The sequence below is a fragment of the Xiphias gladius genome, chromosome 11, assembly GCF_016859285.1.
Source record: "Xiphias gladius isolate SHS-SW01 ecotype Sanya breed wild chromosome 11, ASM1685928v1, whole genome shotgun sequence".
In the NCBI taxonomy this organism is placed as follows: domain Eukaryota; kingdom Metazoa; phylum Chordata; class Actinopteri; order Istiophoriformes; family Xiphiidae; genus Xiphias; species Xiphias gladius.
The window spans coordinates 8,827,853-8,899,941 of NC_053410.1; the positions used below are offsets into that span (position 1 = coordinate 8,827,853).

At 41.3% G+C, this 72,089-nt stretch overlaps 3 protein-coding genes across 4 annotated transcripts; 2 read left to right on the forward strand and 1 right to left on the reverse strand.

The window, feature by feature from the left end:
- Positions 1 to 4,454: 4,454 nt before the first annotated feature.
- zbtb18 (zinc finger and BTB domain containing 18) lies at positions 4,455 to 13,569 on the forward strand. 2 transcript variants are annotated; one of them, XM_040140163.1, is made up of 3 exons: positions 4,455 to 4,875; positions 7,218 to 7,357; positions 10,344 to 13,569. In XM_040140163.1, the coding sequence occupies exons 2-3, from the start codon at positions 7,342 to 7,344 to the stop codon at positions 12,056 to 12,058; spliced, it is 1,731 nt and encodes a 576-aa protein (XP_039996097.1). In that variant the 5' UTR covers positions 4,455 to 4,875; positions 7,218 to 7,341; the 3' UTR covers positions 12,059 to 13,569. The 2 variants fall into 2 exon arrangements, with proteins under 2 accessions (XP_039996097.1, XP_039996098.1); XM_040140164.1 differs by lacking the exon at positions 7,218 to 7,357.
- Positions 13,570 to 35,655: 22,086 nt separating this feature from the next.
- On the reverse strand, positions 35,656 to 58,757 carry adss2 (adenylosuccinate synthase 2). The gene is made up of 13 exons (XM_040139563.1): positions 58,472 to 58,757; positions 49,020 to 49,122; positions 46,622 to 46,690; positions 46,465 to 46,515; positions 46,237 to 46,303; positions 43,347 to 43,454; positions 42,286 to 42,367; positions 42,079 to 42,205; positions 39,873 to 40,027; positions 39,219 to 39,343; positions 38,587 to 38,684; positions 37,938 to 38,087; positions 35,656 to 36,835 (listed from the first exon to the last, which is right to left on the reverse strand). The coding sequence occupies exons 1-13, from the start codon at positions 58,658 to 58,660 to the stop codon at positions 36,783 to 36,785; spliced, it is 1,377 nt and encodes a 458-aa protein (XP_039995497.1). The 5' UTR covers positions 58,661 to 58,757; the 3' UTR covers positions 35,656 to 36,782.
- Positions 58,758 to 64,240: 5,483 nt separating this feature from the next.
- On the forward strand, positions 64,241 to 67,151 carry LOC120796143 (zinc finger protein 45-like). Its single transcript, XM_040138570.1, has 2 exons — positions 64,241 to 64,523; positions 65,051 to 67,151. The coding sequence occupies exons 1-2, from the start codon at positions 64,343 to 64,345 to the stop codon at positions 66,034 to 66,036; spliced, it is 1,167 nt and encodes a 388-aa protein (XP_039994504.1). The 5' UTR covers positions 64,241 to 64,342; the 3' UTR covers positions 66,037 to 67,151.
- The last annotated feature ends 4,938 nt before the right edge of the window (positions 67,152 to 72,089 follow it).

A 72,089-nucleotide genomic window follows, 5' to 3' on the forward strand; every position in this document is an offset into this window, starting at 1 on the left:
AGGGCACTCCGGACTATCTGCCTCAGGGGGGCAGAGATGAAAGGCAGAAATTAGTATCACCATACATTTTTATGTGAAATAGGCACCACACTGTAACAGCACTGTTACAGAAGTAAGTCAAGTGAGTGTAAACAAATTATGTAAAAATATGTGGAAGAAAAAAACGGAAGAATTTTCACCTACTATACTTAAAAACACATAATTTTTCTTCTTCCTTTCTCTAATTTTCAATACTTCTCTCTCAGTAACTAGTTGTTTCATTCCATGCCCCTATACATTTTAATGTTTTCATTGTATGCATTGTTTATTTTACCTCTATTGAAATGCTTTGCCAACGTATTTGTCTTTGAATCAAAATGCCATGCCTACAAAGCCTCATTGAACTGAATAGAGAGTGAATTAGAGTGTAAAAGATGGGATCTACAGCGACCTCCAGAGGGGGAAAGTAGAATCAAACAAACGATAGGACAGTCGTCATAATTTTGTCAATGTTTGACTGATTCCTTCTAGATATATGAGACTATTTGTGGATGGGTTCATATCATTTCCTCTCAGTTTTGAGTAGAAAAAGAAATCTGAACCCAAACAAAACTTGTCTTTTGCGGTTGCCATGTGAATGCAAGCTCTGCTTTGCATGTTGATCTTTTTATGTTTTTTTTTTGTTTTGTTTTGTTTTTTCTTCTGGCTGCCTTCTGCTTTTTCTTTGGTTTTCAGCTGTAGGGAGGATGAAATAGTAGTACAGATAATTTCAAACATCAGGCTGGCTCTGCTTTTTTGGCTCACACGCACACACACTCACAAACACAGAAACACACACACACACACACACACACACACACACACACACACACTAGTATGTATTCTGGCTTCATTCAGTGGCAAAACAATATGTGGACCAGATAGGGAAATACAAGAGCAGTGAAAGAAGTTTAGAAAATTGCATAGCAATCTCCTGAGATATTCTCAAACACAGACACACATAACATGTCAGATTTTAATACATTCAAGGCTATCTGAGGTGCATCTTTCTCTTTACAATACAGGCGCTACAACAGAGGCCGTCTGACAGGGAGGCGAGTCTTCCACACATCACATCGTTTTCCACAATGAAAGAAAATTATTCAAAAAAGCTTAATATTCAGTGACATCTGCAATTACCTTCAAAATGGTTAGACTGCTTTATATTTATTGCTCAAATTAGCTAGTAGTTTTAAAAGTCTGTCCTTAAATCCAATTTTCTGTTCTGTTGAACTGTTCCTGCCTGTGGGCCTAATTGTATTTTTCGTGCATGAACAAGGGACTCATTGTAATGCGCTAATAACATGGATCCCCAAATTGATAGACACATAACAGGGTCATCATTCATTTGCATTTTAACAAGTCCTTCAGCTATGACACCGGATCGTGTGAATTCATTACCATACAGGGCTGCAGTTCATCCAGCCATCTATTAGTAACGCCAATTAGTTTACTGGGACAGGTTTAGGAGATGCAAATAGGCCCACAGACTCACTCAGGCAACCAGAGCCACCCAAATTTTTTCATGTCAAGGCTCCCATGACAGACGTTCGATAAAGGTTTTTGTCCCAGTGACCCACATCTGAAAGGATATTTTAAAATTCTTAGATAGGATTTTACAGCAGCAGAGTGAAACATCTGCTCAGTAGTCATGTTTAACTGCAATAAATTCGTTATTTTGTCTATTTAGGACCACCTCCCCTACAAATTATCGCATTTATTTTCGATTAACTTGTGGTTCATTGTATTTCTACGACCCCTTTAATTTAAGTCCCTTGTGTGCCCAGTGTGCACCGTGGTTCGAGCGCTTAAACATCCCTTTCCTAAAAATGATGAAACAAGCTGCCTTTTTTCTGGACAAGGAGAAAAACGGCTGCTGATGTTGCTCTGTGTCCTAGATTTGCTCTTCCCTTCTCTTGGAAGTCATCTAGGAAACTTACAACCCAAATGACTCCAGCTCTGCAGCTCTTCACACTGCAAATGTCATTTTTCATGAAACGGGTATAAAAGTCAACCACAGGCAGTCATAGGAGAAAAATACAGTCTCACATAAAGCTGTAAACAGACTGTGGGGGTTGCACATTGAAGACAACAGCAGGATCAGAGTTTTTGAAACTCAGCTGTCAGTGGAGGAAAAGACCAGTACAGTGTGAATACTGGCAACAACCTGTTTATTGTAAACTGCAACTTACGGGTTGAACAGGTCTTGCCACACATTGCCATGCAGTTTCTTCAGCAAGGTACAGAAAGTCATTGGTCTACCATAAAAGTGCCAGTCAAGATAATGGGACTTAAAACCTGTCAGCTAGCGCGGGAACCTGTTACAGTCATCAGGAGCCTACTCACCCCTTGTGCATGCAGTGCCCCTGCTTGGCCGGCATTACTTACTTCAAAACCACACTTTTGTTTTTACTCCTTTCATCTCTTCCTTGTCCTGGAGACTCACTGCGGGGGCTTTAAAATGTGTACATATGCTGGCAAATCATGTTTAGTGTGCAGTAAATCAACATCTCTGCCTTTATTTTCACAAAACAAGCATGTTTCCTGCAACTACATTTTCACCACATCCACAGACTTTGTCACTGAGGGTTTGTCCTTTCCACTCAGAGAGCTAAGACTGGCAATCTGACAGCACATCACAAACTGAAGGCAGCCACGCCTATAAACTATAATTAATGCCAAAGGTCTTGGACAGACACTATCGAGACATGTAGTGAGACAAAAAGGAGGTTATCTTCAGTATGTCTGTTGTGTTTTCTAATGTTTTCAGTGGAATCTCTTTCAAATTAATTGATTAATTAATCATGCAGTCAATAAAATATCAAAAAAAGGGTAAACGCCCATCACTTCACCTCAAGTCTAGCTTCAATTTGCCAGTTTTGTCCAGCCAAACATCCAATGTCTTAGGATGTTCAGTTTAAAGTGACACTTGAAAAAGAGTAAAGCAACAAATTGGCTTTAAGAAGCTGGAACCACAGTGATTGACATTTTTGCTTGATGAACGAATTAAATGATTAATCAATAATCAAAACTGTTGTGATTTTCAGTGATGAACTACTGTTTCAGTACTATAGTACTGCAAAAAACAAAAAGCACAAGGTATTAGGTTGATTACATTTTGGCCCAGGAGTTTGCCACTAATACCTTATAAGAGGCATATATACAAATATATAAATGTTTTATATTATTACAGCTTTATTTTACTATACTGCCAGTCATTATCTGCTAACATAGCAGCCTCCACTTAGATCTCCTGAATTATAGCGTATATGAAAGCATTTAAGATATGGTTATATATTAATTATACATGATAAGCTATAAACAATGGCTTTATTAATGGTTAATAAATCATTTACTAATGTTTTATACTCACAAGCCGGTGAGTATAAAGTGATTGCGAGCCAGAAACAAATTTTGGAGTACCAGGTTGTGGAAAATCCTCCTCCAGCACGACTTTTTAAGCTCTTTAATTCATTAGGGAGACCCCGCCAATGGATTGTTTGACTGCTTATCTTTTGGAAAAGGGCTCCTTTATTAACTGCCCATTAACATTTACAACTGCACACTTATTATGGTATAATAATTTATGAAGGCTGTGTGTTTCTACTAAGAAATAATGCATTATAAATGTTGGTAAACCATTAGTAAGTACTTAAGGTTTCATACTTTCTAATAAGTCACCCGGTTTGGAGTTATAAATGGTAGTATGACATTAATAAAGGGTACCGGGTTTCTCAATTTCTAATGAAACACTTAGGAAACGCTCCAGATCCAGATGTCCTCCAGCCCTTTTCCAGAAGGTAGGCAGTCAAAGAGTCCATTGGACGGGGCTACGTAATGAATTAGGGAGCTAAAAAGACAAGCAAGGTGTCGTGCCGTTGGAGGACTTTCCATCCACAGTCTGGCAAAACACAAAAGTTGTTCTTATTACTGGCTTATAACTGATCTATAAAGTCTTAGTAAATGATGTGACCATTAATAAATCAATTTATTGCAGCTTTTAAACCGTTTATAAATTGTGTCTTCTCAGAAAGTGGTTCTCCAAGTAATAATATTGAAGTTAAAAATCGAACAATAGCTAACCCAACAGCCTTTAGGAGACCTTTTTTTTTTAACCTCTGGAAGTGGTGCGTCAATTTTAATCCACTGATTCAAACCCACTACTTTTGGTTTTTTGGTTGTCGTGTTTTTTTGTTTTTTTTTTGCCATTAGCAAATACTCTAACCGTAATCGAGACTGCGAGGTTATCTTCTGTCGTCCTAGGAAACCAACGGGGTTTCTTCCTGTCAAGGTGGTGCACCTGCTCACATAAGCTCCGCCTCCGACCCCCCACCCCCACCCCCCCTCGCCCGCCCCCCCCCCGCTCCGGCTTGACTACAGTACCCAAGCGGCATCGCGCCGCTCTCTCGCTCGCCGCTGCGCCAGTCCGCCTCGCTGACTCGCAGAACCAGTTGGTTTGGCCCAGCTTCTTCTTTCCTGCCTTCTCACTGTGTGTACTGCTGTTGTTTTCGCCTGGTGTCAACCTACGCCGACGAGAGAAGAAGACATATCCCTCCCTCTCTTATGTTAGAGGGCCGCTTCCAATTTGCCTTCACTTTCCTCCTCGCCGGCACCATTGGCTTCCGCGCCGTGCCAGTCAACTCGCCTCCTTTCCCAGCCCGAGTTGAGCAGCAACAGCTCGGAAACATCTGGCCGCCGCAGAGTGCTAGACTCCCCCGTCCACTCTGCCCGCTCGCCTCGGCAGCCTGTTATGGAAATTAGTCCAAAGTCATTCTAGTTTTGTCTGCGAAGGACAAACAAAAAAAAGGGGGGGTCATTTGACGGAGGAAGCTGGGAAGACGTTGGACCTTGTTGTCTGTAAGTGCTGCCTCTAATACCGGAGTCCGATTAAAGGAGGCTCAGGAGAGAGAGAGGGTGGGTTACGGAGGGGAAAAAGTAGCTAAACCTTCCTTAGCATGACTGTGTTGTCTCCCCGCACTAATAGTTGCTATGTTAGCTCTCTGTCCGCGGTGTTTTAGCAGCTGTTGTCATAGCACCGGGGCCTTCACAACAACTGTAAATAGCTCAATATTGTCGCCTGTTCGCTTTACTTTTGTTAGCAATGATCGGGCTATAGCTAGCTGCGTGGGTCACGGTGTCTCTCTCTCTCTCTCTCTCTCTCCCTCTGTGTGTGTGTGTGTCTTTGTCTTTATCTGTTTTTGTTTGTTATGTCTTCTGGTAAGAAAAATGGTTACGGTCTTCTTGTGTTGTAGTTTGTTCGGCGACAGTCTCGCAGCCCATCACGGGCAACGTTACTTTGACTTTTATGCTAATTCCCTCGCCGGACAAAGCTTATAAACAGTCGTTGTTGACTATTTGGGCTGCTCAAAATGAAGTTAAGCGCCGTCGTGGTCTAATTTATAACAAACTTATTGGCTGCGCCGCTGACTTCTGTGAGTCCAAGTGTTGGATATTGCACTGTCACGATATTAAATTGTATCTTAGAAAAACAGAAGCTGAAATTGTGCACCAGTGGTTGCAGTGTTGTGCAGCAACCACTGTAATTAAAGATGCCAAATGAAACTCCAGCGGTGAAGTTGATTAAAGTTTAACTTTGATTATTGAATTTTTCCGACTTCGAAAGCAGGTTTGAATTATTATTATTATTGTTATTTTTATTAAAGCTTATTCAAGATTGCAGAAGTTGAAGTGGAGCGAAGGTTTTTTTTTTCACCATGAAAAATTTTCAAACTCAAATATTTTTACTACTATTATCCAGAAATGTTTGTAATTATCTTACAAATGTTGTGTACACTCAGGTGTCGCTCAACACTACATATTGAGAAATAACATTCTTGTAATTTACCTGGACATTAATGTGCGGCTGGGATAAAACAAGCTGTCTTTATTTATCTTGGGATATTACGAGGCGTCAGTATTTAGGTACCGTTCTGTGTGTATTTCATATCAGTCTTTTAAACTTTATTACAGGCTTTTGGGACGAGCGGGCACTCAGAAATAACATACATTTTAAATAGCTGGAAGTTGACGCGCTCCAAACGTGCATACGTTTACCAAAACGAAAGCGAAAATATTGCCGTTGCAATAAGTTTCTCCCCGGCTTATTAAAGGCTTGTATACCTTTTGTTTAGGATTTCCACTCATTAGTTTCTTTCTTCGTGACTTGTTCCCATTGTTTCCCCCATTTCATTTTTGTTCATGTTAGTTGTCCGAAGGGTCCGAGCGTGGGGGTGGGGTGGGGTGGGGTGGGGGTAGCCCCATAGATGAATGAGTGAGTGAGTGAGTGAATGAATGAATACAAGAAGAGGCAGCGGCGCTGAACCGTAAAGAAGTGGAAAACAATATCAGCTGCGTATGTCTGTCAGTTGCAAATGTGCTGTGTTGGCCTTTGTTTATGGTTAGTGGAAGGAGACACAGAGAGAAAGACAGCGGAGGGTCGGAAAATTTCACAGCACCAGAAAAAGATTAGAAAGACTTTTTTAATCAGACCCTCTGTTTATATTTTGTGAACTTTCCCTTTCCTTGATAGTTTTGGTAGGAGTGGGTGGTTGTGGTTGCTTGATTTAGTGGGTGAACTCTTTTCTGTTTCCCAAAAAAAACAAATCAGCATCCCACTGCATTTAGTAGACCCGTGTGGTTTTTTTTTTTTTTTTTTTTTTTTTTTCCCAGGGAGAGAGAGGGAGAAAAAGGGGGAGAAAGAGAGACAAAGTTGCGTGGTGTTGGTAGAATGAAAGAGGAGTCTGGTGGCAGGAGTGTAGAGGAGGCAGCATATGGCTGTAGAAAGAGCACAGCTGGAGGTAGCATCTCCATCTGAGGATGATGTCAGAGCAGCTGACAGGCTGCCATCCACCCCACCTCCTCCTCCTCCATCCCTCCACCGCCTCCACCCCTCCCCAGTCCTTTATTGTGAGTCTCAGCGGCAGCCTGGGAGAGTTAGTGCTGTGCGTGTGTCTGTGTGTGTGTGTATGTGCACACATGCTGTGTATGGGTGTGTGTTTGCGGCTGCCGATCAGCGCCAGTTAGGAGGAGGAGGAGGAGGAGGAGGAGGAGGAGGGAGGGAGGTGGTATCTCGTTCCCCCTCCAACATCTCCTCCACTTTGCATCTGTCCCTCGCAGTTTGAACAGCGTGTTTTTTTTTTTTTTTTTTTGCCTGCCTCCCTCTTCTTCTTCTCTCCTCTTCTACCCACTCATTGATTCAGAGAGAGCGAGCGAGGAAGAGAAAGAGCAAGAAAGAAAGAAAGGGAGAGAGAGAGAGAGAGAGACAGCCATTCTCAGCCAGCCAGAGAGCCCAGCTATTCTGCTACAGTGGAGTTAATCAAGTTGATGCATACTGCTGCAGGTATTGTTTTGTGTGTGTGTTGGTCTGTGTGTACGTCTGTGCATGAGTGTGTGTGAGGCAGAGTTAGTGGAATAGGAGAGTCCGGGCTAGTGGAGTAGTTATTTTGTTTTGTTGTGGGGATCTCCTGTGTGTCAAAGCAGTGTGAGCGCTGTGTGAAAACTGCTGGTGAGTCCTTCAGTAGGAAACTCGTGTTGGTGCTGCCTGTCTGAGGGGTAATTGCAGACCGGGAACACTCTGCTGTGTTTTTAGTTTGTTAGTCTAGCGAGCTGCATTTAAAACTCAGCTGTTGTTTTGAGGTCTGTTTGCTATTTGTGTTGTCAGGCATTTTGTTCCGTCACTTGTTAATTGTGAGCAACTGATACAACTTTTCTTAAAATTGGGTTTAGTTCAGTCATTATAATACACGTGAAATCATTATTAAAAGTAATGCTTTTTATCAACCAACATTAATTAAAGAAAGAAATGTAGTCACTTTGCAGTTTTTTAAATTTGAGCAAAGAAAGATAAAGAATTTTTTAGTTAATAAAATAGAAGAATATAAGATTTTAAGCAAAAAAAAGAGTGAGCAGTCATTTAATCCTAATCATCTAACCTGAGATCTAACCTTTTTTTTTTCTTTCAGTTAAATCTAACTCACTGTAAAATTACTTGAAAGCATGTGCGGTCGACTCTACCCACTTTTTTCCCCTCCTGTCGGCTGGAGTAGAGGAGACTAATTTAGAAGTTGCAGATTTGAGCTGCCTGAATTGGCTAGACAGCTGTAATCGCACTCCCTCCTAGTCTTAATCTCTTTATCTGGCTAGCAGCTGCCATATGGCCCCCGTCAGCTGGATCAGATGTGGGTAAGCCTCCCTCCCCGGCCGTCCCAGCCTCTCCCTCACCCTCTCCCTCCCTGTCCCTCTGTGTCTCTCTTTCTCAGACCCTTGCCTGAGCTGGCTGACCGGGCCGGGTGGGCCGGGTGACGGGCTGCTGCCCTCCTGAGCCTCCGCCGACGGCTCCCTCCCCACAGCCGCCACCGCCGTCTTTATTTTTAGCCATCTTTAAGGATTAGGATTGATGCTGTGACGAGCAGGGCACTTACAGTGATTGTATTGTAAATCTTCTCTTCTGGGTGGTGGGTGGAGGCCGGGGGGGTGGGGTTTGGGGGGGTGTTGAGGAACAGGGCAGTTTATACTTGGGCGGATGTGCGGGGTTTTGCTTGTAAGATTCAGATGGGAATGAAGTGTGTGACTGACGGATGGTGTGCGTGTGTGTGTGTGTGTGTGTGTGTGTGAGTGTGTGTAGAAGGAGGAGGTGAAAGAGGGGTTTGGCTGGACAGAGCGAGGGGAGGTGGGGGCTTGGAGAGGTGGGAGGTGGTACACCCTTGTCCCTGTAAGCCCCCTCATTAAAAGCAGTTTGAACAAGTCGTAGGGAGAGCACACACACATATACAACACGCAGATACACACACGGACTCACACACGGTGACATTCTTAGTTTAGCTTCATTCAAATGAGGTGATTTAACTGCTTTGGTTAACACAGTGCAGAGCGGGACCAATGTATTTTCTCAGGCAGGACAAATCGACTTGGTTAACAGGTGGGACTTAATGATTTTACAGATTTCATTCTTGTTATTGACTTATGTCATCTGAAATTTTGCCCATTTTTTTTTTTTTTATCGACTAGATAAATTCTCACACCTGAAGAGCCTTGCTGCAGGTTTTCTGTCCTTTTTTTTTCGCCTCCTCTAATCTTACACCTAAAGCCGGTGCTCGCAGGTTAAAAAAGGGACAAGCTGTTTAGTTTTCGACAGTGCTATTTCAATTGGGCAGTTTTCCTGCTCGACTTAGCCTGTGGAGGTGGTTGGTAGGTAGGCTGGTGCTAAGTGTGTGTGTTGTGTACGTGGGGACAGTGTGTGCAGCTGAAAGCCGGTTACCTAAAAGGGCTGTGCCAGGCCAGGCCAAAGTGGGTTAATAAAAATAACCAGCGTAGGAGCAGCGACAATCCAGGAGTGCAGGCAGAGGAGTTTGAGAGATACAGAGAGAGAGAGAACGGAGAGAAAGAGTAGAAGAATCTGTCGCTGGTGGTTTACCTGAGATTAAGTCTTTCTCCGGTAAAAACTGACTTAGTGATTATTCTTTAATTACACTTCTTAATTGTAATTATTGTCCGTTTCTCTTTTTCCCCTTTTCTTGTTATGTATTTTAAATTAAGTAAATAATTAGAAAAATTAGTTTACAGTTACGCATGGTGTTTTTGAATTTGAGCAGAAATATTTCTTTTCATGTTGTGAATGCAAGTGAAAAAAAATTCATGGCTCTGCATAGGTCACTGTGTAGTATACATAAAAAATATAAACAGATTTAATATATATATGGGATCTTTGCTGCATGTTTTGTTGCGTTTTTTTAAATCTTATTTTAATACACTTTTTATGTGTTTAAAAATGTTTAAAACAATGTTCCTTTTCTCAGTGTCTCTGTTCTTACTAACCTACCTTCTCCTGATGTGTTCTCCTCTTTCGCTTGCTCGTCTTCTGTTCTGTGGTTTGTTTTCAGCATTTCATACCATATGTGTTTTTGGCATTGGTCTCTTTTTTCCTGCATTTCCCTGTTTTTTTGTTTGTTTTTGTTTTAAATTGGCCTCATGTAAGGTGATTTTGTTCACAGAAATTGTGTTAACACAAAAGCCTAAGTGATGATAAAAACAATATCATGATCTCAAAGCTTGAATTTTACCTCAGACATGGAATCTCTCTGGTTCTGATGTCTCTCAATTTAAATCATCTTTTGGAGGTTTTACTTTTTGTCTACATTTCTGTTCCGTTTTTCTTGTGCTTTTACCTTCACTGAAACATATTTTATTTAACGGTTAGTTAAATCCTTGCAAAACTTCTTTAAAAACCCACGCAAGGTATAATTTTGAAGTCTGACATCATGGATACTGAGACTTTTATGAGATGTACCCAACTTTGACTCTGCTTCTGTGTCGCTGTGTGGCTGCAGGTTATGAGGACGGCAGGATGGAGTTCCCAGACCACAGCAGACATTTACTCCAGTGTCTGAGTGAGCAGCGGCACCAGGGCTTCCTGTGCGACTCCACGGTGCTGGTGGGCGATGCTCAGTTCCGTGCGCACCGTGCTGTGTTGGCCTCCTGCAGCATGTACTTTCACCTCTTCTACAAGGACCAGCTGGACAAGAGAGATGTGGTGCATCTCAACAGCGACATTGTCACAGCCCCGGCCTTTTCCCTACTCCTGGAGTTCATGTATGAGGGCAAGCTGCAGTTCCAGGACCTTCCCGTAGAGGATGTGCTGGCAGCGGCCAGCTACTTGCACATGTATGACATTGTCAAGGTGTGTAAGAAGCGTTTGAAGCAGAAGGCCACGGCGGAGGCAGATAGCACGCGCAGAGAGGATGACGGTGGGTCCAGCTGCTCTGATAAGGCCGACAGTCTATCAGATGGTTCTACCGGCCGGCCTGCCACTGCCGACCTGCTGCACAGTGATGAAGAAGAGGAGGGGAAGGCCGAGGGTGGAGCGCTGTGGCTGAGGCTGCCGTCTGCAGACAGACCGGGGACACCAGCCATGGCTACAACCAGCCCAGGGCACGGCGAGGCGGAGACGCAAGGTGGAGAAAGGCTGGGGGAGGGAGGGAAGCTGATCTCCCCAGCCGGCAGCCCCACCAGCTCCACTGGATCCCTCTCCCAGAGGTCCCACCGCTCCGTGAGCTCTCGTGGAGGGCACAGGGGCAGGAGGGTGTCAAATGATGCGGCTGACTGTGTCCTGGACCTGTCAGTCAAGCCGATCGCCGGTAGCAACCACAGTAACCACCACCAGTCCTACTTCAGCGGTGCAGCTACCCCAGACAGCCTCCAAAGCCCATTGGCTGTTAGGGTGAAGGTGGAGAGGGGTGTGGCTTCAGACGAGGAAGAGGAACTGGGAGGTGGGGACTATGACATGGAGCACAGTGGCATCACGAAGGCGACGGTTCCCAGCGCCAACGGGGGCCTGACCCACCACGGGGTCGGGGGGCCTCTGTCAGCCCAGCGGCGACTTGGCCTGGAAGCACACCTGTCCGCTCTGCGAGAGGCCTCCCTGGCCTCGGAGCTGGAGCGGGAGGAGAAGCCTCCAGCCACAGCAGATGACGAGGACATACTGGGGGGTGAAAATGAGCGCGCCCAGGCCGAGGCGGCCAGCATGGATAATTCCCTGCTTCCTTACGTCTCCAACATGCTGTCGGCCCAACACACCCAGATCTTCATGTGTCCGCTGTGTAACAAGGTTTTCCCCTCCCCGCACATCCTCCAGCTTCACCTCAGCTCCCACTTCAGGGAGCAGGAGGGCATCCGCTCTAAGCCCGCTGGAGACGTCAACGTGCCCACCTGCACCATCTGCAGCAAGACCTTCTCCTGCATGTACACGCTGAAGCGCCACGAGCGGACACACTCTGGTGAGAAACCCTACACCTGCACCACCTGCGGCAAGAGCTTCCAGTACTCACACAACCTCAGCCGCCACGCAGTGGTGCACACGCGCGAGAAGCCACACGCTTGCAAGTGGTGCGAACGGCGCTTCACGCAATCCGGGGACCTCTACCGACACATCCGCAAGTTCCATTGTGAACTGGTCAATTCGCTGTCAGTGAAGAGCGAACCGCTGGCACTGCCCAATGTCAGGGATTGGGCGATTGAGGACAGCTCCCAGGAACTGTGGAAGTAGAAACAGACTGCTGGGTTTGATAAAGGGAAAGAAAGTGGAGAGTGAGAGAGAGGCAGATAGGCATGGGGAGGTGAAGGGAGGTGGCAAAGTTTGATATTCGGGGTTTAAGTGAGTCATGTTCTTGTGTGTCGCAAAATCTCATTCAATTGCACTTTAATAGCACATGAAAATGTTACTACTGAGTTTTTTTTTGTTGTTGCTGTTGGGGTAATTTTGTTTTATTCTATTTTATTCTGAACTCTTATTTTTATTTGGCGTAAGTTCTGTTTGGTGGTTTTCATTGCATCTAAGGACATGGGTCCCAGTGAGAATGTCTCACCCTTTTGAAGAGTTTTTCACTCTGTGTGTGTTTCATCTCAGACACAGCACTCCGACGCTGGCCAGCGTATCGGTCCCAGTCCCATAGACACTGCCACTGCAGGAGTTCAGGTCGAACACACTGAAGTGAAAAAACATTACAAAACACTAAACGGGTACTGTGATCACCACAAGTCGATACCACCATACACACAGTTTGAAGTAGTGTGTGTTTGTGTGTGTGTGTGTGTGTGTGTGTGCGCGCGCGTGTGTGTGTATGTGTGCGTGCGTGCGCAATACTGCACTACTCTGGCAAAAATTTCACCTGACATGCGTGAGTGTGTATGAGTGAGTTTTGTGTGTATTAATTTTATTTTCTTCTGGCATGGAGGTGTCGTTGGCAAAGCGCTCCCCGCTTCTCTTGTTAAGCTCTTTGGTGTTGTGTGTTCAGGGGAAAGCTGACTGACTGACAGACAAACTGATGGCACTCATGCAATGCACAGCCTCCTTTTCAATCAATTTGAAGTATTTTCTAAAAATGAAAAGACCTTTACAAATTATTATAATAATAATTATTATTATTGTTATTAATAGAATTTTTTCTTAATTCTAGCTGGCAGTCTTTAAAACATCTCTTGTTGAAAAGTTATTTAATTTAAGGTTGTTGTATATTGTTCTGCTATAGTTTAAAAACTTTAATCCTTTACCATTTTTTTTAAAATTAATGATTATTATTATTATTTTATTACTTTTTTGTAATGGGACCTGCTGTTGTTGCATGACGTCCAAACCTGTATATTTTAAAATAAAATGTGAATTTGCTGTATTACTGTACACATTGTAATTGATCAAATATTTGACAACGGGCTTTCCTTTTCTTTTCTTTGTGAATACTACTCCAGGGTGCGGTCTGTTGGAAAACTGAATATTATTCTCGCGACTATGGAAAAAAATGCATGAAAATTTGATTTTGTCTTAAACCTTTAAGTTGTGGTTTTTGCATCAGGGGGGAAATGTTTGAACATTACACTTTTGACGGTGAGAAGTTGGATTTTATTCTACTCGTCGTAGGTCTGTCGCTGGGCTCCTAGAAGAATGTTACCGAATGTGTTTCCGTCGGATGTTGAAGCGATATGATGAAGCATTTGAAGCCTGCGTCTATATGCACTGATCTCTCTGCTGCGTGCGTGTGCCTGTGTGCGTGCCTGTGCCTGTGTGTGTGCGCGTGTGTGTGTGTGTGTGTTTATGAGCGTGAGACTTGGTTATTACCAGTCAATTTAACCTACTGAAGATCTACGTCCACCCAGCACTTCCTCCTCCTCCTCCTGCTCCTCCTCAGGCGTTACATTTCTCCACTGCTGCACGTTTGTTCTCCATCTCTCATGTCTCCGTCCTCTCCAGCTCTAGACGCGGTCAAGCCATTTCTTAATTATTTCTGCTCACTGGGCACTTATTTCAGGTCTGTTGAGTGCTTGTTTTCGTGGCGCTGACTTGGCTAAAGTGTGAAGGATACAGAGGGAGACAGGAAGGAGAGAGGCTGAAACGGAGCTGTCCTGCTGAAAGTTGAAGGGTCAGGTATCTTTGTCACACCGTTGCATCACGTTGAGCTGAGCTGTTCTGAGCTGAGCGAGGCCGTGCTGATTCAGTGCAGTAACCCGCCCAGCTCAGTGCAGTGCATCTCACACTAGACGCAGTGGCATGAATGCGATGAGATGTTTGTATGTGTGTGTTTTCCACTCAAAACATAATCCTTACTTTGAGATCGATGGGAGAGAATTGGCATGCCTGAATGCACCTTTTTAAGCTAAAAGACATGAAATCAGATTTTTGCTGAAAAGATGCCTTTATTAAAAAACATTTCTGACGCTACGGAAGTATTTGATACTGTAGAGCATTGAGAAATAGTTGTAAAAAACGTATAAATTCAAGGAGTTTATTGAATTTATCAGAAAATTATGTCTTATTATATTTTGCTCGTGATTGGAAAACTCTTCTTTTGTATGTGAATGTTGTGTTAAGGCTGGGGCTACATCAGTTTAACATGTTTTCACTTTTTTTAACCTCTGTATCACAAATTTCTTTTGTTATAATTTTTCAAAATAATAGTCAAGCGTTTATACAATCCAAAAACATTTGACATAGAGATACTGAAAAGTGAAGGCTCCACATTTCCCCCCACTCAGACGTGTGTGTGTGTGTGTGTGTGTGTATGTGTGCGTGCGTGTGTGTGTGTGTGTGTACAAGTTCGGTTGCATGCCCCCCACTGATGTGCATGTGGTGGGTGGGGTGGTTGAATGTGCCGCCCTGTCATCTGGTGGCACCTACAGGCTTTGCCAGTGCAACAGTGTGGGTGACATTGCGGCAGTTTGCACCGCATCGTCTCATTTTTTTTTTTTTTTCCTTGAAATGTTATTTCTTCACTGGCAGTGTTTCTGCATATGGGCTCGCTCCATCCTGCTGTAATTTCATCAATACTGCTGTTTTTTTTTTTTCGTTCCATTCTTTTCCTCTGGTTGTACTTGACCGCCTTAAACTGCTGTAGTCCGGGCTGTTTTTTTTTTTGTTTTTTTTAAATTTTTAATGTTTGAGTGTAGGGTGGAGTTGTGGGAGTGATGTCAAACACTCACGATGCTGTGAAGTAACCACCGTGATGAGACATCTCCATCTTTTGCTGTGCTTACTTGAAAACAAACGGGGGAGATTTTTTTTTTTTTTTTTTTTTTTTTTTTAAAAGCAAGGTATAAGAATAAAATGTTCAAATGTCATAGACAGTTTATGGAAAGACAGATGGGGGGGCTAGAGGGTGGGGGGCATGAAATGACTGAGTCTGTTTTGAAAAAGGACAATCACTGTCTGGGAAAAAAAAACAAGCAGATTTTGATTGAGATATATTTGCTCCCCCGTGAGATTAAAAATTTTCTTTGCTTTTCTTTTATGTTCCTTTTTCAGATTTAGTCATTTTTAGCTTTGACAATCATAGTTGGGTTGATTTTTTTTTTTTTTTTTTTTTCTCAAGGGGAGTAAATTCTAATTGTGTTTAGTTTTGTAATTTTTTGGTGTGCTGTTGTTGACATTTTTAAATTGTGTGCAAACTGCAATAAATTATAAGAATCTTGAAATTCAACCTGTGTGTGAAGTTCTGTTTTGCTTTTTTTTCTTCTCGAGTTTCACCTCACAGTTTCTTTTCTGCCATTAAAAATCACACTGTTAACTGAATATTCAAATTTAACATCTTTTTAAGTACATTTCTATAAATGGACCAGTGGGAAAACCTCGGTCATTTATCGTGTAACCTCGTCTTATTTGCAGCTCACATGCACACGCACACATAGTTACAGGTGGCAAAGGGGCCAGTGCAGGAGTTCTTAGCATCCTGTTCCTCGTTAACTTGCGATGTGGGTGGAAGTTGGAAATATGTGCATGTGTGCGTACATATTTGTGTGGCTGACAAGCTGTACAGCGAGCCGTGCTTGCATATTTTCGGTGCGTGTGTGTGTGTGTGTGTGTGGTCTCACTGTGTTCTCCTGCGTGCCTGCACAATTCCTGATATATCGCCTGCTCTGGCTGAGGTGTAGGCTGCATTTGAGAAGAAAATATGCAGCAGCTTGTTGGGATCCAAAACCCCAGCAAAACACACACACACACACACACACACACACACACACACACACACACACACACACACACACACACACACACACACACACACACACACACTCCTTCCAAAGCTCCTCAAGTACAGTTTTCCAGTAAAGAAATCAGCTTTAGCTAATGTCTTGCTGCTCAGTAAACCTGCTCTTACAGATGCATTAAAAGCCTCTGCACTCAGAGGCCAAGGAGCAGCGCTCATTAGGCCACAGATGGTCTCTCCAGTAAGCCCCCAACGCACACTCACGCGATAAGCTCGCTCCTAATCTTTATGACATTGTCCACTGTCCAAGGAATGCCTAATATTAGTTAAAGAAACTTAGAAGTATTACAAAAAAGATTTCATGTCCATTTCAGGTAGAGTTCAAACATTTTTGCAAAATTTTTCAAACCATCAAACGTCACATGATTTAATTGGATGCGGTTTATGTTACACTTGAAGGTGAGCAATTATTTGAAATGTAATGATCTTATTAATAAACAGTTTTGGGAGATGACCCAACTATTTAAAAAGTAAGTGCTTCTGACGTACCTGCTCAAAGCACCGCTTTCAAACGTCATTTCAGACAGACAGCAGACATTATGATAACTGCTGTAGAAAATGCAGCAGCCCTATCCTTTGGTTATGCGCTGCTTGGTGATCATTAATTGCAATCTGCAGTGTTGTAAGTGAACATCTGCTTGTAGACAACTGCTCTCTCTCTCTCTGCGAGGAGTCCGTGCGAGGTTTGCTGTGAATGTAGGTCATTAATTTGTTTCTGTCCTTTGTTTACTTAAGGAAGGGGGACAAAGGGGCAGCTGCAGAACCATTTGGCTGTGCCCAAGGCGGGCCAGCTCAACATGTTGGGAGGCTGAGACCAGCTTGGGCTCCTGTCTGGGGCCCGGGCCCCTGCACTCTGCTGCTTTGCGTGAGCGGCCTCTGCCAAGCTGCCGGGGAGGGCTCTCGTACCATGGGAGGGATGGGGGAGGAGGAGAAGCGGAGATAAAGAAAAGAGTGTTATGTGGGCTCAAAGCGTCCTGATGTTCGACTGTTGTGTCTTATTTTCAGACCAGCTTCCAGCTTGTCTCTCTAAACTGACATCTGCAGGTCTGGCTGAGAAAGCATTCGCCATAACTTTGTTGCAACTTCCAAAATCAGCTCCAGACAGGTCTAAAAGCTGAGTTTTTAAAGAATACCAGTCACATGTCTATGTATCTAACTTCTCGTAACAGTGTATTTGTGCATTATGTGTGACAAAAACTCACACGGCAAGGACTGTTGATTTTATGTTGTGCCCAAGAATATCTGGGGGGGTTTTTCCATAATGGGTTTTCCTGTGCATAAAAAAAATGAAGCTGGTTAAATGTACAGTAAGAACAAAGCTCCGTCAAAAAGACCACAACAAACAGGACTCCAGCTTTTAGCTTTGACAAGACAGGCTCTCCACAAAGCATTCATTCAGAGCTTATACCGCGCTATCGGGCAGAAAAGCCTTCTGTAGCCTTTTCATGTCTAAGACTTGTTGATTCTCTGTGAAAAAGGAAACACTCCCAGGCCAGGTCTAGCCATGGAAGAATTGACGGAGAGAGAAAGAGGAAGGCAGGGACAAACATGTGTGTGTGTGTGTGTGTGTGTGTGTGTGTGTGTGTGTGTGTGTGTGTGTGTGTGTGTGTGTGCGTGTGCAAGTGATCAAGGATTGTCTGCATATTTAAAAGAGCCCCCTTTGTCAGGCACTCAACACAGCAGGACAGAAGGCAAGCAACAAGCGGCCCGCCTGCAAGCAGACAATACAGTAGCACTACACTGGCTGGGGAGGGAGGGCGGGGGGGGGCTGGAAGCGGGAGGCAAAGGGGGGATTTTTTTGGGAAAATCGGGAGGCACAGTGTCCCAGCAAGCCATCCATCTAGCCACCCACCGCAGCCTCCTCCCCCTTTCCTGAAAACAAAAGGCAACACAACTCGAACTTGAATATCTGTGTGTCTCTGTGAGAGGGGGGCCCCAAATACTACTTACCCGCAACCCCCCACTGCAACCCCCCACAACAACCCTTCACATACACACATATATGTAACATACATACTTATATCTACATATATAAGAAAAACTCAGATGTTATTCAGCAGCAATTCACACACTTGCAAGAGCAGACATTGTGGTTGCAGACACACACACACACACACACACGAAGAACACAGGTTTATATAACCTGTTATCTACTGCGCGTGCACACACAGACACGCACACACACACACACAAACACAAAGGCCTCCAGCTGGTCTGTCTTTAGGGCTGGGCTACGATGGGATTGAACAGTACTTGTCCTTTGTGTGATTCCTGTATGGAAGGAGAGCAGCCATGAACTCTTGACATAAGTGAGGGAAAAACAGAGGAAGAAAAAAGAGGAAGGGAGAAAGGGATGGAGAGATATAAATCTTTCAGTCAGAGGGATTCATTTGAAGAAGATGCGTCTGGGATGAACAGCCAAATTAACTGGATTTAAGGTTAAAGCGACAATAAAAACCCCGCAGAAAGAAACAAAACCTCCTCTGCCCTTCTGCCATCCTCTCCCAGCTGTGTGTGTGTCTGCCAGATAAGAGGCATTACTAGGGCGTGTTCGGGGTGTTGTTGGAAACTGCTGGCACCGGGGCACATATGCACGACTCAGCACTTTATCATCACCATGGTGACCTGACGTGGTCACGCGGGGAGGGGGTCCTTTAGTGTCACTAACTCAACCTGCTGGGCTGCTGCTGCGGCTGCTGCTGTCTGCTGTGTAGATGTTAACGACGTTACTGTAAGTGTGTGTGTGTGTGTGTGTGTGTGTGTGTGTGTGTGTGTGTGAGTGATGTGTGTGCCGGACGTCTGCTGCACCTGTACGCTGAGTTGTACACATGTGTAAGCATCACACGCACTCGGAACCACAAACAGACACACTGGACACACGCACAACAAGCAAGTGCGGAGAAATGATTAAAGGCACACACACACACACACACACACACACACACACACACACACACACACACACACACACACACACACACACACACACACACACACAGTATTCTGGGTAATAGGTGATATCCTTTTTGCTGTGTGCTGTATCTTACTATTGGGAGTGTAACAAATCACAAAATTCACGGTCGCATTTGATGTGTCACAGCGCTGCCAAGCTGCAATACATTTTCAAATCAGCAAAAATAAGGAGCAGTATGTGTCTTACATCTATTTGTCGGTTTGTAATAACCTTTAACTCAATAGAAGTTTAAGATTTGAAACTTTGGAATGAAACATTAGAGTATTCCCTGACCCATTTAGAGAAGTTTCTCAGCAGCATGTACTGTAACTTTTCAGTACAAAAACAATGAGATGTTGATATTCACAAAACAAGGGAAAAAACCCCATTAAATCTCAAATCTATGCTAAAATGAAAACATGAAACAAATTGTAAATAGCATGTAACACAAACAAGGTGTTAATCAAAGCATGACATAGGATAAAAACACTAAAAGTATTGAATTGGTACTGAAGAATATTAATAAGTTCTGTTGTATTATCATACAATATGGTACAGTGTGATATGGTACAAAAACCCTGGGATGAGGTATGTATGAGCACGTAGACACAAGGACGCAGGTTTAACTTTAAAAAATGTAGGTTTTATTTACAAAAGGGAACTGAACACAAAACACAGGAAACTCAACTGCTACAGAACAACTGGCCAAACTAAATGACACATGCTGGAACATATGCAGCATACTGTCTGCCCAAAAACTATGACTACACACGAGGGGTGGACAGAGCACAATAACTAAAATAACCACAAACAACTACTTCACAGGCAGTTTGCAAACAAACTAATTATAACTATGACAAACAAAAAAAACCAAAAAAACTATTAAAATAAAAATTAACTTGACCCGCAAAATGAACTTCAATATACGCAGACGAGTGTTTTTACCCTGATCCTGATATAAGACATGAGATATGCTACAATAAAAAAACATTGTGTAACATTATGATACAACAGTAAACTTTGACCTCTTACAAAGGAGAGAGACAAAGACAGAGACAGTTTAGTCTTCTCGCTACTTAGATGAAGATTACTAGATGTGGCTTAATGTATTTTATGCAGTGCAATACAGTACAGTTATAGCTACGATAGGGTGCAATATTGGGCCATACGGTACAGTCTGATGTCTTTCCATATACGCTGCTATGATACAATGCAATATAGTGATATTATACAGTTTGATATGGTACCATGTGATGTGGCAGCACTAAAAAAACACAGTAACAGTAAATTAAAAAACTACTGTGGGAGCAAAGAACGGTCATCGGGTTCTACTTTTTTACCACCATTCGAGGTGGCGCTATACAGCATAGATACGATACTGTAGCGTGATACAATGCAATCTGGTGCAATACGGTCCATTACAATACGATAATGACCGAGGCCAGTTTAAAAAGTTCCCTCTTTTGGCTACTCAGATAATAGATATCATTAGAGTTGCTTATCCAGTTCAACCAATTTTAATTCACATGTTGCCCAATACCAACATAGGAAACAGCATACAACAATTGGAGTTTTACTTCAAAGTGCTCTGTGCATGTGTGCTTCTCTCATAGTTCAGGTCATGTGATGATCTTGATTTCGAGGCAAACTTTGGGAAATTCTGATGTATGATGTAAAGCGTGAATTAGACTCAACATATTGAACTATCATCTTAGCCTGCCAATGGAGAAACTGATCGCAGGAGCAGAAAATAAATTCATGCAAACAATATGTCGAAACATGCGCCGTTTTTTTGCCTATTTATCATATGGTCGACGTTTTCTTGACACAAGGAAAGACATCGAAAACACTCCTGACGGCAGAGAATGTGCATGAGAGGAGTTAACTGGCACACATGCATGTATGCGTGCAGTTATTGTGTGTGTTTCTGTGTGTGTTTGTGTGTGTGTTCTCTCACCCTGTGATGCCAACCTCTCCGCTCCCTCCCAGCTCTGGCCAGGCACGACCCATCTGTCACATTCCTCCTTCCATCCCTTCTTCCATCCCTCCCCCCATCCCTCCCTCTGCGTACCCATCCTTCTTTTCCATCCTTCCTGTTTCTCTCTCTGGCCCCATCCCTCCATCTCCCTCTGTCTCCATCACCCTCCCTCCGCCCTCTCCCTCACCCTTTTACTGAAAACTCCTCATCTCTGTTCTCTGTCTCTTCCTCTTTTATCTTTTAAGAAGTTCATTTTTTAGTAGTCACTCTTCTCCCTTTCACCGCTTCTCGTCCACCTCTCTCTCTTTGTTTTTGTTGTCTGTGTCAGCTGTTGTGTGCCTCTAGATGACCAGGCTTAAATTGATGAAAATGAAAACATCTGGCCACTCCAGCTTGTGTAATAATACTAATAGTCATCATCAAAAGATAACACAACCAAGCCATGAGCTCTTTTCCATTGTAGCCCCAGCTACTTGAGGCCAACTTGGGACCCTGCAGGCCCATGTAGAGCCCTAAGGCCCAGTGTTACAGCTCCATGCTGAACCAAACTGATCCAATCTGGGCTAGAGAGACAGGGGTCCTGCCTAGGGAACTGGCACTGTCTCTGTATTTATGTGTGTGTGAGTAGTGTAGCATCAGGGGTGTAGCCCGGGGTGTACTGGCATGGCTGTGCATTGGATTATTGAAGGCAGCTTGGGACCATCTGTATGGTGATGGGGAAGAAGTAGAGAAGGACAAGAGGAGAGGAGAGGATCGCATCTTTAATTTTTTCCTTACTTTGTTTTTGTGCTTACAAATTCAACAGATTTCAAGTTAACCAGCCTCAGTTACATCACCATGAATACAGTGTTTATTGTCAGGTCTGCTCCTTTCATGTGGAACTGTAGTTCCCAAATAGGGGTCAGGACCCTTCAAAGCGGTAACATATGATAGCAAAAAAGAATGAGGATAGGAAATAACAAAAAACACAGTTCTGCTACAATAAACAAATGTGTTTTTTTCCCGGACGCTTCTATTTTCTTTGCCGCCGGTGTGGCTCTGTCAGCTGCTCAGTCCACCACTTTAGTCCTGACCTAAATGTCGCAACAACTAATGGAAGGATTGTCATTCATGGTTTCAAGAGGATGATTACTACAAACTTTGGTAATCCTCTGATTTTTCCTCAGATTTCACTGGATGGATTGGCACAGCATTTTACCGCCTTTGACTTTGGTTCACATTTTTGGTTTCTAAGTTGGTACAGACATTCGTGTCCCCCATAGGATGAAATGTAATCACTTTGGTGATCACTTAACTTTTCATCAGGAGCATCATCAGGTCCAAATTTCAGTGTGTCCAGTACTCTGGTTTATGACTGAACACTTGCATGCCATTCCCATCAGCCTCCTCAAATCAGTAAATGTTAGCATGCTTAGCACACACCAAACATCGTAAATATTATACCACTTAAACATCAGCATGTTAGCATTGCCAGTGCATGTTAGCATGCTAACGTTACCATCTAACTCAAAGCATCACTGTGTGCACCGAGTACAGCCTCACCGAGCCGCTAGCATGCGGCTGTAGCAATCTGAAAAGTGGAAATCACAATTTGGCCAACTGCCCACAACTCACTGACATATGAATTGTATAACGGAGGGTATCAGTAACACAATCAGTAAACGTGATTAAATGTGTTACATATGAGTCTGTGGGGAAATTTTCACACAGGAAGGTCAGAGGTCAGGGTCAGCTACCAAGTAGCTAGTGAGAGCTAAATGTTTTTCAGTGTCTCGGGGGACACACTGATCTACCTTTTTCTCTTCCAATACCAGTTTTGATACTGAAACACAGGGAACTGGTCAATACAGAGTATAAATCTGACACCAGGGCCCTTTTTTTCTTCTCAAATTATGATCTCACCGTGTGGAACTGATTAGAATCATTCTCATCATTTATTCATTCATTCATTCCTGACTAGTTGGTATCCAGTCTATTCAATTACATCGCGGCCTGTCAGCTTTCACAAAGGTTTGTTTGAGGGCTTTCCCATGAGCGGAAAGTCTCTGAGGTAGTCCAAGGATTCGTCTTGATGAGCCATTTTCTTTCTCTTACATCTAAGCAATTATACATGACATGGACATGAGCTGGTCAAAGAAATCTCTAGTATTACAGATATGAGGAAAGCTTTCACTCCACTTATTTACAGTACATATGTAGCCTGCGCAGGGTTTGCAGCACACATCGAGACAGAGGTGGGTACAACCTGGACAGGTCCCCGGTCTATCACAGGGCTGGCAAACAACAACTCATACTTATGGGTTCCTTTTCACCTGACCTGCATGTCTCTGGGCTGTAGGAGGAAACTTGAGTACCCGGAGGAAACACACACAGATACAGGGGACACCTCCACACAAAAAGGTCCGAGCTGGCCAGCACATTCGACTTCCAGTAGAGATACACTGATCTGACTTTTCTTCTCCTGATACTGATTCCGATACCTTAACTCTGGGTTTTATGTAAGATAACACAAGGCCAGAAATTACTGTGGCACTAAAACATAGCTTAAATAAATACATAATAGTTGATGGCCCACAAGGACTTAGTGTAATGCATGTAACTTACAACGAAAACAGTTCAAGAGGGAGAGATCAGTTGGAAGTAACCCATTGAGGTTACAACAGAGGGGCTAATCACCAAAGATTTTGGTGATTAGACCCCTTCGATGTGAAGCATCTTCATAAAGTGTAGGCCCATATGAAGATAGGAGATAGGGCAGGATCCCATGGAATAGAGCCATCACTTAGTTGGAAAGCTCTTGGAAAAAATGTAATGACTATAAACTGAAAATGACCTCACATGCAAAGTTTTCGCTCTGCACATCATTCACAGGAATCACTTTGGATGAACAAATATGCAAACCCACATTAAAGAAGCCAACAGCTGTGTGTCTGCATGCATGTGACATGTATGGTTGGTTTGTATGTATGCAGATAGTAGGTCTTCCAGAAGGTCTTCTCAAGAAAGCAGACAGGCTGGCAAGCAGCTGTGGTTGTGACTCTCTTTTTCTCTCTCTCTCTCTGACACACACACACACACACACACACACACACACACACACACACACACACACACACACACACAGGCAAACCTTGGAGCCCACACACCCACGCGCACTCTCTCTCACACAAACACACACAAACACAAAACACAAGCTGTTGTTGCTTAACGACTGGGCTGCTCCGGAGCACATCTGCACTCTGCATTATCATTAGTTCTCTCCCTCATCTCCAGGATCGCTGACAAAGTGAACAATACCGACAATCACCCCCATCAGCTGTGGCCATATGGGCGCCATCCATAGCTGTAGCCCCCCCCTGGCTGGCTGGCTGGGTGGATGGAGGGGGTGAGGGGTAGAGTTGGTGGTGTTGGGGGGGGTGGTATTGCAGCAATTGTACCAGCATCTGTTTGGCATTCACTTGCTCACTTTGCCATTTTTGAAGACGAGTCAGCCGAGCTGGCGATGAAGAAAGTTTCCTGTTGCTGTTATCACAACAATCCTGACGTGTTTGTGTTGTCTTTTTTTCTTCTAATTATCTCCCTTTCCCGCCCATCTCATTTATTACTTCTCCTTTGCTGCCTCCCTCTCGATCTGCCTCCCTCTCCTCCCCTCTCTCACCCTCCCGTTTCCCTCCTCTGGACAGTTAAATGTATTGCCAGGGATGCTCCTGTTGGCTGCGTCTTGTAATTGCAACCACCTTAATCCTCCGTCCTAATGGGCTGGGAGAAGGAGGAGGAGAAGAGGAAGGAGAGATGTGTGTGTTTGTGGTTGGGGGAGTTGGCCCAGATGGCACAACAAGGTGTGCTCCACCACTCTTCTGCTAGATCCCCAAATCTCTCCCTTCCTGTGGCCCTCTCTCTGTCTTCTCTCCTCCTAGTCTTTCCTCCCTCCTGGACTTTGAACCCAGCTGGCGGAGGTGGTTTTTCTAGGATCAGCAGCAGAATCCTTCACTGCTGTTCTAATTATCTTTCAACTCCAAACCCCAACTGTATATCATTCTTTATATCCTCATTCCTCTCTAACTTCTTTCTCTCTCTCTCTCTCTCTCTCTTTGATGGATCACAAGCAGAAAGCTAGAGGCACTGATTGGAGATTTTTGGGAAAACATGACACTTCACAGCGCATGTGTCACCTTGAGATTACCATTTGTTGATGCATAGTTTTTTGCCGTTGGTGTTTCTGCTGTTGTTTCTGTATAAAATATGTAAGTGAGGACTATAGGTGTAGCTATTAATTGATTTCACTTTTCTGCAGCCAAAATTTAATTGTATGGTAAAAATAAATAAATAGACTGAGGCAAAATATTCTTTAAAGCTGACTTTTTTTTTTGGCTATCCAGTCCAGCAGGACAAGCTGTAAACACAACACTGATATAAAATCAACTTTTAAAATTTATATGATACACATTTATTAAACATGTACCTATGTATTCATCAAGCAGAAACAGAGCAATAATATCATTCATTTGGAGCTGTGTCTCTAGCCACTTATTGAACCAAAGTCCAATATTCACTCTCTTTTTGCTCTGTTTTTGGTCTCCACCAACTCCTGAGGGAAATATCTGTCTCTTCAGCAACTAAATGCTGCACTATGTTCACCAGCTAGTCGCTAAATATGTCTGCCTGCTGTTTGGTTCTGAGCAGGTAGTGAAGAGCGGGTTTATCAGTTGCCAGCTGCTGCTGCTGGAAATTAGGCCGATGAGAGTGGTGAGAGTGAACCAAAATTATTAGCTAAAAGACTCTTAAATGACAGAAAGAGAGTCAGAGAGATAGAGATACTTGTCTGGGTTTGTCACTATGAGGGACTCTATTCACATTACATAGCCATTTGTTACATTGTCAATATAAAAAAAAAAAAGATAAGTGCAGCTTTAATAATAGTCTGAACTTTCCATTTACTACATTAAAACTACGTCTTAAATAATTATACGTACTGTAATTAAACCATCATTGTAACTAACGTACAATACTAAAACATTGTTCACAGCATTAGTATCTCAGTTTGATGCGTCACTACTGTTTAGCAGTAGCTTTATCAACACGCACTGAAAGTAACTGACTTCACATTAGAGATTTGTGGTTTCTACAGGTGATGTTTCTTTGAGGTGCGATAAAATCCCAATTCTCTAAACATCCATTTGCTATCAGCTGTCAGCTCCTGGTGTTTTTCCCAGTTGCCAGCTAATCTTCACCATCAGGCCCACAGATCAGTTGGTGAACTGTTTTCTTTGTATGTGTTAGCTGTTTGTCTGTTAACAGGCTTTTATTCTGGTGAGACAAAAACAAGACAAACCAGCTCTGAATCTCTACAGGTGTGTGTAAAGACAGGGAGGGGGGGTGTCCTAGGTGTACATATTCTTACACAGAAAATGGTTATGTGTGTGTGCGTGAGATTGTGAGTATGCCCCCCGTCCTTCTTCAACCCCTCCTCACCCAAACAGAACAAGCGCCTCCTGGGCAAATATTTAAAGTCAAAACAGCCTGGGCCCATAAAAAGCTGAGAGGTGGTGGTGGTGTGGCTACATCTGTCAGGGGGGAAGGAGGGAGACAAGAGAGGAGAGAACTGGGGGAGAAGAGGGGTGGCAGCAGCTGCCGAAATGAGTCTGGACACTGCTGACACCAACACCTGTCCATACTAGAGACGGCTAGCAAATGTCCAGCCACAGCCCCTCAAACACACACACAAGATCACACACATAAATCTAATTATTTATGTGAATCTAGTTGTGGAATAAGCTATTTGACAAACGCACACATAAAGACTCACAGATACAGAGCCAGACACACACCTAACCCAGCCCTTTGTAGCCCACCACACCCCTTTTCTCTGGCTGACCCCCATCTGTTGCCTCCCTGGGGAGCATGTGCGTGCATCTGTGTGTGTGTGTGTGTGTGTGTGTGTGTGTGTGTGTGTGTGTGTGTGTGTGTGTGTGTGTGTGTGTGTGTGTAAGAGTAAGAGGTCAGGGGAGGGGACAGGCAGGCGTTGGCCCAGGCTGCCCATTGATCAACAGCTGCTAGGCTTCTCATGCTGGGCTGGACGGCTGGGAAGGTGACAGCAGCTGGGTTGGGGAGAAGGTAAGAGCTCAGGGCCAGAGGCTGGGACCCGGGGTTTGAGTCGAGGTCGAGGCTGGGGGTCGAAGCTTACAGGCCCAGGCTGGGAGCAGGGTCGAAGCTGGGGCCTCAATAAAGGCCAGACATGAGTGAGTTTTCAGCAGAGGGAAGGGAGGTGGTGGGGGTGACAGGCTAGGAAAGGAGTTGCCAAAGATGGGCAGCGAGGCCTTGGACTGTAGCCAGATGCTGGGCAGGGTATAGATGCCAGAGAGAAACAATGAGGTTAAATAAAGTTAAGTTGGAGCCGGGGTATGTTTGAAACAAACTAATACTTATGAAGTGTCTTCTGAACCGGTCTAAAGGCAAATGTGTTGCGGCTGATACCAGTGGCCACACTTCACAGAGAAGTCATGGAGAAGGAGGAGACGCGATGAATCACAAATGGCGATTACGGTGCACACTTTGGTCAACAGTCTCTCCCCAAATGTATTCATGGTATTGCTGCACGCTGTACCCGTGAAAAGTGATGGAAGTTCAAATCCTGCCTACTTTCACACCTCCACACATCCGGCCAATCACTGTGTGACGTGGACATGAATGTTTCATTGTCGGTTTGTGAAATTTTCAAAAACTGTTGGATGCAGCCCCCAAATCCAACATCGCAAGGCTTGAGGGGAAGGTGCACTTTATTTGAATTATTCTGATGCCCTTCAAGAAAGAGAAAACAGAGAACAATATGCACACAAATGCACTCTCTTTGATGATGCAGGGATTTAGCTCTCCTGAAGATGAGAAAATTAGTTCCAGAGTAACACATTACAGCAATGCAGTTTCTACTTACTTTTTGTTTTCTGGGTACATTCAAGTACAAGTCAGGGATTTTACGTTCACTTGAATTAAGGACATTTTGATGAAGTATCGTATTTTTGAGAAGATCGCTACACTTACGACACAATGCTGAGAAGGGTGAACAAATCAAATGAGGAGAAAAGAAGGCTCTGCACACAAAGGGCTAATGCATTTGCTTAGTTGTAATACACACCTGTGTTTTGTCATGCAAGTACACATGGGAAATACAGCTCAGAATTGTAGTTCCCAGGATCCAAAAACATCTAAAAATCAACAAATACAACAAATCAACACAGGTGAATTGTTGCACTGAATTATTTTTGGTAAAGCTGGAATAACAAAGTACTCCACACAGGAGGATGTTCCTTTTAATTCTCTCAACCGCTTTTCTCCTGGGATTTTTCTAAACAACAGTATAGAGTGCAGCACCAAAGTATTTGGTAAGGTGTACACCCAATATGGTCAAGCTGAATCTCTTGGCTCTTCTCATTGCTCACAGGCAGCCTTTGAAAAAGCCCCACTCCTACTCGAGTCATTTTCCAAACAAAAAAAACCTTACATTTGAATAACATTTTAATCAGTTAACAGTTGTTGTGCTTTTTCCTCGCCTGTTTTAATGACTAAAGGTCAAATGATAGTTTAAGTGATCCGTTGTGTGTTTAGGCCGAAGCTGAGGCTTTATCAGGTTGAAAAGGAGAAAGGGAGGACTAGTGAGTGGGCAAAGAAAAGGGCTGAATATGTGTATGGCCACAGATATTAGGGATATTGATAGTTTAATTATTTATTGCTTTTAATCAAAATGAACCTCAGGAAGCTTATGTATTTGTTCAATAGAAATCAAGGTAAATTTATGATTTTTGTCGTTCAAAAAAATCTTTTGACTTTGCCTACTGGCAGGCTGGATTTCACCCTGCAACTGTTGCAGCACAACAGTCAACAGACAACAGTCCACCGAAAAATTATTGTTTTCAGAGGACATATAGGTTGGCAAGTGGAGTTAGAGACTTACCAGGGGCTGATATAAGAGCTGACAGCTGTTAACAGTGTCGGGCGTCACACATCTGCTGCGTATGGGTTCTTTTACAGAGTGGCCATAGTTCAGGGGCCTGAGGAGGGGGGAGGGAGACGGGAGGGAGGGAGGGCCTGGAAAGAGGAGGAGAGAACAACTGAAGCAGGTGAAGGAGGGTCAAGTTAGATAGCAAGTAAAAACAACTTTGTCGGCTTTTACAGCCACACATTCCACAGAGAGGTTAGAGACACGGGTCAGTGGCGGAGCCGAACAGGGATGGGGTTTACTGGGTGGCTCAAGAGCACTGTAGAAGTGGTGCAGAGCTGTCAGGCACCCTGAAATCGCTGTCATGAATACCTAGGTTCGAACCAGCCTCTTTAGCGACACTGGTAACGTTTGATGAGGCATGGGAAATGAAGGATAGCGTGCTGAATTTCATTTAAAGAAGAAAAATCTGCCAGATTCAGACAGAAAAAGCTTGACATTGACCCGACCTTTAGTCTTCTCTGTGGAGTTTTTTACGTGGCTCGGGTGCCACGAGGAGTCAAAGCCTCGAGCAAAGGAGCAAAATGTTCCGAGCTCCAGTAAAAAAAAACATTATTTCAGATGCCAAACTTTTATTTTCTCTGTGCTTTGTTGTGGAATGTCCCTTTTAAATGTGAGAATGTATGAAAATGTGGCAGATGTATTGCCCGGACAAAAACAGGAGTGACCTAAATGCTACCTGTTGTTGACCTTTGCTCGAAAGTCAGACCACCTTAACAGGGAGACAGAGAGGAGGTAACATGAGCTGGGGGTGAACTCATCACTGCAAGTGAATATTTCCACCTTAACCCACGGCATCATGAAATAAGTCACCTCTGCTACTTAAAGCAACACTTTTAGGAAATACGTTTATTCGAGAAGATGGATACCACTCTCTCATCTGCACGTCAAATATGAAGCCTTTATGCTAAGCTTAGCTTAGCATAAAGGCTGGAAGCATGGGGAACAGCTACTGTAGCCCGGCTCAGTTCAAAGGTTAAAAAAAAAAATCTGCCTCCCAGCTCCTCTAAAGCTCACTGATAAACATGTTAAATCTCAGTTGTTGTTTTTATGGGGTTTTACGTGCTAGGTCTTTTCTTGGCTGAGAGCAGTAGCTTCCTGGACTCCAGGCTAGCTGTTTCCCCCCGTTTCACCGTCTTTAGGAAAAGCTGAGTTAGCGTCTCGTGGCAGTAGCTTCGTATTTACCATACAGACACGCGAGCGGCATCAATCTTCTCATCCGACCGTCTGCGAGAGAGTGAACAAGCTTAGTTTACAAAAATATTGAAGATTCCTTTAACTGCCGTGCCAATGCCGAGAAATCTCATAAGTATTATCGCCGCCGCTAATTGAACACTTACTTTAAAATGGCACAGCTGGTCTTTTTGTCTCAAGTAACTGTCTGATTCTTTTAGATTGGTCCCATTTATTTTAATTGATGGTTTTAAACTACTCTAAGGTTGTTTTTAACATGCCACCTTATGATCCCTTATATGACTTTCGTGTCTTTGTGAGGTTTTGTGTTATATTTTTGTCTTATATGTTTTATTTTGTAAGTCTGTTCAATCTCAATGGGTTTTTTTCTCCCAGTTAAAGGTTAAACCTGCTCTTATCAATATTTTTATATAACAAAAGATCAAATGACCATGTGTAATGTAATGTGAAACAAGTCGCTTGCGGTAACGAACCAACAGAGAATTGTCCCCCAACTCTGCAGTTCCCCTCGGCTCTGTGGAGCATTTTAACATGTTTCAGCTCATTGTTTTGCTTTTATGGCCAGCGACTTTAAGTTTTGGCTCCTTACCGACACTCTCATTACGTTTCCAGCGGCAGCAGGGAGAGGCTCACATAAACTTGATTGCACATTACCTGCCCAGCACCAAATGGCAAACAAAAGAAGTTAGAAAATACATGTAGCTGGTGAACATAGTGGAGCATTTAGCAGCTAAAGAGACGGATATTTTCCCTAAGGAGTTTGCGGAGAACAAAACAGAGATAAGACGGTAAATATTGGACCTACATTCATCATGTGGCCAGAAATATGACCGTCAATGAATGTTAATGTTGCTCCGTGTCTATTATTGACTTATTTGCTATCACGTTAGCTATATTAACTTTATTACGTGATAATACGTCAAAGTTGTGTTTGCAGCTCACTGTGTTTCATCCTCTAGGCCACAAGCAAAAATCAAATAATGCAGGTTTAAATAAATAAGATTTTACAGAAATGTTTAAGAGTTGTGCAGGATCATAGTGAAATACTGAAGTAAAGGAATAAAAAAAAAAAAAATATTCAGCAGCAGCATTTTCTGGAGAAGAACTCAGAGATCAAAGGACAGCATGATGAAGGTGATATGTACACACTCTGCAGTATGTCATGGAGTTTCCCTTCCTTATAGAGGCCTTTGTTTTAAGGTCGAGGGTCATGGACACACAAAGGAAAGAAGTTCAATTCAGAACGATGTTTAAAGAGTCAGAAAGTGTCCTGAAAGGGTGCCTTGTATCTTTGCGACTATGTTCGTGTTTGTGTACGTTAGGTGAGCACATCAGAGGGTGTGTGTCCTAAGACCACAGCTGGCTGAAGGAGAAAACTCATTTGCTTGTCTATTTACTGTGCTTCCCTTTGCAGCACAATGCTGCAGCAGCAGCAGCCACTGCACAAAGAGGCCTCACTGTGGGATTCAAAGGGGGGGAGCAGCAGCGCATAGAAAAGGATGAAGGGGTTGTCGGTGGGGCACGGAGGTTGAGTTTGGAGGGTAGAGAGGAGTGAATGAGTGGTACAAGGAGGGGGAGGAGGTGATAGATGATGAGGGGTAAAGAGGAGGGAGGGGCGTGTGGTCACAAAATTAGCACAGCTCCGACCCAAATCGCGGGGCAGTGGTGCCCTCCGGCCCGCTGTGACGGCCTCCAGCCTCTCATCAGCATAGTCAGACAATACTTTGGAAGGCTAGGCTTCATGCCAGATGCCAGTGTGTGTGTGTGTGTGTGTGTGTGTGTGTGTGCGTGTGTACTTCAAGGTGACACAGTTTATTCAACAAGACGACCTCACTCTAGACAGCTGTGGAGTTTGGTACACCAGGCAATGAATGTTCAGTTTGTGGAAAATCAGGCAAGATGTTTTTGTACTTGTCCTGCTCTGAAAGCCGGACGCATCTGGGTGAATTCTGCACATGTGAGTGTCTGTGGGTTCTTAGAGGTTGCTGGCGCATTCAGATGTAGTCAAATAGGGGGAGGAAGCTTGGTGAAGGCAGGGAAATGAGCTGCAGGTGAGGCTGTGGTCAAAGCCAACCAAGAGTATTAATAGTAAACACTAACAGAGAGGAGGGAGACTCATGGAAACGCTCTTCTGCCAAATTTTAGCTGCGTCTGGCTGGTTCGGCTTTCAGTGGAATAATCTATAAAAACGTTTGTACCCTCTCAGTGACTTCATGAAAACCTTACATAAAAGACTCTGGGGCTGGCAGTTCACTATCAAGTGTTTAGCAGTCGCTGTCATTTGCGGTCGAATGCCTCCCTCTAGTGCTCATGAAGAAAGCTATTCTCTACATTAATTTTTGCGCATATTTGCGGATAGACACGTTTTTAATTTCTGCTCATTCACAGAAATTAACAGATACATGAAAACGAAAACTACATATCCCCATAAGAAATTTCTTACTGGCCCTGGGAGAATATTTGGTGTATCACCACTAAAGTTGTGTGGTGTTTGTTCCTTCTGTGCTCTACCTGGACCGTGGATGTGAGCTGGACCGATTTCTTCTGAACCTGTGGTGTTTGTGGAAAGCAAAATCTCGAGTGCGGCGGTGCTGTCTCTCAATACATCGGCAAAAATGTGAATGAAGAAAGGTGACCAAACGGTGTGAAGAAACCATGATTCCAAACGTGCCTATATATACTGGAACTGTATTAAATGGGATTTAAATGGAAATGACGATGATGAAATGATGGTTTTTTTGTATGACTGTTGTATGACTGCACTATTTTTCCCCTTATAGAGATATCTTTAAAATGTTTGTACTCAACTGCTACGTAAAGCCCCTAACAATACTGTATGTTTCTTTTATTGATAAAATGAATACATTCCTTCTACTGTAGCCGTTACTATTTGATTGTCTTCTTTAAGTTGGGTTATTGAGACACTCAAATTTTGCCAAATTAGACTTTTCATAAAAACTTTTATGAATAATCCTATTTAAACAGCAAAGTACGTTTTCCAGAAAACACTGTGCAACAAATTAGAACTTTTGTTTTTGTTGTCTTCTCCTTTTTTTTTACATCACTTATACCTTTCTTTTCCTGGGGGTAAACAAATGTATTTATTGGCCAGAATAATTAAATGTAACAATTCTACTTTGATGGGCTGAATCATTAAATATTCTCTACGGTAATCATTAAAAAATGCCTTGGAAACTTATTTGTAAACATAATCTGATTCCGCATTCTGCTCGGATCTGGAACAACAGGTACGCTACTATTAGGAGTGGAAACGAGGGCGTCTGGTCCATTCTTCACCTGGTTGATGATGTTGGTGCTTTTTTAGAACATTACAGTTTCATTCAGAAATATCTGAGATGCTCAAATAGACAGTTCACCTCTGTCATAAGGGCAGTTTCTACTGCTGTACTTCATCTTGGCTCTTCAACCCACTCAAGGATTACAGCTATACTACCACCTCTGACAACAGATAGCTCCAAATTCATTTACAGGAAATGCACTAAATCATTAGAGGTGCATTGACTGAAGAACTACATCCAGCACTGCTACTGAGGAAAGGTACTGGAGAGTGCTCCCAGCAAGATATCAAAGGAATCCGAACCAGAGATCATGTGTTTCTCGTATCGCCCAAAGCTAAAGAAGTACATTTTATTCTAAATTTGTTCTAAATGAGATATAAACCTGCAATTAATTCCTACATACATTTTTTTATTTAAATTTTTTATTTATGTGTGTTTTGTAAAAATTACATTGAATGTGTTGAACGTTTATATATATATATATATATATATATATATATATATATATATATATATATATATATATATATATATATATATATATATATATATATATATAAATATATATAAAATTCCTGTATGACAACCTGTTTATTGTGGTAACATTTTATATAAACAAGTGTAGATTTTTCAAATGTTCCCCTTCTTTTCCAGCGCATTCTGGTGAACTTCTGTTGTATTCCAGGTCTCTGGAGTGTATGGAGGAGAAGTGTGTGCGGTTGTGGAACCTTTTTTTGCACCTTCTCTGATTACCTTGGTTTTCTTTTATTTCTTTTTTTTGTTGTGTGTGCATCTGTACCCGTTTGATAGTGAATTTGGAGTTGGTGTTGGTTTTACGTCTCAAAACCCCTCCGATGTTACAAGCTCATGCTCTGCAGCCAAAAAGGGTTCAAACCCACAGAATTTTATTTTAAATACTAGTGGAGTTCCCAAACTTTCTACAGACACAAAAATATCATTTAAAGGACACATTTTTTAAAAATGTGATTTTTCCAACTTGAAAATGACTTTACTGGAAATAAAACCAGGGAAACTGCATGTAAAAGGGTTAAATAAGAACAAAAGAGTTGGCACAACATGTGTTGAGTATTTTTGTGAGTATATTGTATGAAAGTAGTCTAAAACATTCATTCATAGTCTTAACCAGATGCCAAAGTCTGTGAAAAAGGGATTCGGTGAAAGTTGGCAGTTTGATCAAGTAAAATGCGATAAATGTGCAATTATCACAGCAGGAGAAAAAAAAAAACCCTCCATAGTGTTAGGAACCAGGAGATACAAGGTCACAGATACCAAAAGGTACATTGTTCAGAAAAGCACAGACGAGTGAATGATCCCAGTTCACTGTTTTCATCCCTCTCAACCACCACTAAGGGGCAGAAGGGAGCAACTGTGTGTGAGTGGATCAGTAAAAGAAGTTTTATGAATGATTTGCTTTGTTTATCGATGGGAGCAGCTTTGGTTCTAACACATGTAAAACTGCTTTGAAAGAATTCAGAAAAAACCCCCCCACCAATTTCAATTAAAGGGGGTTTTGTTGACTTAATATATATAATTATAATAAGAAGAAATCCATTTTAATTAATGTCCTGAGAGAAATGGTTTAGACTGTATGAGAGTATCATTTTTAGGTCATCAGGGAAGAGATGGATTACATAAAATTTTATATAAGGTACTCTGACCAACAAGAGTTCTATTCCAAAATTACATATTGATCATTTGACAAAATATTTCCCGGCAAAATGGACTCTGTGGAAAATTTGTGGTATCAAATCCATTCGTGTCATCATGTATGCTTAAGTATAAATTAAAAAGAGAAACACATTCAGAGCATACCTGGCTGCTAATAAAGGCCTTCAGTAACATGAAAATAGAGTATTTTATGAATCTTGGCGGTGATTTCTAGTTAAAATTAGGAACAATACTTTTGTGATAAACTGGTAAAACAAAGGTGTTTGCATTTGTGGCAGTTTTCCCCCTGGGAGTTGAAAACTGTTACATTTCTACTGTGGCTGGTTCAATGCCACATTCATGTCATCTAAATGTGAGCGTAATTACGAGTTTACGGCTTGTAAATAACGTTCATGTCAACATCCAAGGGGTAACTGGACACTAGCTATATACCCAATTTTATAATACTGAAGTGCCAAACAAAAGCCAAAGCCAAACACGGACAACATGGACAGCCAAAGCCATGTAATTAAACCCAAATTTAATGAATATAGTGTTATATTGTTAATGCACAGTATTTTTTTTAACCGTCACATGATGAATTCTGCAACCACACAACCATTTTGATTTACTGGATCACGTTAAACGCCTACGTTGTTAAAATGAAGATCTTTCACATCTCTACCATCCATCCCGTATGGTGTGAACATGGCATAATGGAAATATGAGTGGACAGATGCTGGCCTAATGACTTGATTTTCATGTGAAAAAAGTGATAGTTACACCAGACCCTCTGTGCTGGTTCATGGAAAACTCACCTGCTAAAAATTAAACTGAAAAACATGAGCCTCTTCGCAGTATGGGAAGATGTACGTCAACATTTCATCAGCAGCATTCAGTGTAAGCAATCGCTCGCTACAAGAAATTTAAAAGCAAATTTTTTGGTTGAATGTCAAGGCAATATAACAAGTCTTTAACATTTGTCTGACGACGAAAAGACAAATACAAAAAGACACATTTAAAATATTAAAGGATCCCTTTATCAAGTCAGGATGCGTTGTATACCTGGCAGAATAAAACATAAAGCAGATATAGTCCGAAGTGCCAAGGTTAAAACTTATTTTAACTTAGTAACTGGTTTACACCGGACTGGCACTGCGCATTTAAAACACACCATAGATTAACAAAAATACACTTGAACAAAGTTTGACCAACCAAACATCTGTGGGCAGTTGCTCCGGGCAGTGATCCCCTAGTGTGTTGAGTCCATTCCCTCATGTCCTCTCTCAGACCTGATGGCAGCTGGTGTTGCCGAGTGTGTAGTATGTCTGAAATAAGTGGCTACGATATAAACGGGGACATATTAAAGAGGGACTTGACCAGGGAACGCCTAAAGTTTAAAACTGTCAAAAATCCAGATGGAGACGTTGGGAACCACTCATACAGGGAGGTGAGTCTGATGGGAGTCTGAGGTCCGGTCCGTAACAGTCTGATGATACACTGGTGTAAAGTAATAAGTACAGAAATGATGGTCGTGTCTCTGTCGGAGCGTTGAGACTGGTAGGTAGGCTGTGTGTGGGGCTGAGTGGAAGAAGGGTAAAGTTGATTTGCCTCTGTGCGTCCCCTTTGCTTGTGTTTCTCCTCCGTCTGTCTAGAACAGCTGGATCATGGATTCCCGAGACTTGCCCACTCCGATCCATTTGACTGAGGAAAAAGAGGGAAAAGAGGCGGGTGTTAATTTCTCTAAAGTAGCGGCTGCCCTAGTCTCGGGTCTGTTTGTCAATCAGTGCCTTTACATGCAGTCAAGAAACGAGGCTACTCAGAGAAACCCGGTGACACAGGTAATCTGAGGACGCATTTACATGTACAGCAGTGACCTGGTTGCTCTAGATTCACATATACAGGCAGCAGGTCAGTATTTAGACTTCACCCCTCTGCCTGACCTTATTCTGGAAGCACGACTTTCCTTTCTTTAACTGCACTGATGATAGAAGACGCTCTGTTAGTCCTGACTTTTTTTTTTCTTTTTTTAGTGTGTGTGTGTGTGTGTGTGTGTGTGTGTGTGTGTGTGTGTGTGTGTGTGTGTGTGTGTGTGTGTGTGTGTGTGTGCGGGCGTCAGTGCAGTGAGAGGACAGACAGAGAGGAGCTTTGTACAAGAGTGTGTGAATTTTACGAAGAGTCAAATGTTCATTGGTGAAAAGCAGCTTGGCTACTTTGAGTTAGTTTCAGTTTAGTTAGTTGGAAATTGGATATAATTAATTTAAAAATGAGAAAGCATTGCTCCATGTGGTTCTCTCTCTTTTCAGCCGCCTCACTTCGCTGTCACAGTGGTTTTCAGTCTCTTGTCATAGATTTGCGGGCCACTGACATTGTTTCGGGAAAAGGTTTTCAGGGTGTAATGACAGAACTGGAGAGAAGTTGCGCTTCAATCTCAAAACAAATGGCGGAGTTGTATGACACCACTCGGGAAAATATATAGATTATACTGAAGGGTAAGACACTCTCCCTGATGCCCATTCTGACCAGCGCTATATGGACTATGTTAAAATGAATTTTAGTTCAAAGTTGACTTTTTGAAAAAGTGACAGCCCTTGTGTACGTGGCTGAGAAATTTTGAATTCTCCAGGAGGAATTTAGGTGGCGAAACCAGGTTCCTCTAAACTCCCCAATTATGGAAACCAGTTTGACGGTTAAGAAAAAAGCTTACTGGAGAAAGTCGACTGTAACTTGGTTACTTAAGCACATGTGAACACACCGAGTAAGTGTAATACCAGAGTTAATCAAATTATCAATAAAATTATTGTACCATGCACTCCAACATGCTCCTCAATGAAGCGAACATAATTCTGGGCGTTCTCAGGCAGCTCCTCGAAGCTTCTAGCAGCCGATGTGTCGCTGTTCCAGCCAGGCAGCGTCTCATACTGGACCTCCACACGCTGCAATACCTCCTGATTGGCTGGCACAGATTCAGTAAGAAGAGGTGATGGGGGGGGGGGTAATATCACACCATTAGCTTTACAGGAGACCGCAATCAAACGGCCATGATCAATACGTTTCTGCCTTACAATCAAGCTCTCTATAAAAAAAAATCTTAAAGACCGGAGGGAGAGGAAGAAGGGGAAACAAGCCAAACAGATGTTAGACAATATTCACTGAAGGCAGAGACACATCAGCTCCACATTTTTCTCACTGGCAACATCAGTTTAGACCTATTTTCAAAAATAAATGAGAGTGTGATCCACTGGGAAGGGGCATATTGGATGAAAACAACTGCATCTCAACACTCTTTTGGTTATGTGTGGGGAAAAGGTAAAGGTAGGGTTGCCTTTATATTCTAAGTATCATGAGCAAAGAAATAGAGAACCAGAAAGAAGAAGTCGTTGCTCTTATCCTTTCAATTATCTTCTTATTTTGTTCTTACACAAGAAGAAGTACTCATTTTTACACCAGCTCACCTGGAAAGTAAGGTATAGATTTGTTGTCGACTTTGTACGCCACGCCCACTTTGATCTCTTCGAACACGTCAAGTATGTCAAGTTTGGTGAGAGCTAAACTGAAAGAGAATAGGGACAGCTTTTCCACAACTGAAAAGGGTGGGTCACTCTGCTCACAAACTCATAAGTACAATATTTAACAGCAAATGACCAATCAGAGAAAACCGATCTACGTGATCAGTGTCTCTCTCTCTCTCTCTCTCTCTCTCACACACACACACACACACACACACACACACACACACACATAAAATCTTCCCAGTTCCACTATGTTTTATTTTTTTGTTTTACTGTTTTTTTAATCTTTTATTCAAAGATAATCTTCAATTAATTTATTGTATTTTTTTAAAGGTGATATTTAAATAAAGTTTCTAATTATTATTAGGTTAGGAAGTACGATTTTAACAGACATGAAGCAAAAAAAAAAAAGAACTTTCTTTTTAGCTTTCTCCCTCTTTCTTTCACAATGAAGGTAGAGGTTGCACATGCCTGGTAATAAATATGTTAAGTATATTTAAAAGATATTTGCACTGTTTAATGCAAAAATAATAAATAAATAAAATAAAATAAAAATAAAAACATTTCAAACTCACGCAGTGAAGCCATTAATCATGTGTGCATATTTGATGAGCACCAGATCCAGCCAACCACATCGTCTCTTCCTGCCTGTGGTCACGCCCACCTCCTTCCCTCGAGTCTGTAGCAGCTCTCCGATCTCCTTAAGACAACAAGTGCAGACTGTCCGTCAGCATCAGTTCGTTTTCTGTAAATGTCCGAGGAGCTTTTCATCATTCTACATCACTTTCTGTAAGCGATGGCCGAATGAATCAGCAACACACACCGAAAATATTCAGCCATTAAAAATTGGCCTCTGCATTCAGGCTTCAGTTTCAGTCATAAGCAGGTGTCACAAACAGATCTATTGACCTTATCAAATGAAGTTTACCACGGCTGGTTTTTGGTGGCAGTGTAGCAAAACCTCCTCTGGGTGGTGCTGTTTGAAAACGAAGCTAATCAAATCATCACACCATGTTTTGACCATGAAGATAAGGTGAATATCACATGAATGAGTTGACAGTATGAGGTGTGGATGAACAAGTTTTTTTTCCCCTCAGTGCTCTTTATTTCACAACTTGAGCTGCTACGATTAGCCGATTAATCGAATAGTCAATTGACAGAAAACTAATCTACACCTATTTTCATTTGCATGTTGATGGGTGGTTGAGTTACTGTGTGCGTCCTCTTACGTTGTTCTGCTCCGAGGGGAACGCCCCGATGCCCACTCTGGTGGTGTACGCTTTGACGACACCGTAAACCTCCCCGACGTTCTGAGGCGGCATGCCCAGACCCGTACACACCCCGCCCACCGTGCAGTTGGACGACGTCACAAACGGGTATGTCCCTGCAACGACACGGGGAGTGAAGACTGATCATATTTTTCCTTCATACTGTAGATACTGGTTGAACCAACATACAACTGGAAAAAAAGAAACGTGGGAAGATTTGTGCGGAGCCTCACACTGTGGGCCCCCAAAAAAATCGAGACTATCGCCTCCCCCAACACCCCCAATACCCCTTCGGACCCCTATTTCTTGATGTCGAAGGGCCATTCACAGCCTCAGTAAAGTAAATTTCTAGTATAACATGAAGAAAGTTAATAGTAATGGATTTTTCCACCTGTTATTTTTCTTTGTCTTATAGATAATCATGCTTTAATTTTTACAACTACAGTTCCTATAATTTTTTGGGTGATTGGGTGTGTTGCTACTCCTGAGGTTTCTACCATTTTGTTGAAGTCAAATTTAAAGGTTTTCTTTTTCAGGGAGTTTTTCCATATCTGATTCGGGGGTCCAAGGATAGAGGGTGTTGTATACTGTACAGATTTTAAAGCCCCCTGAGAAAAATTTGTGATATTGGGCTATATAAATAAAACTGACTTGACTTGACATCCCCTGAAAGTGTTAAGTCACACTACATCTACAAATATATGTATCATGTCTGTGTTTTCAAATTTGACTTGAGTTATGAATCAGAGGAGTACAGTTTTTGCTGCAAACTGGGGAAATGAATGTGCTTTAAAACCACTTTAACTGCCTCTGCGAGCTGTGTGTGGCCAAGTCCAGCTTGGACTTTTTCTAAAACTGAGAACTCTGACCTGCTTCTTCCTTCAATCACTGGACAATACGCCTCATTACACAAATTCCTCTGGATATGCTGACTGGTTCAAAACCTGCTCGTTCACTCAATTAAGTGAAATACCTAGCTTTGAATCTGTGACTGAATCTGACTAGAGGCTAAGTGGCTTCGGCTGCCTGAAAAGAAAGAACCTTGCCAATGACTGAACAAAATACTCAGTGAAGTTGACAGCAGTTTTACTGGTCCACACCCACTTACAGACTGACAAGAACAGTTATTCAAAAAATGGTGTGCTTTAGACAGTGTGTTTCAACTACTGTAACAAAAGCAAACAAGGATTGAGTTTTTCCTGCCTAGAAATTCGAAACTGCCCACATGCAGATCATCCCAGTGTTCAGAGAGGCAAGTTGTGTAGTCAAAGAAGAAGAAGAAGTTCGATGTAAGCAGCCCGTGTGTCCATCAGTAGCCACGTCTCCTGTCAAATTGCTCTTTAGCTAAACAGTGATGTCCTTCATGCTCCCAAATTCTAAATAAAGTCTTGATAAGAGTGATGATACAGATACAGTTAAGGCCTGATGCTACTGTGATATTTGCCATGATTTCTAATAAAGTATAGATAAAGCCAGTCAGAAAGAGAGGTTGTTGGCGTATCAATGTGCAAGACCCCGACACTACCAGAGTTATTACAAGCACTGTGTTTTGATAATAACCAGCAATGATCTTCCACTGCAATTTAATGTGACTGCTTTGAAGAATGACAGGTCTGCTCTGTTACAGTGACACATTAAACATCTAAAAGATTAGTATGTTTAGTCTGGTATGTCATTATCTGAGAGGAAACGTGCAACTGTCGTGATTTCAAAGATCAACCTTTCGAGAATATTTCTGGATTTAATGGTTGCTCTGTAATTCTGACTGACTGAATGTAAGACTGCTGAATACAGGGGGGCCTTCGTGCTCATGCACAGTCAAGTGGCTTTGAATGATTTTCACTTGTGAGCGTGCAGGTCAAGCTTGGATGCCAGAGCACGTCAGTAGCAGTTAGCAAACTTACCATCATTCCTAGTCTGAGCTCCAAGCAGGCTTTTGTAAAGAGCATCACAAAGCTTAAGTGTTTCAGGGTAACATCACTGGGTCACTGTAGATGCACCGAACAGCGCTTTGCAATTAGAAATGACATTTATTCTCAGGTTAGCACAAAGGAGTTGGATTAGTATTAGAAAAGCTATTTGGGAAATATACGGAACCAAACAAGTTAAGAGTAAGGCAGGCTTCATTGCAGTGGACATGCGCGCTCACACATGCACACACACTGACCAAAGTCTATGTCCAGGAGGGCTGCGTTGGCCCCTTCCACCAGGATCTTCTTAGGAGGACCGTGAAGAGCCTCGTACATGTAGTGCACACCGTCTTTCACCATGGGCTTGATCCGCTCCACGTAGTCCTAAAAAAATCATCCAACTGTTACGGCAAAGAGGACAGTTTGATGCTTCCAGAAATATTTTTCTGTTTAATTTCTATTACCTTTAATTTAACCAGCTCTCCCTCTATGTCAATCTCCAGAGTGGGGTACATAACCTTGTACTGCTGGGCCAATACTTTATACCTGTAACAGGTAACATTGATCCGTTTTGATTAATTTCCTCTCACTGACATTAGCTCCACTAACTGGGCTGGTATGATACCATTCTACGTCATCTTGCAATGAAAGTATAAACACAGGAAGCTCGCAAACAACATATCTTGCCATTTCTAGAGAGTCATTGGCCCATATCAACCACAAGTCCCAGGAACTGACCTCTGGAACAAAATGGCCTTTATGAGGATTCCTGTTTGTGTTTCCACCACATCTTGAGAATTGTGAAGATTAGGCGAACTAGACCAATAATGGGAAAAGCTATTTTTTATAATGTAGTGGCATTTTTTGGTGGGGGGAGCAGGAACTAAACCCCAGAAACCACATTTAGGCCACATTCAGACTGACGTCAGCCCTGTGTGAAAAAAATGCAGCCCCGCTGTCCCCAGGCTTTGGCAAAAAACGAAATAAATAAATAAATAAACACAGGACTGCAACATGACGTCATCTGGCAAGACTATGAGCATTACAAACTGCTGTGCAGTGACTTTGGCGTCTGATAAGACTTTAAATTCACCAATCTGTTACTCAAACTGGAACTTCCTGGATCATATTTCAAAGCAACTTGCCCGCTGCGTTATTTTATCTTAAGGCTGTTTTCGGACTGAACCCGTGCTTAGAGCTGAGTTCTTCTGGTCAAAATGCATGCAAAGTTCCTGAGTTCCTAAAAAGGGTTCCTGGAAAAGTTCATTCGGTTGAAACAGGCAATAAACGTATTGGTATGTGGGCTCAAAATGCAGGTAAAGTTTCTGTTCCTTTGTTGAAGGAAAAGATTCAGTGATAGAAAGGGTCATGGTGAGGCATGGAATAAATTACATTGCTCACAGACTTTAATTAATTAGTAATCCCGGTCTTTGGGGAGCGTTATTGTAAATACGCTGAGCAAACTTACTTAAACACAGATTTCATTAGAACCCCAGGGATATAATGCTGTACTATTGGAACAGACCTTTCAGAGAACTGAGTGAAGTCAGCCAGCAGGTCACATATCCTGAGACCGCTACGCGCTGCCTTGGCCGAGTACACCGGACCAATCCCCTTCTTTGTTGTCCCGAGACTGGGCAGGGCCGAGAGAGGAGGGAGGGAAAATTAAAAATAGAAGTAGCATTAGCATGTGATCTCAATCTACAACATGCCTCTTCACAGTTTCAGGGTTCATCATGTCTTTTGCCTAATCACTGTGAAAGCCTCCAGACCTAGTAACTACCCAGTAGTTTTAACTTAATGGAAAAATCACTGAGTCGGACAGGACCAAAAGCTCATGTGAGTGCTTTGGAGATGTGATTTCAATTTAAGATAAAACATGCAGAGTCTACGCTGGACATTAGACCTGCCATGTCTGACTGAAGAAACTTTGTCACATCACCAAAGTGGGTGCAAATTAAAGTAAACCACAGACCGGTGAATAGGACAGAGCTGTTAACTGAGCACTGTGTGCAAACAAGTGACAGCAAAACCTTATTTGAATAACCCAGTGCTCATACTCAGTTATCCATCAAGTGACAAAAAGGAGAAATTCACCACTGTCTCTGAGCCATTTTTTTTGCATCTCTGTAGCCTTGAGCAAAAACTAAATATCTTCACACTAATATATCACTTGAAACTCAGACTTTTTACTGACACAGTATGGTCCCTTTATGCATGAGTAACAAAGAAGGAATACTCAAATGGCATGTAAAACTAGTTAACCATTTATATATGACTCAACATGTACCTCTTTTAACTGGGCATATTAAAAGGAAGGCTTTGGCACAGCAAAATTTGCTCACCCCACATGCAGACTACTGAACAAAAATAACCAAAGGTCCTCTATGGTTATTTGGTTTCATCATTAGCAGCAGCCTAAGTAAAACATGCAGTATCAAATCACCACATGTCCTCAGTGCATGAATGAAAAGTCAACACATTTTTGAGTCTTGCTGCCTGTGGTGGAGGAAATACTCAGAACCTTCACTTAGGCAAAAGTACCGCTACAAATTACAAGCAAAAGTCCTACATTCAAAAGTTTACTTTAGTATAAGTATTACCAGTAAGATGTATTTTTAAGTATCAAAAGCAGCATGAAACAGAAACACTCCAAAAATAAACACTGTATAATACATTTGAAATTTAGAAAATTGGCAACAAAAATTTTAAAATATACCATTACACTTTGTCACATAAAGAATGGATCCACACACACATGCAGAAGGAAATATAATATACAGTGTATCTTAGGAAAACATGTATGATTATTTCAAAGAGATGTGACGCTGATCTTAGGGCAGAGATCGAATCAATTATGTCTTGGCAGTAAAAAGAGCATATTGTACATTAGGATCAGATTTGAATGAATAAGAGCTGCTGTGTCCTGTCGTTCATGCATTTGTAAGTAAGGATATTTAATACCTGTTTTTGTTTGTGTAGCTGTTTCTATAGCAACTATAAGAATGGATGCTGTGACAATGATCTGTACTGATGCATTGACTAACATGGGTTGGTTTCAATTGTCCTTTAAGTGTGACCAATTATTTTTTGTATGTTTTTAGCATCTTAGTGGGAGAATAGGACTGCGAATCTCCCCCTTTGTTTTTATGACCTAGACCTGTTTTCTCCTTCCGGTTTTGAGAAACCCGAGTTCAGACAAAACTCTGGCTAGTCCATAAGGAATATTTTATCATTCAAAAAAGTGTGCTTGAAAGTAGAGTTTTGTACCTTTTGTAAATTGTACACTTAAGTTTGTACATGAAAGTCAGTGCTTGCAGGATTATGTTTTTTGAAATCTGTAAACTCTTTTTTTCAAAGTTCCAAGCTTTCACCTTCCATCCACATTTAATCCCAATTGTTCTAGGGTTTATATTATACGTATTTATACAATACATACGGAAGTGTAACCCGTCAGTGAGTTATAATCTTCTAGCTAGCAGCTGGCTAGTTGTCTTTTTTTCACAGTTCGTAAAATTAAGCGTTAAATTTTGAACCGAATGCACAAACTTGTAAAATAGAGTTTGCAGGCAGAAACCTATTTATATTTTAAATAAGCCTGAAAGCTGTTAACAGGTACAGAGTTAACAGGCACAAACTTTAATGCACAAGTTTACAAAACTAAGATCACTGGTACAAAACCATATTTTCAAGCGCATCTTTTTGAAGGACATAATATTCCTTAAATCTAAACTTTGTGACTGTACTCTGCTCTGACTTCCAGCAGCAGAGCTGCAACTCCACCAGCCTGTCTAGCAATCTGGTGCAGGTTTACAATGAGTGTGCTATTAAGGCACCATGGTGAAAATGCATTCTCTCTCCCTAACACACACTTAGGGAGCAGACACACACACACACATGCACAGTAGCTGGCTGGGTGGTTGGGGCTTTGGTAGCTGAGCTGGTAAACACGACCCAGCTTTCAACAGGAATACACTTGGTCTCTCTTGAGCTTAGTATTCTGAACGCTCCTCAGACCCGACTTAACATTCCTCACATACGTTGGTATGGTTCACTGCCTGGGCGATTAATGTATTGAAACACGATTGTTTTAAAATGGTGTGGAATAAAACATACTACTGAATACCTGGATTTACTATATGAAACACTTGTGTCCTGCTAAAGGGTCTAAAAATCTGACCTTCAACAGGAACCTACTGGTTTATCCAGTCTCTTAGTGACGAAGCAGTGCAAGTGTCTCTGTCCTCTGTTCATAACCTCCACCTGCTCGAGGGCTGATACACTCACTGTCTGTTTGCCTTCTGCCTTCACTGAGGGTGCCTCCAGGCAGAGCAGTACTCAGTGTGTGTGTTTGTGTGTGTTTGTGTGTGTGTGTGCGCGTGTTGCAGCCATTTTTAAGGCAACAAGTTTCTTACTTCTTGCCTGCTTGCTCTTGCCTCTGCTGTTCCTGAACGCCATCGACCGCTTGGTGGAAGTCAAACACTGCGGAGGAGGGAGAGAGGGGACACACACTCTCACACACCTCAGAGAAAGCAGGGCTCTCACATCCATACACACACACACTTTTGCATGCGTACATTTAAACATTCACACGTAGAAAAAAAAAAAAAAAGAAATAAAAAAAAGGACTCAGGAGGACTTACCAATATGTGCTCTGTCAGAGATGATCAACCTTTTCTCCCAGTCTTTTAGACCTACACACACAAATACACTTTGAGCCTCCAGACAGTACATGAAAGCAGTCTTGTTTTGCCTGTTACATGCTGTGTGTGTTGAAAAAAAAAAAATAATAAAACTCACTTTTTCCTTTGCATTTGTTTTTTTCGGCCTCTTCAAACAGGCCCGGAAGGTGGATCACTACACCATTGCCTGAGGTAAAAAAAATAAATAAACCAGATCAATACTGAGTTTGATGGTTGTGTATGAAGATGCAGCTGTTTCATACAAATTCATGATGACTGTGTTAGGGCCAATTTAACATGGTGCAAAAATGGTGAAAAATTTCAAACATTCTCTGATTCAAGCTTCTCAAATGACAGAATTTGCTGCTTTTCTCTACCATATATTATTGTAAACTGAATATTTTGGGGTTTTGGGCATTTGTTCTAACAAAACAAGGTATTTTAAGATGTCCACTTTGGCTCTGCTTCTGCTCAAAGTTGTGATGGGCATTTGTTCTCTATTTTTTTGATGTTTCACAGATGAAACGATCAATCAAAAAAATGTTTGCCAGATTTATCCATAAATAATTGTTTGATGCAGCCCTACAATGTATTAATTTCCATAATAAAACTACAGAAGACTTTTTTTTTCCACTTTAGTATTATAAAGTGTTTGATGGTTTTTTTTTTCTTTAAAACACAACAGCTGTGTGTCAGATGTCATCTATATATGTGACAAAAAAAGTCTTCTGTCTGTCTTCTTTCTTTGTTGCAAGTTGCCGACTATCACGTGACTGTATGTCTTATGGAATGTATCTGTTGGAAAAAGCTTGCACAAACGTTGCCTGATCACAAGAGTACTCAAACAGATGGCATTAATTATATTTTCAATCGGGTTGCATTAAGTGGAGGAGGTGTGTTAATTATTTCGACCAAAATTAAATGTCAGATATATAGAAAAAGGCTTAAAAAAAACAAAACAAAAAACCCCTCAACAAACAGTCTTTCAATAACACTGCAGGAGAGACTGTGGGAGACACAGATATATATATCATTCATCGCCTGGGAACAGGAAAGACCTGAGCACAGTGCTGGAGGCCATGAATGTACTTTTATATACGAGGAGGACAATTGCAGTGTAAACAAGAGACATGTTTCCACTCTGGGACAATAAACTAATTATAATAACACAATGAAAACAAATGATCAATGTTTGTCTGTTCTTCTCTCTCACTGTTTAAAAAATAAGCACTACCAAGTAAGACCAATAATAATAAATGCTTACCTACTGCTGCAAGAGCAATCTAGATTTTCTTCGCAAAATGACATGCAGATGTCAAAATAACTGTTGAGATATTTTCAATGTGGACCAAAGTGGTGGACTGTTGCCATATTGCCATCCATAAAAACATATCCACAAGCACAAAAAACACCATCATCAAGGAGGTGATGCTAAACTTTCTATATCCAGTTTGGTCTCTATTCCTGGAGAAATAATCCTTTCGCAGCTTTTAACGGACAGTAGTGAGGAAAAAATGACAACCATGAATGACAGACCATCTTACTGCCCACCTTCCACAGCACAACAAACCCCAATGGTGATCTCGAACCCAGAGAGGGAAATTCTGACCTCATTTACAGAGGCACACAAAAGCAATTACCTCAGCTCAGTCACTGCATTGAACAGTTTTTGCCTCCTGGAAAGTTCATTGTGCAGAGCATGAATTAGCTGAGAGAGTAGGAGCCCTCACAGAGCTGTTGGGCGCTTTGGGATAACAGCTTTCAACAAAATGAACGTATTGTTAGAAAAATGCTGTGCATAGTGTCTACTGCTGGAGTCAATGGTTGCCTTTTAACAGGAACATCTCAGAGAACGCTTCTTGTGATAAAAAGTGAAGTGAAAAATGATGAGAAAACACAAATAAGTACTTGACGTTCAGTTCATTAAGTAAGTAAACAAAAAACTATACTTGGCTGGAGTTTAATAAAGTTTGTAACATTTGTCCTATTTCTTTTCATTAATAATACTAAAACTATGACAATAATATTGCGTGGGACAAGAGATCGAGCTGAAACATCATCGATGCAAGTGCATGTCATATCTGACGTACTCTGCTGCAAGTCCCTCTGAGTGTTTGAGCCTGCAGAAGAACACTAATGTGTGATATATCAAAGAGGAAAAGGCAGAAACGCAATAAAGCATTGACAGATCATACGGCTTCACATGCAGATGTGTGGAGGGTTAGGAGCCAGAAGGAAAGATGCCATTAGCTAATGAAGTTACTGCAGATGAGTGGATGTGGTGGAGCCTGCCTTCTGGCTCTGAGTCAAGCTGATCACACTCAATGTAGCAGTCGTCAGAATGGAGGCTGTAAGAGCGATGAAGAGCACCAAGCAAAAAAAGATCAAGAAAATACAGAGGAAAGATGGCGTTGGAACTGTGTGTAATTGTGTGAGAGCGAATTGTGTGTGTGTGTAGGCGCTTGTGTGTAGATCGCACAAATGGGAATTTAAGTGTTCCTGTGTGCATTACACACCAATGAAGGCAGTGACCTTGGGGTTGATGATGCCGCTGGGGAGGAGGTGAAAGTCGTACTCCACTGAGTCAACCACCACTGTGTGGCCCGCGTTGTTGCCGCCCTGCAGAGAAGAGACGAACAGAAACACAGAGAGGCATGAGACTACTGGAGGCTCTGCAACTTTGTTTGGCGGAGCTGGAAGGCACGCTGAATAGTTTGACGAGTAGCAACAAGTAAATACACAAACCGTTTGCCACTGTCTGTTAGTACTGTATGTTTGCTAGTCTGTGCTGTTGCTTAGAGACTCCTACTTTCACTAAGATCTCAAGTAAAGGCCTCACTGCAGTGTAAACTAACTGACAAACGTTGCAGCAAAGGAAAAGTAAATGAGAGTGGTAGTACTGTGGTTTGAACTATATGTGAAACATCTGCTAGTCCGTACACCCAAAAACAAGGGCATGTTCTGTCAAAAATTGCTGCTCCCGACATCTACAAAAACAACGAATGAAACAAAAAAAAAATTTAAAACTGACTGTACTTCATAATCAGTAAATGTCTCAAAGTTTAGCATCAAAGCCACCAGCCCTAATCATACTCCAACAAAGGATATGTAGCTGGAGGAATTACATGCTACCACTTAGCTGGTAAACAAGCAGCTCCACTTGGGTGACAAATGACAACATTTTGCACTTTAATATGCGACTGACATTATTTACTCTCTGGCTCACTCTCTGCTATTATCCGATAAAGCCCCAAAAGATACAGCCTGACAAGTTTACTTTTTTATTCAACTAAAAACAATTAAGAGACTTTTAATATAAGTTACTCTACTAGTTTTGTTATGTTTAATGATGCAACAGTTACTTGATAATCGATTAGTTGATTGACAGAAAAATAATCAGCTATACTTTGAAAAATTAATAAACATTTTAGTCTTTTTTTTCCCCCAAACATTTGCTGGTTCCAGCTTCTCCGATGTGAGGATTTGATGCTTTTCTTTGTCATACATGATAGTAAAGTGAATAGCTTTGGGTTTGAACTGTAGGTTGAACAAAACAAGACATCTGAAGACATCAACTTGAGCTGTGGGAGAATTATGACAGGCATTTTACAAGTTTTTCTTAAACGTTCCACACAAAACAATTAATGGATCGATAGTTAGTTTCAGCCAAAATCATTTACAGTACAGGTAATCATTCCAATGTTTCTCAGAAAAAAAGCACATATTCATACTTGTTAATTAAGTGACTTGAACATCCTGATATTGGAGTAACACAAGCACAAAGTTCAACGGAGTCAAAGTAATACCATGTCTGTGTAATAATATGTCACACTACTTCTCAATACTGACCCATGACTTTATATTATTTAGTCTGAATATGAGAAAAAATGTCCACTGCTCAATGGGAACAAAGTTTTCAAACAGGCAAAGACTAAAGGCTGTATTTAACACTGACAATATGTGTTTGCTGGATGCTAATCTGGATGCCGCATACAAGGCCTGCGCATGATTTAGCACAGCTGACAAGTCCTCAGATGGGAGCATCACAATCTGACCTGCTTTGTTCCTGTTTACGTTCCGCTTTAAGTTTCAGAGTCAGAGGTTACACTCTGAAGCTCATTAACTTATGAACAGATGGGGAAAAAAAAAAAAAACAGAGGATGATATTAGTAATGAAAAGAACACAAGCAAAGCACAAAAAACTAAGGTGAGAAAGGAAGGGTCAAATGATCAAAGCAAAGTATTTAGGTATTATTTTTTGCTGTGACATAACACAGCTGCAGATCCATTCATGCCTCTGCAGCTTGCGTCACCGCTCACTAGCTGAGGTGCCAATTCAACTTGGTCCGTCCTGTGACCAGGACGTGTTCCTAATGCAGTAGCCTGTGGATATAAATCAAGCTCAGCATGTGCTTTGACCACATGGAGTTATTCCTGGCCACAGCAGTACCCTGAAGGTGGAGAGGGGGAACAGATGGAGGGGCAGGCGCCTCTCCTTTTTAGATACTTTTACGATCCATCCCACCCCCCACAGAACCTAACTCCAGTTCTCACACAGTCCCATGATAGGCTTCTTATTCCTATCACGAGAAACTCAACTTCTGATACTCAGTCGCCTGCTCTTGTACTGTGGTTTGTGCAATGCGATGGCAGCAATGATTATCCACTGTGTTTTGAGTCAGCAATAAGAGGTCCAAAGTGGGGATAAATACATCTCCAAAGAGTCTGACACGAAATCTGAATGACTGTTGAAAGACTGATGAAAGTTTATCTAGTACCTCTTTCAGAATTAGGCAAGAATCTAGTAAAAACCTGAGTTTACTTTTGGTGTTAAACGATCAAGACATGTTACCTGTGACCCTACTCCTCACCAGGTATTATCATGGCTGTGACAATCCCCTGCTTCGGTACGAAAGGGCAGGCATGGGCTACAATTATGGCTGAAATGTCTCAGTCATTGGAAGTAGTTATCTAATTAATTGATCCACAGAAAAGCATTAATAATTATTACCCTTGGCTCTGTGGAGCTTTATTGCGACTTACAGCAAATTGTTTTGGTTTCACATCACGCCACTTCACTACTCTGGTTCCCTCTTACACTTCTTGAGTGTTGTTTTCAGCCGCAGCAAGCAGATGGTTCGGGCGAAAAAGCTCTGAAAAACCACTGTTACTCTCTGGTTTGACCTTTTTTTTTTATAGTATCTATCCTCATGTTGTATCTGTTCTTTGTTTTTTAATACTGAGTCGATTGTCTTTTCCTTATTTATTTTTTTTACATTGTTGTGTTGTTGTGTTAAGTGTTGTTCCTTGTGTTCTGTGTTGTTAGTTTCCCGCTTGTTATTGTGAGTGTTTTTTTTGGGAACCTCTGAAAATGGGATGATACATCTCAGAGGGTTTATCTTCATTTAATACACTAGGGAAACAAATCATTGTTTTAATTGTCAATTTAATCTCCCGATCTTGATTGATCAATTAATTGCTTTGTCTTTAAAATGTCACAAATCAGCGAAAAATCCCAATGATAATTTCCCACGGCCCACTGTGATGTCTTCAGATCTTGTCCAACAGTTTAAAATCCAATCCTCATGTTAATAATCGTGTTAGCCAATTACCACAAAGAAAAGGATCGATTCCTCACATTTGAGAAGCTGGAAGACACAAACGTTTGGCATTTTTGCTTAAAAGAAAAAAATCAATTATTCTATTTATCATGCAGATTTCTATGAAGTCTGATGTACTTTATTTTACTACTACAATTCATTACAGACTTTTCTTGTATCAGAGAGAACCAGACTGAATGTCTGTTCATTATCCTATATCAAACACGTGTATAACACTGTGTCTCTGAGCAGCAGGGTGCCATGGTGAAAACAGAAACTGCCTCCTGAATAGGTTCTAGGTCTCAAGGTTCAGCCCTGATGTTAGCAACCACCTTTAAATATTATTTAAAAAGAAAAATGAAGCTACTTTTGTCAGCCATTTCTGGTAGGCTGATCTGTAGGTATGTCTGCAGGTTTGCAGGCAGGTTTGACTTCTGTACATGATATATAATGTGTATCTAACTACAGCCCGACTGATAAATCAGCGGGCGGACTGAAGCTGACTGCTGATAAATCCATATCGGCATTTATAACAGCCGACAGGTGCTTGAGGTATTTTATTACAAGTGTCTGTATTATGTAGTTTGTCCATGATGGGCTGTGCCACTCCACTGTTGGCAACACACTAATTCACTGAGTGCGTCACAGCAGAGTCAGTGTTTATAGACTTGTGTCTTCCTAGTAAGGTGTTCATTACCGCCGCCAAGGAGGTTATGTAATCACCCGTGCCTATTTGTTGGTTTTTTGTTTTTTCAGCATGTTTGTGGAAAAAACTACAGGACCGATTTGCACTGAATTTGGTGGAGGGATGGAGCATGGGCCAGGGAGGAACCCATTCAATTTTGGGGCAGAATCAGATCATTTACTATGAATTTGAATTTTTTCCTCTAAAGTCTGGTGTATGTTCTTTTTACGCTGGCCATGGCGGAGGTGTGCGCTCTACTGAGTGCATTTTTAATGTCCAATGACGTACTCGATTTTAAGTTTATTTGTGAAACAGTCAGTAAGACAGTTGTAGCGAGTAACTTAACAACGGCCCTATTAGTTAACCACTAAGGTATGCCATGGCTTGTCAGTGGAAGACAGCTAATGAGCTGTTATACTCATTGCGTTATACTCATTCAGCCTAAGTGACATAACGGTAAATATATCTGTGACTCACATGTCGGTACAGTTACTGTCGGTGCACTGGAATCACATCTGATTTTCACCAAAGATATTACACAAGTAGTTTGTCTCATACGTTTAAAGCTGAGACACAGTGCCTTTTCAGAATGAACGCCAACCCCTTTGGCTAACATTTGATCATGTGTTTCTATTAAAAAATGAATATCAGCCGATACATTGTTATCAGATTTTTTAAACCCTCAAATATCTAAATCAGCATCAGCCTCAAAAATCATTTATAGTTCGGGCTCTATATCTGACCCTTCTAATGAACCCTATTAAGTCTTGAAAGATCTTATGCATACAACCTCTATTTACCAAAATGTCCAGTGAAAGGGCTAACACTGCAATAACCAACCCTTGGTTTTAGCAGACATCTCCACAGTAACTTAAATCCAGTGCACTGAATCTGTGTGTGGTAAAGGTGCGTCCATGAAACCATGTATTATTATGACATAGCACATGGCAAATAAAGTGTCTTGTGGCAAACCAAAGCAAAACACTGACTAAACCCACAGTGTAAACATGACTGGCTACTCAGAAATTAATTCTTACACGCAGAAAATAACCCGATGAGCTTGTTTCACAACCTTTCCATCTCCTTCAGATATGCTACTTGCAGGGTTTCAACAGGTTAAATTTAAGATTTTAGTACCTTTGAAGACCATTTTGAATGCAATTGAAGACCTATTTCACACTGGCCAAAAAAAAACAAACAAACAAAAAAACCCCACAAAAAGTCATTAGGATATGAAGGAAAATTGGAGTCCCAGAATTACTTGCAAAGTAAATGAATTTGATAATGTTTTTCTGACTTCTCATGCAATTTGAGTGTTTTCTTGCACAAGGTGCAGCAGGCTTCAAATCTGTTATTTTCAACAGGCCTCATCCAAGCAATGAACGAGCTGTTCTCGAACAAGATCTCGCTGAACCTGCACTTACCCTTATTCGACGAAAGTAACGTTAACAGTAACAATTTTAACTTATTCCTTCCAAAAGTAGCAATTTTTTGGGTGAGAGGAGACGCCACGTTAGCCCATACACCACATTGCGACACACTAGTTGGGTCTGCCCCAATTCAAAACAAAAACAAATGATCAAAACAAATTTTAATTTTTTTTTTCAATAGTAAGATTAACTTCATAGTCCAATCAATTTATAAGACCTATCAAAATCATATTTAAGATACTTAAGACATTTTGAAGACTAAAATTCAAATTATTTGATTTTAAACTCTTTAAGACTTTTTAAGGACCCATTGTAACCTGGTTCTGCTTAGAATATGACTTAAACAATTAATCGATTTTCAAAATAGTACTAATTTTTTGTCGATGAGCTCTACATTATTCATTCATTCATCACTAGTAAAGACCCCTGTGCTCAACTATGATACTTTTTCAATGCAATAGACTGCTTTTTAAACATGATAAATTAATGACAGAAAGTAGAAATTTAGAAATGTGTAATTTCTCCATTCTGTCTCCTAGTTTAAATTAGGGAACAAACATACCATTTCCTTTTTTGTGTTTTTATGTGGTGAATCATGGTATGGACATATGATATTTCAAAATAATGACTACAGCTACACACCCATCTTTCCACTGTAACCCTAACTGTGACTTCTAGGTTCTTAGAGGTCCGGATTGTAAGGAACACCGAGCAAGACTGCTGGCAAAGCCTATTTTATAAAAAGATCCACGCTATCAGCCCAGGCACTTAACTGCTCACTCACACATCAACAAGCCCCCAGCTAACATACACGCACACACTAGAATGTATGGACAGGACGACGTGCAGGACAACTGCCAGTAAGTGGTGCATTTTTACACGTCTCCTGCCTTGGAAGGACTGTGTTATCAACAGAGACAACTAATAGTCTGTCTGAACTCCACAGAGTGGGTATGTGCAGGCAAAAGATTGTTAATACACCCAGTCTTTCTAAAGAGTCTAATGAAAGTAGTGTTGGAGCGCTTTCGGCTGTCCAGTAAAGGCTAAAATGCCACAATACAACAATAATCTTTTTTTTTTTTTTTTTTTAAAAGATCAATATTATACCTCAATTATAGGGGAGGGAAAAGGCTGAAAATGAAGTGAATCTGAACAAAGGCAAACAAACTTTTCAGACCAATCTGTAACTTTGTAAAAAAAATTAAAACATATTCAGTAAACTGTGATGGATCCCATTTCTCAAGCAAGTTTCAAACCTTTAAAACGGCTATAACTGATATTTTACAATAACAATACATTAAATGACAAAGTAGAATGGGTCACTCCTATAGTGAAGAACCTACAGAGAATTATCACCTGAATCTGCAGCCCCCCCCCAAACACACACACACTGCTCTCATAGTGTCATTTTCGGCTGCAGCAGGTAGCTGTTTTTAGCTGAAAAGACAGACACATCTAGAGACTAGCTGGTGAACGTAGTGGAACATTTAGCAGCTAAAGAGCCAGATGTTTCCCTCAGAAGTTGATAGAGATCAAAACAGAGCTAAAAAGGAGAGAAAATATCAGGCTTACATTCATCAGGTGGACAGAAACACAGCTCTAAATGAATGATAATGTTGTAACTGTAATTGCTCGATGTGTAAATAAGCAAATGTTTGCTCACAAATTTGCCATATCAACTTAACAGTTGATGCTATGTCAGTGTTGTGCTCACAGCTTATTTCTGCAACCCCTAAGTGGCCAAGAAAAATCAGTTATCGCAGGTTTAGATTTGATTTTCATACCATGCTGAAATGAATGGAAACCAGCGCTTTCCTACTGACCCAAACTATATTTTGTGTGCAGTAACACTAAGTATTCACAAGGTAATTTGTGGTAAAAGTTTTGCGAAAACATTTTGTTTGCCTGTTTCGCTTTAGCACGGATCACTTTTTTTTCCCCAGTCAGAAGACTCCTCCACAACAGTACATGCACAGACTCTAGAGCAGGCAAAGTGCCAGCAGAAACAACAGAGTCACAGAGCTGTAAGTGTTTGAAGTCTAGTCGACAAAAACATCAATAGTAGTCCACAGAGCTGTACATACAAATGGGCACACAACTCAGCTGGGTTGTTCACAAATTTTTTGTTGCCCAGACATTAACTAATGCCAAAACATAAGGTTACCTTCATTTTAAGTCCTGACAGGTTGACTGAATTCACTGCATACAGTTTTACATGAGAGACCAAACATGAACAGTCTTCTAAAGGTTGGCCGGACTTCAGCTTTCTTGGAGTAGTTGTGGTTCAGGTATGTGGCTCTTTGCCATCAGAGCAGACACTTCTTAAACATTGTAGGTAGTTCACCCTCTACTGCTTTCAGGGACAGGAATCTCCCCAGCACACAGTGGGATAAGAGTGGAGACAGCCACAAACCCGAGGCAACAACTCATGGAATTGCAGAGTCTCCAGTCCACCCGTTTTGCGCAAGGAAACCAGAGTGCATGCAAATTCAACACAAAGCACAAGGAGTTGAACCACTGAGCCAACATGCTCACCAAGTCCAGATAAAGAGCTAGTGGAGGGGTCACATGGATATTACTAAAATTACAGCTTGATAAGATTAAAATAAAGACAGTCGCAGTTATTTCATTTGCTGAAACATTGAAGGTGAATAACACCTCGCCATCAGCTGGCCAATCACCCACAAATCTCTTTATACATACTGCATGGGTGATAAGTCCACAGCACCCATAAATGAATGTTCCATAATCCATTTAATAGGAAACTTCACTGTACATACCCCTTAAATCCTGGTGTTAGATGGGCTTTGGCAAGATGCAACATCTGTTTGTACACTCTGACACAGTTAAGTATATGTTAGCAATAAATGTACTGTACGTGCTCAGTGGTCTTGTTTTGCACTATGCCCCCTCCCAGCCTGTCTGAAATGACAAGGTGGTGTATTTATGGGCCCCCCAAAGCAGGATATTGTGTTTGGTGTACAGATACTCTATATGGGTACGTCTAAGTGCAGCGTGCAGGATCAGGACAAAAGTATTTCGTATTTAAAAAAACAAACAAACAAACAAACATCTGTGCGTACAGACAGGTCAATAATCAGCTTAACATTTTGGTGTTTCTCTGTAATATCTATTTTCATCTCTCAAGCTAGAATAAAATCGGGATAAGCTAGATTTGACTTATTGTCAATAGTTACAATGAAAAGACCCAAATCAACAATGTGCTAGTGCTTTCTGTTAATGCTTTCTGACTCCCCTGTCCTGTCAGCCCGGAGCCCAAGGGTTCCTACTGAAAACATAAATCTCATCGACAAATAAAGTGTCTTGCTGGAGGAGGTATTTAGACAACCTGGCAAGCCAAACGTTGTTCTTATTAATGGCTTATAACTATAGCTGCATACTGATATACTTAGTGGACAATGATATCTGACAAAGAAAAGCAGCAACTTGTCTCATTCTAGAGGCTGGAATCTGAAAAAAAAAATTGCATTCATTCACTATTTTTGCTTGAAAAAAGAAGTGAAATGATTAATCAATTACCAAAATCGCCGCCGATTACTCGATAAGTTGCAGCTCCACTTATAGCTGATCTAAAATGCTGTAGTAAATGATGCATTGACGGTTAATTAAAACCATCAGTTGCAGTTTATAAACCCTTCAATAAATGGTGCCTTTTCAGACAGTGGCACCCCGTAATGGAGCTAATGCAGCCTCAGGATACTGCAATAACCACGATCCCAGATGACACAGAATGAAAATCAACATGACTCTTTTCAATTAATTACACTTATCGTGTAATGAACTCTCCAGTCAGAACGACTAGAAACCCAACCTGCTGCCAACATCAGCCGAGTGCCTTTTTGCTAGCGAGGTTAACCGCTTTAACGCACTAATGGTGGGCGAAGAAGCCCAGACTGAAGGTGATGCCCCTGGTCACTTTAGTCAGAAAAGGGTACCTTCAGCTACCTCGTCATGTGTACACGACAGGAGAGGATTCTTCGCGGCATTAAAGGTGTGAGGAGCTAAGCAGCTAGCAGGAATTCAAGGTGACATTAGCAAAACGCCGGGAACAACACAGCGTCTGTGATGTTCGCTAGCTAGCAGACGTGTCGTTAGCTCTCCGGGTCTGACCACCTAACTTAACACCGGGGAAGCGCGGCGTTTTCGCTGGACGTTATCTGCGGAATTTCCGGTAACTAGCTTAACCGGGAACGGGCGCCTCAGAAGTGGATGCTGCATGTGGGCTAACCAACCTGACATCTGCACACCATGTCCGCGTCTTGTGCCAGCAGATCCACAACTTTTCCCTTTCCCTCGTCGCCCCATTGAGCCCCGAGCACCACGGTCACTTTGTTGCCGACGGCCGGTCGAGGTGCCCGCTTCGTCGGGCTGCAGCTGTCATTCGGGGCACCGGCTGCTTCCTGACTCCCACTTTCCGACATTTCAGCTGGGTCCCTGGCTGACTACACTTGTGCGCCCTTTCGCACCGTGCTGCGCTGCTGCACCAAAGATAGCTGAGAGGAGTGAAGGGACGCTGAAGCTGGCTTGTGGTTCGACGGTTAAGGGCCCTTTAAATGACACCGTTCAGTGTTAAATCAACCTAATGTTGCGAAGGGGTGTTAGACAGCCTAATTAAAGCCTTTCAGATTTGTGAAACCTTTATTTTATTTGTGGGGAAAAAAAACACCTAAATTTCGATGTTTTTTTTTCTCCCCCTCATCCAGACTACATCAGACCAGGTCCAAATCAAATGCCACTATACATATACGTGTCAACCTGACTAACCCAGAGAAGCTAAAGACTGTTTCAACACAGTTTCGGATTTGTGAAACCCTTTCCTTTTTTGTGGTCTGGAGGGAGAAAACGCAGTGAAATCGCCATTGTTTGGCTTTCATAAATAAAATAAAGTTTTCAAACAGCGTCAAGGAGCTCACTACGATGTCTAACGCCCTGTCACAACAATAAACTGGATCATAAAACGGAGAATTGGTCGCGCTGTGTTGTCATTTAAGTGTCTCTCAACTTTCCCCTTAACTGTCTGAATCGTAAACCAACTTCAGAGTCGTCGAGGGCGCTCACTCCACGGCAACGGTAGACGCGAGGAAGTAACACGGCTCGCGCATGCGTACACGCGCTTGAAAGAGCGATTACTGTACCCGTGTGAACAGAAAAAAAAAAAAAAACCTGAAAGACCTGATCTGCTGCAGCTTTAGACCTCGGTCAAATAAGTAACGTCCAGTCTTGATTAGGATGACATAAAACGATAAATGCACCGCATGTGTACTACTCTAATTAAATGTACATACATTTCTGGAATTAAATAGCAGGTCAGTCATCTTGATCGCCTCTGCAATCTCTGAAGACATCCCCACTACTCTGGAGGTGTGTTAAAGCCTGAGGAGGTGTAACATCCAGGGGCCCGAGACGACCAGGGCCCCCAAAAGTCCAGGCTTTTTCTCCGTATCATCTGGGACTAAATAATTTGATCAATCAAAACACTTATTGATTTATTTTACTTTATTTTATTTGAAATTTGCACCACTAAAGTACAATATCGGTCATGACGGGCCCTCTCTCCTCCATCTTGTAGCCCCGCTCTGTGTCAAAGTCTAGCTTAAAGACTTTTGTTGTTTTAGTTTATATTGTTTACTGTATATTTAGTTTATATTGTGCTGATTTGTTGTTAAGTTGTGTTTAATCAAATTTGGTTTTATTGTTTCTGTCTGTCAAGTAATTAACACACAGAAAACCGCGAGCAAGGGAAGATTATTCCATCATAGGAGAACTGTAGGACTACAGCCAATGAATATTCTTATCATCAGTTGGTCTGACAGTTATTTTCTTTAATAATCAATGATTGCTTAGTGTATACACTGAAAAAATTCCCTTTATTATTCCCTGAAGCCCAAGTGAACATACTCAAATTGCTTGTTTTGTCTGACTCACAGTCAAAAACACAAAGATGTTGAATTTACTGTCATGGAAAAGTGAGTCTAGCAAATATTAACATTTGAGAAGCTGTTACCAGAGAATTTTGATCAATTTTGTTTAAAAAAAAAAAACTGACTTGAATAAATAATTAATTATCAAAATTGTCAGTCGACTAATTATCTATTTAATCTTTAGACTTCCAGTTGCTTTCTCGGTGCCAGGGGAAATAATGACCTTGACATTTACAGTGAGGGTTAGAAGGAGCCCCCCAACAAATTTTTGCCCCAGTGCCCTTCGGAGGTCACTCCGGTTATAGTGGTGGAAGAAATATTAAGATCTTTGACTTAAGCAAAAGTGGCAGTACCTCAGTATAAAAAAGTACTCCATTCCAAGTATAAATCCTGCATTTAAATTATTAGTTTACTCAAGTAAAAGTACATATGTTACTAGCATAGAAAGTATCAAAAATAAAAGTACTCAGTGTGCAAAATGGCCCTATTCAGACTGTTATATTTATGAGATATACAGTACCGTGCTCAAGTTTTAGGCATTTTAGATGTTTTACATTCTTATCCATTATGCAATAACATCAGGGAGGCATCTGATTGGTCCCAAACGCGTTCTGCAGCGGGACAAAGAGCCCAAACATACAGCCAGAGTCATAAAGAACTGCCTTCAGGAACAAATAGAACAAGGAGTCCTGCAACAGGTGTTCTGGCCCCTGCAGAGCCCTGATCTCAACATCATGGAGTCAGTCTGGGATTACATGACGAGACAGAAGACGCTGAGGCAGCCTAAATCCACAGAAGAACTACGGCAAGTTCTCCAAGACCCTCAAAAGAACCTACCTGTCAATAACCTTAAAAAAAGTGTGCACGTGTAGCAAGAAGAACGGGTGCTGTTTTTAAGACAAAGGGGAGGTCTCAGCAAATATTGATTTGAATTAAAGGCACTCAAAGTTCAGACTTCTGAAATTAGATAACCAAGAGGACGCCTCAAAAAACACTAAAAGTATTTGTAACTGCACCTTACTGTGCTTGTGGATAAGAATCATACATGACACAGGCCAAAGGGCTGTGAAACAAGCTCAGAAAGTTTTTCAAACATTTCCTGCCTGTAGGAGTAACTTTCTGAGACGCCCAGTCATTCTATTGATGTCAAGGTGGAGCTAATTTAACATCTTTTTGTTTTACATGTGAAGTCAAATGACATACAGGTAATATAAAATATGTTTTGCAGCTTTCCTGTTCACACTGTAAGCAACAGAATAGATATAGTTTATAATTTCTCCTATTTATCTACTCATTTAATGGTAATTATGTATAGTACATAGCACTGACCAGTGCCACATAACCACAGCACTTATCACTGAAGCTTGTTTTGCAACACCCATCCCTAAAAAACACAGAACAACACAGAGATACACTAACAAGTATCATAAAAAGCTTAATAGCCACCTGATTGTTTGGCCTTGTGATTGATCCCTCTTCAAAAGCATTTAAAAGTGAAAAAGTGAGAAAGCACAAGCTCTGGATCTTGCAAAAGTAAACATGTCTTTCCAAAACGTTAACTGACAGTTCCTGCAGCTCAGAGAGGCTGCACAGATTTATTGAAGCCGGACGTCACGTTCACGTCTTTGCAGTCGCTCCATGATGTTTTGTCACAATATCGCTTTGGTCAATAACAATCGTTTTTTGCATGCACAGATGCAGAGAAAAAAAGGCTTGGTTTTTCTGCATACCTTTTCACAGTTTTATGTGAAATGCTGTTGTGTCACTTGACAGGTAACTCCAGTCCCAGCTCAGAAGCAGTTTTCAGTGGGAGTGGAATGGATTTCACAATATAGATGCAGAAGCATGTTGAAGGTGACTAAAGAGGAGGAATGACAATTTTCAAGGCTCAAAGTTTCAAAGTTTCAAAGTTCAAAGCCTTCATCATTTATCAAAAATGATGCAAAACTGTTGCCTGTGTTTTGGTTGGTATTTTATATTGAAAAAGTTAATTTCATTATTTGAATTCTTTATTCTTTAGGTGGATCCCCGTTAACTTCCATAAAAATGGTCGATAGTCTTCCTGGGGTCCACACAAAAACAACAAAAATTTTAAACCACATTGAGCAATAAAACAAGAAAAGTTGACATTTTCACACACTAGCATATCACAACCTAAACCACAGTGCATTTTGTATTATATAATTTGAACAACGCCGCCCTGATTTCCCTCAAAGGGGAGCAGGCATTTTATTAGACACACTTACTGCGGCTCCAAAGTGGACACTGTTCTAGATGTGTTTGATCTTGAATCATTTGGCTCCCTCTGGTGTTGATCAAAACGTGCCCTATTGCTCACACTACGGAGCATTACCTCCACACGGTTCTGCACCTAAAACTTGAGCCAGTTTAACATGGTTGCACTCCTTCCTTAACGGTGGCTCCATATTGAGAGTTAACATAAAACAAAAAGCAACATAAAACAATGGAACCCACCGACTTTCTGAGTGCAGGATACAAAATGTTTCCTCAAAAAAACAGAGAGTACATGCTGATGATCCATTAATCCTCGGTCATTATAGCTTTTTTCCTTTTTTTCAGACTTGATGTACCTGCTGCGGAATTAGATGCACAGTGCCAGGTACAGCTCGCATCACGACTGTCCTTCCGTCTCCTTTGAGCTCAGCGTGGGACAGATGGTGAGGTGGGTGGACAAGAGAGAGCACAGGGAGCGGTGGGCACAGGTCACGACTCAGGCTCGTCTTAAAAAGAGCCTTTTTTTAAACAAATCTATGTCACTCTTGCAGGCTTTTCACATTTGTGTTCTTTGCGCAGACTGGAGGAGTGCTCTGTGTCGAGGTTAGGGTCATATGATATTTAAGCAAGGCAGATTCCATGTGAGGTGTTTTTTACGTTGGTGAAAATGAGCTCTTTACAGCTGCTTTGTAATCAGACTGCAGCACCTGCAACCTGCCTCAGAGCTGGGTGTTCGTTCAATTCTCATCTGGTTTTGACAGATGTCAAAGGAAACAGTAGACGGGAATTTAATGTTTGCATTTGCATCCCTGTTACTTGCTCTCTCCATTCCTCACGAATCCCTTTATTTTTTCCTCAGGTTGTTTGTCAGGCCTGCCAACTGCCTATGTCACTTTGCGTATTGTTTGAATGATGAACTTGTGTTATGTGTTGTTGTCTAACAACTGTGATTCTTTGTTTGCCTCAGATTTCCCAGTTTCATTTTGGCTGCTCTCCTAAAAAAAACTGTACTTAAATACAGTACCAGAGCAAATGTACTTATAGTAAGTACAGATTTGAGGAAATTGTACTTGAGTCTTTTCTATTCATTCCACTTTATACCTCTATTCAACTACATTTCTGAGAGAAATATTGTACTTTTTTCCTTCATTACATTTGTCTTACAGCCGGAGTTAAGTTGAAGAGCCTATAAAATACACTTTAATAATGCTTTATTATAGATTAATCTACTAAGCAGTATATACAAGTAGAGCTGAAACAATTAGTCAATTGGCAGAAAATTGACTAAAACTAAAATACATTTATAATTCTTTTAAGTCATTTTTCATGTAAAAATGGCACTTCATGACTCCAGCGTCTTAAATGTGACAGTTTGCTGCTTTTGCATTTAACAATTTTATTTAAAAAAATAATAATTTATGGTTCGGACTATTGGTTTTGAAAAAAATCAAGCATTGTGAAGGTTTCACCTTGGGCTCTGGGTAGTTGTGACGGCATTTCTCACAGTTTTCTAAATTTTTACCAAACAAAATTTTTTTTTTATAATTTACAAGTCAATCAGTGAATCAAGAAAATAATCATCAATGAAAATGAATCACAATACTACAATATAATCCTCAGGGATCATTCTTCTGCTTTGAGTACAACATTTTCCTGGTAATACTTACACACTATTACTTGGGTAACATTTTCTATACATTTTTACTGAGTGGTATTAGTACTTTTACTCCAACAAAAGCTCTGAATACTTCCTCCCACACCATTAATTCGGGGTAATGAGGTTATTCCTCCTCCGCGTTTAGCGGTCGTCCACGGCCGCCTTGGTCCTGCAGGGGGCAGCAGAGATCCGACATGCGTCCTGTGGTTTGTTTACCGCTACTTCCCTAGCTCGACAGCTAACACCACCGAAAGCAGAGTCCGTCGAACCTCCTGTCCGGGGATATTAAGATGTCTGCTCCAGTGCTTCTCAGGGCTTTCGTAAAGGAGCGACTGACAGCTGCAGCCGAGGAAATATTTCAGGTTTTTGAAAGAACAATAGAAAAATATGAAGAAGAAGCTTCCAGCTCTAAACAGGAAATTGAGAGGCTCAGAGGTCTGCTGCTGGAATTTGTATCAAACCACAAAAAAGGTCTGTTTAGCATCATCATCATTATTAGTATTATTATTATTAAATTTACATCTGGCATTGTCAGAGTTGACTAGAATAATTTTAGCCTAAGTTAAACGTTTGTCAGCTCTACATTAGGTGTGTTTATTTTCTGTAGCATTACTTAAAGTTAATGTCAGTTTTGTTTTTTCATTCCCCTGAATCAACAATGCTGCTGTTTGAAGAATCGTGATGAACCTCTTTTTTTTTAAAATAATAATTGATACATCGTTTATTCTATAAACTGTAACTTTGATGATAAAAACCCACCACAAGTAACCAGAGCCAACTTGATGTATTTATAAGACTGACAGTCTAAAAACTCATTTTCAACGATTTCATTCTAACTGAATGAATCTCAGAAATGAGCCCTAATCGAGATATTGTTATTATAGCCCACTTCTGTCCGGCAGCACCCACAACCTAATCACTACTTTGTTATTAAAACTGATAAAGAAATAAGAAAATGAAAGATGCACAGGTTTTGAAGTTCTTTACTTTTTTCCTAGACCTCTCTCAGCCGTCCATCTGTAAAGAGGAAACTCCCCCCGAGCAGCAGCACTGTGAGCAGGAGCCGAGGCCTGGCGTCGATCAAACGGACCCAGAGCCTCGACACATTAAAGAGGAAGTTCAGGAGCTCTGGTCCAGTCGGCCACAAGAGCAAGAACAGGTTCGAGAGTTTAAGGATGTTGATGTCTTATACCTACCTCATTCATCTGTCTGGGAGACGCAGGAGGACACAAAACCTCAGACTCAAAACAGTGAAAGTGAGGAGCAGTTTCAGGAGTTGCGAGAAGCTAAAACTGTACAGTTCATGCTACCTTTTGCTTCCTCTCCGCCTTCACAAACTCAGATCCACAATGAGAGGATTCAAGATAGTAGGGAAAATGAAAGACCTGCTGCAAGTTTTATGTCAAACCAAACACAGACAGAACAAAGCCAGAGTTCCATTATCACCTCCAGAGAGTCTCATTTGAATTCAGTTGCACCTGACTATCATTGCTATTTGTGCGATAAATCTTTCTCCTCCAATCATCACTTGACAAATCATGCTTTTCGCATGCATTCAAAGGACACAGGTTTTCTCTGTGCTGTGTGTGGAATGACCTTAGAGTCCACCGAAAGCCTTGACGTGCACCTTAAATCACACAAGGGCTCAAAATGTTGTCACGTGTGTGGTAAACACTGCAACAGCACCACCGCCCTGGCCGAACACATGGCCAGCCACACCGGCGTGAAACTGCATCGCTGCCACGTTTGTGGGAAAGAGTGCAGCCGAAAAGGAGATTTAAAGATACATATGAGGATTCACACAGGCGAGAAGCCTTTCTGTTGCTCTTACTGTTGTAAAAGTTTTACCCACAGCGGACATCTGAGGAAGCACATGAGAAGCCACACAGGAGAGAGACCGCACCGGTGTGATGTCTGCGGCAAAGGATTTCTACAGAGCGCACACCTAAAATATCACTTAGGGACTCACGCTCAGAAACACTGATTTTTATTTTTTTTTTTTTATCACCCAGCAGAGCCCATATCTATCAAGCTTCCAAGATTTACACTAAAAAATGTTTTAAAGAGCCAACATAGGAGTAAAACATTTCCTGGCTGAGTGTGAGCACTAAGAGACATTTATCAAAGGACTTACTAACTAACATTTAAGAGCAACTCTTAAGTGATCACATGATTATTAACATGTATGCTAAGAGGAGGATAGCCAATCAGAGATAACAATTTACCCCACATCTGCCATATTCTTCATTCTTCTAAAAACTTCTTATACTGAGATAGATGCTTTTATTTTTTTTCAAAATAAAATTTGTTTGTTTGTTTGTTTGTGTAAAATCCTTAATATCCCGTTAGAAATGGAAAAACAAACTGGAGCCGGAAACACATTCTGCAGCTGGTTTTCATCATAAAAAAAATCACAAGGAGAATTTAGTAAAACACTGACAAGAGCAGACAATGCAGATGCGTGGGACTTGATAACAAAACCAATGCCAGTTTTATTTGTGTTGTTTGCACCCCTGATAAATGCAAACAAAAGAAAAAGTCGTGTAACATCTTATCAAATGCAAATTTGCAAATACCAACTACCCAATTTAAAATCATAGATAGTTTTCCCCCTAACATTATTCATCCTGACCAATCATAGTATGAGTTCTTTTTAATTTAAGACTCCCTTTAAGTAGTAAGAATTTTGATAAATAGAATTTAGTCTTAAGTTTGTGAGTGGGAATAAAAGGGAAATATTTTTAGTTTTATCTTTCACTAGAGAACAAAATTTCACTGTTAGCAGTTTGAGAAATAATAGCCTCGAGGTTTACAATATGTTCCTCTTCATTGTTGACATGACCTTTTTTCTGATGGGAAATCATTGCTCATTAACAACTCACAGGAATGTGCTTTCTTCCAGTAAGGCGCCAGAATTTTGAGGAATAATACTGCTGTTAAAAACAAGATAATAAACCGTGTCTTTGTCATTAGCCCTTTTATTTGACATCCTGTCATATGAACGATGTCAAATCTGTGTGTTGTTTTGTTGGTTAAGCCGAGACTTGTCATATACAGAATTTAACCAAGAACAAACTGGAATAAACCATAATTTATCAAGTGAAGTTTTATTCAGCAGGTTGTCTCATACAAATAAAAAAAACTGAACACATTCACAGCTGCTTAATTGTTCAATGAGATTATATTCTGCTCTATTCTATTCTAAATAAAGCTTTATTTAACAGGACCATAATTTGCTAATAAATTCCTTGGAAGTTTCCTGTAAAGAAGTATGTTATTTGATACTAATTATAGGGAAAATTTGATGTTTTTTTTGAAGGAACAGCTCAGTTTAGACCATATATATATTAATTCATTGCTGATTTATTATTGGAAATTATATTCTTCATATATGTTGAATTGTTTGCTTGCCTCTGGTCAAATTTTACATTTTTGCATGTTCAGCTGACCTGCTCTCTACTGAGAAATGGCTCTCAAGGCTACACTAAATAATTAGAACTAATTAACTGAATTTGTATTTGAGTATTTCAAGATGCATTGTTGTTTCTTTTTTTTCTATTGGTGGGAAAACAGAAACAAAACCTTTTTGCTTTATAAAATTGATATGGAGAACGTGTAAGAAAACATTTACACATTCACCAACCCTCAGCGTTTATTTGACGAGCCATGTTTCTGGTCATCTGATTAATTTAGGTCCGATATTCACTCTCTGATTAACTTCTGTTTTGGTGTCCATTGACTCCTGAGGGAAATATCAGGTTCTTTAACTGCTGTGTTTCACTTTATTCACAAGCTAGTTGCAAACTTTGTCTGCGGTTTGCAGAAAGCGAGGTTGAAGAGCACAAGGAGACTTAACCAGTTAATTTTTGGGCATAAAACCAAAACAATTAGCTAAATGTGGCTAAAAAGCACTGTAGAGTTATTACCCAACTCTAGAGTTTTGTAATAATTTGCTGTGAGTATGTTACTACAAACCCCCATTTACCATTTTTTATTAGATCTTTGATATCCACCAGAAGTTACTGTGACAGTTGTGTTTTATTAGTTATTTTATTTTGGCTAATATTTGGTAACAGGGTTGTTTGATGTCAGAAAATCCTCTTTATTAGGCAGTTTGTTATTTGGCAGCTTTCAGTGTGGTTTGGAGACCTATTTTCATTCATGCTGCAGAGGAGTCGCATGCGTCTGTGAATGTGACTCTGAAAGTGATGAAATCCCCCATTACATTTTGGGCTTAATTTGCTGTTTGGGATCGGATCTTCCACAATGCATTTCAGTGCTGATTTAAGACTACTAATTGGACCTGTGGTGGTTATACAACATGAATGTGAGTGGCTACAACTGGTCTGATGGAGGGACAGACAGAGTGAGGGTTTTCCTCCAGTAGCGGATAACTTATAGTATCACTAAAACAATGCAAACATGTTTACAGACATTTTATGACCTTGGTCAAACTGACCTCAAACCGTTTTTAGTTCAAAGTCTCCAAAGGATTTTGGAAAACATGGCATCATCGTTTGTGCCTGTGAATTTTTGGGGGAATATATCTTTTTTTTAATAGAGATTTTAAAGCGTCACAATGACCCCACAATAACAGGAGGGTCCACAACCCAGGCTGTGAATAAAAAAAGAATGAAAACCAAGGTTTTGGCATCATTTCTTTATTCCTGAAGTCTGATGGTCATCTGAGACTGTGGTCCAAAAGTATTACATAATCACAAAATCTAGCTGATTCAGACAAAGTTCATTTCATCCCTAGTTGTACGCAGCTAACAGCTAAATTTTGAGTGTTAATTAATTTACAGTATTTGTGAATGATTCTAACTTCTCCTATAGAGAAATATATTATTAAAAATGTGTTTTACTATATTGTCATTATCTGTTTATAGGGAAGCCTACATTTATGGGTGTCCACTGGAGGAGTTATAGTTATAGTCATTAAATGTTTATAATCTTCAGCTGAAAGTGTTGATATCTTTAAAAACAAACATAAAATTTACCTTTTAGTCTGACTTTATGTATTTTCAATTATTATTATTTCTTAAATCTTTTTTATTTGCTTTTATTATTACCTTTTGGTCGTTTTTATTTCTTGTGCGCATTTGTCTCAAATTGTTTCCCTATATGCATTTGTACTGTCTTATATTCAGCTCGTCAGTCATGCGTAAAGCACTTTGAACTGCACTAACCTGTAGGAAAGGTACCACACAAATAAAGTTTGATTGACTGAACCTTTTAAATGCTGGTCTGGTCTGAGAGGAATATGATTCGCCAGTAGGTGGCACTGCAGAAGCCGCTATGTATGTATCTATCCAGCAAGTCAGTGAGGGCCCCTCAGAGTCTACACAAACTACTACTTTCTTACATGAAGTAATCTTATTAAAAAGAGAAAGGGTTTATTTTTTTTATTAACAAATTTATTATCATGACATTTTGCACATCTTGCAAATCTGTTTGCAAATTTGGTACAAGGGGAGCCAAGATGAAGATTGTCGCATGTCAAAATTATTTCATTAAGCTTTCCATTTGGAAGAAGCTGCTCCTGCAAGGGTTTTATCCATAGGCTCTGCGTTTTGTCCAGAGCTCTCACTCCTCAGGCAGTAGGTTCTGTGTTGTTCTAAGACTCTGTTTCAGCTGATAATTATGTCTCAGTTTCATAGAATAGCAGCTGCAAATTTACATTCACACAATCACCACGTTTCGAGCCATTCCGCCATGACTTTGTGGTCTAATCGAAGGACCGCGGAGGTTTGAAATGCTCCGTTTGGATCGCTCCCGGGTAGCCTCGAACTCCAGACCAGGAGCTCATTCAGGAATCTCTGTGTTTGGGAGGCTGCTTCAGGCGATTTAGATTTTAGATTGTAGAGCTAAAAAGCTGATCAGTCCTCGGTGACCCTAAAACCTAAGACCAACTACCTTAATCTGGTTATGCAACCACCCCTAAGGACACAGGATCACCAGCAAACGACCCTGGATGCTTGGAACAGTTTCCCACATCAGCTCATGTCTAATGATGACTCAGTGACTCAAATGTAAACAGATGATTTGTTTACGAGATCCTCAGCTGACCTGCTCAATGCACTTCTAAATTGTTGACCAAACTAGTCTGAGCTACGGCACATTGTTAGACTAATGTACCATATATTCTTCTGTATTTGACCCAGACTAAAACTATTTGAACAAATTGCCCCGCACTTTTAAAAAAAAAAGAGAGAGAGAGAGAGAAAAAAACAGGGCAAGAGGTTAATCTTCTATGGAGTTAAATTATGTGAAACTTACTCAAGGGAACTGAAGGGATTTTCTTTATGTAGGTCAGGCGGCATAGGTGAAGAGGGGTTACACTGGCAGTTTTTCTGCGTGTGTGTGTGAAAAGTGGCATTTTGCACATACAAGCTGTCACGAAGAATTTGGCTGGCATTCAGCAATCGTAAGGAATTCCACTAGCCCTCAGTTGCGTAACCGGGTCATTGAGTTACTCAGAAACGCGCCCAGTGAAGTTTCTGCACAGGACCGAGCCAGCTTGAAGTATCTGGAGGGGATCCAAATGTACACCCAAGTGCGGATGGAGGTAGTCCAGAGGAATCCGGTGCAAAGGAGATGGAAGGAGGAGGAGATCTGACAGGGATCATCCTCACAGGTTGGGTTTCGGCGTGGAGGAGGACAGCAAACATATGTTAGTCTTTATTATGAAGTCCACCTAATCACATTCTTGCCGTGGATGTTTCAGATCCATGGTGTAAACTCAAAGACAGCTTGTTTCGTGGAAAAAGCTCGAGGAAGGCCAGGTGATGCATTTGCCTTCTGGTTTGCTTTCTATTGCTAATCCCTGCAAATATAAATCACATGCTGGGCCTATCATGCAGTGAGGTGCTTGGCTATTAAAAGCAGTGAGAATGAGTGACACTGCGGTTGCAGTTTTGGCTGTGGCAGGATGTCCAACACAGTTGTTTCCTCACATAGTCACGCACACTTGTCCTCCACAGATCTGATTACTGGCTCAAGTGAAGCCTCACTTGTCATCTTGTTACCTTATTTATACAGTGCGGTTCACTAAATTATTTTAACTAGGAACAAAAACGAAAAATAGGATACAAGCTTGTAAAATATAGCCTTTCTATCTTATAGTGGACCCCTTGAGGAAGTCCACATTTACTGTGAGATCCCCCAAAAGGAAGTTTTTTTTTTTTTTGTAAGGAAAAATCAATGAGGAAGCTCTTATCTGTCCACTTCCATACTTCCATTTTTTTTTTTAATGTTTTGCACAACTCGTTTCCTCTCTCATTACTACAATGATCATCAGATTGTCCACAGATCCTACCACAAGAATGGGATCCAGCCTCGACCACCAGACTTCACTGGTGGACATGAGGAGAAGATCCAACGCCTTCATCCTTACCGGCCTGTCGTGAAGGTGTTATGTTTTGATCGGCAAAACTTCTCCCAGCTGTCAAAGGTTCCCAATAAATATTGATATACATCTCGCTGTCTTTTATTTATTGAAGCACTGTTTGAAAAGCAAGGCTGTACTGCATACAATACTGTATTGCTAGTGATGTGTTTCACAAACTGAGTCTTGTTTTAACGAGCTTTTTGTCTGCTGGTTGAGGCACTGTCTGTGTTCTCTCTGACCGACCCCGTCGACTCAAAATGACTTCGAGTCACGAAATGTTTATGCAAAAAAGTATCTGCAAAAGTGTCCACTGGCAGTCCATGTCAGTGGTTTTCCTGCAGCATCTGCTCATAGCAACTGAAGCACGACAAAACGTTTCTCTGGTGGTGTTGTTTGACACCGAGGAAAGTCAAGGATAACCTGAAACATGAGGCAGGACGCATTAACAAAACAGATGAATGCACAGATGAGTCCCCTTTACTGGATCAGGAGCCGTGTGGCTGTGCCCCCGTTTTCTTACTCTGACTAGGGTAACTGCGTCCTCCCTCTCTGACTCAGTATCTGGATTTGAACTCTTATAATCTGCTGGGTTTTTTTTTTTTTTGTAAAAATCCAAAGTAACCAGCTGCTGTTTGTTGGAAGCTGGA

What these genes read in the sequence shown, in the direction of transcription:
- adss2 (XM_040139563.1), bottom strand. Translation starts at nt 58,660, where the DNA reads ATGTCGGAAAGTGGGAGTCAGGAAGCAGCCGGTGCCCCGAATGACAGC. An exon ending in CAAGAGCAAGCAGGCAAGAA is followed by an intron (nt 43,455 to 46,236) that starts GTAAGAAACTTG and finishes GGCCCTGCCCAG; the next exon opens with TCTCGGGACAACAAAGAAGG. An exon ending in ATGATTAATGGCTTCACTGC is followed by an intron (nt 38,685 to 39,218) that starts GTGAGTTTGAAA and finishes ATTCTCTTTCAG; the next exon opens with TTTAGCTCTCACCAAACTTG.
- LOC120796143 (XM_040138570.1), top strand. Translation starts at nt 64,343, where the DNA reads ATGTCTGCTCCAGTGCTTCTCAGGGCTTTCGTAAAGGAGCGACTGACA. An exon ending in TGTATCAAACCACAAAAAAG is followed by an intron (nt 64,524 to 65,050) that starts GTCTGTTTAGCA and finishes CTTTTTTCCTAG; the next exon opens with ACCTCTCTCAGCCGTCCATC.